Source organism: Dasypus novemcinctus, chromosome 6 (genome assembly GCF_030445035.2).
Source record: "Dasypus novemcinctus isolate mDasNov1 chromosome 6, mDasNov1.1.hap2, whole genome shotgun sequence".
NCBI lineage: Eukaryota > Metazoa > Chordata > Mammalia > Cingulata > Dasypodidae > Dasypus > Dasypus novemcinctus.
This window is the reverse complement of record NC_080678.1, coordinates 114,684,322-114,756,211: the sequence shown is the minus strand read 5'-3', so window position 1 is coordinate 114,756,211 and position 71,890 is coordinate 114,684,322. Positions and strand designations below refer to the sequence as shown.

The following is a 71,890-nucleotide window of genomic DNA, read 5'->3' as shown; positions in this document are numbered from 1 at the left end:
GTGTGTCTTTCCTTGTGTGAATACCATGCCATTTTTTTATGTTTTATTTTTTTATTTCTCTTCCTTCTCTCCCCTCCCCCTCTCCCCCCCCGTTGTCTGCTCTCTGTGTCCACTCACTATGTGTTCTTCTGTGTCTGCTTGCACCCGTGGCAGCACTGAGAAACTGCATCTCTTTTGTTGTTGTGAGCTACACCCACTCCCTGCAAACTCTTTTAGGAGATCCTATGTATATGATCTTTCACATATTGAATGCTTCCAAGATAAGACTGAGTAGACACTGTAGCACTTATCACAATTTTTTAAAGTGCCAAACTGACTGTAATTGTGGTGAAGAAATGCATTAACATCAGATTTTTTGTTGAGTCTCAAGGAAGAATTCAAAATCACTTCCAGGCTTGATTATCGATGTAGAGATGCCCAGAAGGGAATAGTAAGCCCTTTTTTAGTTTTATTTTCACTTTTTAAAGATCTGATTATATAATTTTCTCAAATTACTTCAGTTTAGCAAAGTCATTTAATTCAAATAACTTCTTCTTAGAAATTATTTTTGGTTCTTTACACCTATTTTGAGCTTATATTATTACTTTTACACTGTGGTTCTTTATTTGGATATAGGAATCATGCTTGGTGATCTGGTTGGATGGGTTTCTTAATATCACTTTCATAGGAGTCTGTGACCCAAAACCATTGTTTTTTGATGGAGCCCTAAATTGTATGTTACAATCATAGGAGAGAGTAAATTGTGCTTATATTGACACTCCTCAGTCATCAAAGTCAGGTCTTAGCAAATATAATCTAAAAATCAAAGTATTAAATTAACACCCTAAGGAGGTTTATTGTTTTTAAATGTTTTGTTGCACTTCTAGGGGACAGCATCTAAACTAAGCTAAAGCACAATTTCTCTTATGTGCAAATTTTCTGCATGTAATACCTATCTCCTCTGAACTGGGGTGATTCAATACCAAAGTAATATTAACAGTTATTTGGCAACAAAATACAGAGTTTAATTTTTAAAAATCAGGACTGGATAATATGGACATCAAGAAATAATTGAAAATGATGATTCAGAAATTGCTTTGTCTTCTTTTGAGGAAGCAACTCTTAGAGGGAAGCTGCAGGCAATACAACATAGAGCTAAACACACAAGTTTCAGATAAAGTGTTGCAAATAGTTTATATAAATGAATTTTTAAATGATTATATATATGTATAATGGAACAGAACATAAGTGAACTGATAAATGTTGAATAGAAAGTTGACTTTGTAATTGAATATCTAGCAATGATAAAGATAGTAGAAGTGAGATAGAAAGAAGATAGAAGGGTTAAAGGGCAGGTTAGACACAAAAGAACAGAAATAAGTAACTGCAAAATCCATTCAAAGAAATTCACAGAATTCAGTGCACAGTCATGGAGAGATGGAAGGTATGAATACAGATTATTGAAGTGTAAAACTAAGCTAGCAGATTTGCTATAGGTTGAGTAGAAGTTCAAAAAGTTGGAGATAGCAGGAAGGGGGTCAATACTTAAAGAGAGAATTGTTGAAAACCTGACTTCTTAGATTCAGGAATAATAGAACCTAAGCAAGAACAATTAAAATAAATCAATACCTAGACACATAGTGAAACATCAAAATATCCGAGACAAGAGATTTTAAAATCAGAAGAGGAAAATATTTTATTGCTAAACAATAAAAATTCCATTCAACAATAGAAAGCCTAAGACATTGAAATAATATCTTCAATATGCTAACAAGTAACTCTCACCCTAAAATTTGATACCCAGTTAAACTATCATTCAAAGGTGAGAGTGAAATAAAACAAGATTTAGATAATTATACATATTGTATATGTGCATCAGACCTTTACTGAAATATAACTATCTTAAAGTATATATTTAGGGAAAAGGAGAGTGAACAAATAAAGAAGGAATGAGATTCAAGAAGCAATGCTATCAAACATATTTGGGAGTTTAAAACACTGACCTTATAAATGTCAAATTTGGGGAGTATGTAAGAACTAGGTAGATATAAAATATTGGACATAAATACCATTTGCATGGGAAAATAGGGATCAGGGCTAAAGAATCTAGAGATCGTCAGTTGCTAGGTAGAATGGTTAAATTAAAGTTTAAATGATTAACTTTAGACTTGCTAAGTTGACTATGTAAATTAAAATATATGGGAAACCTTGAAGTGAAATAAAACTTGACTTCCATCTCAATAGAGTGGGAGGAGGGATAAATGAAATTGAAAGAAAGGCAGAAATATTGATCAATCTAGTAGAAGACAGGAAAGGATTAAGCAAAACACAGAAAAAACATAAATGTAAAGAACAAAATAATATGGCCCACATAAAATAAACCTGATAATTTAAACATTAACCTTGCTCCTTACGTCAGATTGCAGTTTGGAGAAAAATCATTAAGTTAGTTGTTCTTTGGAAGAAACACTCCTAGTAAATCTTAAAAGTATGATAAAATTGGGGGAAAAAAGGGGATGGAAAAACACACCAGAATATTAACTCAAAATGCTGGCCTTGGATATATTGATCAAAAGAAATAAATGAAACTAACAGTTCACCAGAATATTAACTCAAAATGCTGGCCTTGGATATATTGATCAAAAGAAGTAAACAAAACTAACAGTTCACCAGAAAGAGACCAATTCTGAATTCGCAACTGCTCAACCTAAGCTCCAATCTGGCTATATACTTTAGAGAACGACTTGCATTTTGGGCCTAAGAAAGCACCCGTTAGACTCTTCCTCATGTCTTTAGACTGGAAAAAATAAATTAGGAGGAAACTAACAAAAAGAGAATGGATAATGAATTTTGAAGCCTGTATATGATGGGGAATTACTCAACAGGCAACTGAATGGACTAGGAACATTTTATTATGTAATTCTGGATAATAAGATCTATCCAACAATATGGGTAAATCTTTAAACTAGAGTAAATAAAAGTTCTTTTGACATATATAACCTACAACATATATATACACACATACACACAATATAAATATATATGCATTTTTGAAATGTATGTTGTTTAGAAATAATATGTAGGTAATAGCAAATGTGCTAATTTTATTTTTCTCTCTAGACATCTGTGTGTACCTTATTCGTCTAAAGCACCTGACAGTACCATCCCAATGATTTAAATGTCCTTTATGGAGTTGTGTCATTATATCATTGTTTACCTGTTCGACAGACTGCTTCATTTAAGAAAACACTTTCTGCTTGGGGAACTGCGGTCACCCCTCGGGCTGAAGAGTGGTTTGCTGGCCTGGCGGGGGAGCGGCTGCGGTAGGCCAAGCCGCTGCCCCCATAATAGGGTGGCTGGTCGAACTCACCGCCACCCCTGAAAGGAGCTCGGCATGGGTGCAGAGTGCCCTCGGGTCTCCCCTTCTCGGCAGCCATGCTTCCGCAGCTGCCCCTCCTCCCAGATGGCGCCACACGATGCCTGTGGGGCGGCACCCTTCTTCTTCTTTCTCCCTGTGCAGGCACAGGGCGGAAAATTCCAGTCTGCCCTTTTCCCCTCCCCTGACAGCAGCAACAGCCAGGCGTGGGCGGGAAACTCAAGTCTGCCCTCCACCCCAGCAACAGCAGCCACCAATCCCTAAACCCTGCCCCTTCCCCCAGCAACAGCGACAGCCAATCCCTAACCACCACCCCTCCCCCCTCCAGTACCGCCCACTGACCTTTAGCTGGCAACCAATCAGAACAGGGCGTGGCTTCGACCAATCAGCCTTCCCCAGCCCCTATAAAACTGTTGCCTCTCCCTCAATAAAGTGGACTTGCCTGTTTACCTTGTCTCCGCGGTAGTTCTTCTGCCGTGCGCCCTCCAGTCCTGAGAGCCCCCGACAAGGGCCTCACCTCCCTTGTCCCCAGTTCGTCGCCTGCTTCTCCGGGCGACCCCTTCATCGCCGGCTTCGCCGGGCGACCCCGTCAGCCGAACTGCGCAACCCCTTGTGAGACCGATCCCTCGTCTGCTGCCGGACCGACCCCTCATCCCAAGCGGGACCGACCCCTCATCCAGAGCTGGACCGACCCCTCATCCGCAGCCAGACCCCACCTCTACCGACCGAGCAAACCGTCGCAGGGAACGCATTTCTGTTGAGTAACAGACTAAATGTTTTCAGAACCTCCACTCACTACGTGCTTTTCTTCTGCAATGAGCTGATTCTCATGTGTCCTATAATTCCAGGTATGGTTTCTTCATTGTGAGTCAGCCTGTGAAACACGGGACTATTATTCCCACACATTATGTCATCTACGACACCGTTTGCTTGACCCCAGACACAGTGCGGCATTTGACTTACAAGCTGTGCCGCATGTATTATAACTTGCCAGTAAGGATCTTCTGATCCCGGTTTTCCTCCAGATCTGTAAAATGAATGGATCAAACTTGCATGCCTATGTTTTGAATCTGTGATGTGACATATGTGAAAATGTAAATCTAGAGAAAATAGATGTAAATTAAATTCAGAAACAGAAACTTCCTCTTAGTTTTTTTCCTCCTACAGGATGTGATTTGCGTTCCTGCGCCTCTCCACTTCGCTCACAAACTGGCTTACCTCGTGGGTCAGAGCATTGACCAACAACCACACAATTCACTGTCAGAATGTCTCTATTACTTTGATCTGCCGAAGATTGAGCTTTGTATGTATCAATTTGTAAATTGAAGCTGGACGTTTGTATTATTCTCCTAGATTCATGTTTCAAATTTGACTCATTCTTGATTGGACATGGGAGAGGCTCAGAGGGATGTATTCTATTTTCAGTAGTATTACTCACTTAAACAAGACTTTGTGCACCATTTTCCATGAAGGAAAACCAACAGTGAGAGTTTTGTCTTACAGGTTAGCTTTCCAATATGTTGCAAAGAGCATATAATTTAAACAGAGATGAATGCTGCCCTCCAAGCAAAGGGTCAAATAGAAAATGGTTGACCATTATTCACATGCAAATGGCAATAATGCACATCTATAAACAAATATATTGGAACACTAGCATACACACAGTTTCCCAAGTACAATGTATATGTGCATTGCATGAAACACTCATTGCTTTGTGAAATATTTATTTTGCTTTGGAAGGACAGGAAATATGAGATGGTGATGGATTTGTGTTAATTAATATGTTCTATTTTTAAATAAGTGAATGATTACTGATATATTATACATGAAATGTTCATGATATTCTCTGCACTGGGGTGGGAGTTGAATATATTTTTGGTATAAAAAGATACCAGTGATTTGAAAGTTGGCAGCTTTGGAACATGGACGCATTTCATCATATTTTTTTGCAGAGAAGGAAAACTAAGACCTTGACTGGTATCTCTGACTTCATTCTATTGCACATGTGCCAAGTGTGATGATGTTTATTTTGATAGCTGCACCATCATCAGGAGGAAATTTTGGATAATTTGTTTGAATGAAGCCATTTTTCCTCCTGAAAGCAGACACATTTTTTTCCTCACAGTATAAACCAATCTTAAATAGACTCAGAATTTAATATGCCTGGTATTTGAGAGTGCCCTATTTTCTTATATTCATAGAGTGGTATATTTTGGGGAATGATTTGTTTCAAACATGCCAGAAAGTGTTATGTCTGAAATTGATAGAACTGCTTCAATCATAGGTTAAGTAAATTTGATTTGATATTTGAGCGAGTCTTAGAAGAAATACAATTAAGCAAGAGTTACTTAAACTTTGCCATCCAGTTAAAATTCTAGTGATCAGTACTGCCAACGGCAATAAATCTATTAGAGGAGATTGGCTCATAATGCAAGACAAGCAAAGGCAAAATGCTCTTTTCTGAAGCCATGAATTAGACTTAAGGTAACACATTTCTAGGTATCTACAGAAAAAGAAACAAACTTAAGGTAGTATTTCTGTATGTTTCCTATTATGCAGTATGTGCAAATATAATTTATCCATAACAGTATTCAAATTTGTAAATTTAAGAGATATGGTTGAATAAAATGTTTAAGTTGGATCTCCTTATTTAAAAATTCATGTTGGCCTTCGTATTCTAAATCTACTGTTTGGAGAAAAAAATGTTGCTTTTTCAAACTAAATGGATATATTTTCTGGACTAGTGGGGCATCTAAACCTTTAGCCTATATGCTTTAAAAAAATTAAATGAAGGGAGACAGATATTCAATATTTCTAAGAGAAAACCTATGGTCCCAAAGGCCTAGGTAAAGCTTCTATAATGTATCACCATATATAAGTATCCAATTGCTGGGAGGTATCTAATTAAAGGACTATCAGGAATGCATTTGGCCTAAGTGGAAATATTATATATAATTGAATACATCTCCTGATTCTGCCAAGATTTTATAAATTATCCATTGAAATGATAGCAAGGCTAAGAAGAAAACAGCTTTAATATCTGGCAGGTAGCCCTGATATTTGAGACGAATTTTATATTTCCTTTGAGATGTCTTCTTTGACACATGGGTTTTTTAGACATGTGTTGTTTAATCCTCAAATATTTTGGGATTTTCTAGTGGTCTTTCTGTTACTGATTTTTACTTTAATTGCACTGTGATCTGAGAGCATACTTTGTCTTATTCTATTCTTTTAAATTTGTTCATGTGTTTTATGGATCAGGGTTTGGGCTATCTTTGTGAGTGTTCACTGGATGATTGAGAAGAATGTATATCCTGTTGTTTTTGGAGGAAGAATTCCATCAGTGTCAACTAAATCTAGTTGATTGTTGCTGTTCATGTCAAATGTATTCTTCTGGATTTTCTGCCTACTGGATCTGTCTGTAACTGATACAGGGGCACTGAAGTCTCCAGAGAGATTTGTCTTTTCTCCTTGCAGTTCTACACTTTTTGCTTCACACATTTGGTGCTTTATTGTTAGGCACAAATATATTCAGGATTGTTGTGTCTTGAAAAATCTGCCCACCTTTTCATTATGTAATGCCACTCTTTATCCCTGATATTTTCCTTACTGTGAAATCTGCTTTGTCTGAAGTTAACAGAATTATTAAAGCTTTCTATTTGATTAGTGTTTGTGTGGTGCATCTTTTCCCATCCTTTTTACTTTTAATTCATGTTTGTCTTTATATTTAAAATGGGTTTCTTCAGACAACAAAGAGTTGGGTCATCTTTTTATTTTTTTAATCCACGCTGATAGTCTGTTTTTAAATTGCTGTATTTACACCATTCACATTTAAAGCAATTGACATGCTTGGATTAATATATATCATTTTGTAACTATTTTCTATCTGTTTTCCTTGTTCTTTCTTTTACTTCTTTTTTTAAAATTTCTTTTAAAGAAGCTCTAGACTACATTGAAAATATAGATTCCCATATACCCTACCTCCTCCCCCACCACTTTTCTCCATTAACATCTTTTTCTTTCTTTTTATGCCTTCTGTGGTTTTGAGTAAGCATTTTATGATTCCATTTTCTCTCCTCTCCTAGCATAAGAAATATATTTCTTTTAAAATTATTTTACTAGTTTCTTTAAAGCTTGAAATAGGAATTTTCAAATCCACCTTCAAATAACACTATGTCCTCACAGGTAGTTAAGGTACCTTATAATGTAGTATTAGCAATCCCTCCCACCTGTCACTTAAAATATTGGCTGGAATATGTGTTCTCCCCCACATGGAAGGCTGGGAGGAGCACAGCCCTGGAGAGGCTCCTGCCAGGCCCTGCTGGAACCGCCAGCTCCCTAATGTGCCCCCAAGACTGTGATGCGACAAGTTCTCAGCTCAGGGATCCCTGCTCTGTTCTCTGTCCCCTCTTGGAGAGCATGGCCTTCCTGACCACGCAGGGCTCCTGCCCGAGGCCAGGGCTGTTATGACTGCTCCTCCCACAGGGAGCTGAGACTCAAACCTCCCCCTGGCCCTGCCTGGCCCTCGTCTGCCCGAGAAGGGCATTAGCCCAGGGACCACGGCTCAGAGCCCAGCCTTGTAGTGGGTGAGTGACCTCGCCCCATCCTGGTTTGATGCTTCCAGGACTGGCTGGGTCACGTCCCTGTAATCATTAAGCCGAGGCGTTGGTGCAGGGCCAGCTCCTTTCCATGCCCTCAGAGCCGGTGCTCAGGCACCGAGTCCCCTGCGAGAAGCGGCAGAGGGAGGCTGATGCCAGCCCTGCCCAGGTCAGGGGACAGGAAATCGCAGGGACCACACAAGGGCGGGGCAAGACCTCGGCCTGCAGGCTGTGCATTCTTTAGGCACCCTGGGGGTGGCCCCCAGGGCCTCTAGATCCCAGCAGAGCGACCCGTGCAGGAACAGGGCGCGGGGATACACGCGCTTGCTGGTACGAGTTCACCCACACACGTAAAATGTGCGTAAAATGGACCCAGTTTCCATACAGAACCTGCAACAGAGCCTGGCAAAGACGCACACAGAATTAAGAGGGCGCATAAACCCTACGAGAAGACCTCGATAACACCCAATTTGGAAATCACACCTGCACATAGCGACTTCGGAATTGTCCCTGCACGCCCAAGACTGCCCGTGGGAGGCGCCCGTCAAGGCCCCTTCGGGGCCCCTGGCTGGCTCTGTGAGGAGGGGCGCACGCCGCCAGCCTCCCCGCTCCTGTCACCTTCCCTTCCCGGTCAGCCTCTGGGAGGCCCTCGGTCTGCTCCCCTGACCCCCTGTCACCGTGGCTCACCCGGTGAGGGACAGGCTCCTCTCTCCTTGTTTCTGGGGTCCGAACGTCTCCACATCCAGAAGGTTCTGAAGGCTTTTCCCACACAAGAGGGCCTTTCTCAGGGCTCACTTCTCTCACCCAGAACCCTCCCCGCTTGCTCACAGCCCCCTCAGCTGTCCACCCGGAAGCCAGGGCATGCCATTGGGCAAGGAGATGAATGTAAGCTACGAGCGCCATTTGGGAGCCGTCTGCACCTCACACGGGCCTCCCGACCCCCAGCCCCGCCTGGGCGCCTGGTGCTGAGGCAGGAAGGCCCTGCATCCCAGGCTCAGCCACATCTGAGACAGCCTCCGGCCCACCCAGGGCAGGGCCCTGCACCCCAGCCTCTCCAGCCTCGTCCCTTCTCGGTTTCCTGATGCCAAGGCCTCCCGTGAGGACAGAGGCAGAGGGTCCCCAACATGTGGAGACAACTCTGGGGGCGCTGACAGCCCCGGGGCCCCCCTCCTAACTGCCCCTCCCCCTGCCTGGGCCCTGACAGCAGCTCTGCTGGAGTCACGTGACCAGTGGGTGGCCAGGAGGGACCCTGACCAGTAAGGGCACCGGGCAGCTGCCTGGGAGCCCCTCAGTCCTCCATGCAGGGGCTGTGGGGGGTGCGGGCAGCACCCAGAGGGCAGGGGACTGCAGGAGGAAACGCTGCTGGTTCCCAAGGCTTTCCAGCTCCTGGAGTCCTGGGCCTGGATGCCGGCCGCAGCTCCCCCCGCGGCTCCGCCCCCAGTGGCGCGTGACCCCCAGGCCCCACCCCAGAGTTCAACCCCAGGCCCCACCCCCTCAGCTCAAACCCAGTCCCCACCCCCTCAGCCCTGTCCTCTGCTCTGGGGTCTCTGCCTCTGCACAGCCTGGGGCGGGTCAGGCCTGTGCTGTCCGCAGCGCAGCTTTGATGTTTCCATGAAAACAGCCCCTTGGACAGAGGCACTGAGGGACACCGCAGGCTGGGGGCATCTGGAAGTGGCCTGTGGAGAGTTGTGCAGGTTTCTTGGGTCTCTGGAAGCTTCCATGTTAGGCAATAGTGATGCGGGCCATTTTCGGGACTTGGAGTTGTCCTGAACAACATGGCAGGGATGGATGCCAGACATTATATATCCTGCCGTAACCCACTGAATGGGTGGGGGAGAGTGTGACTACAACGTAAACCATTACCCATGCGGGGCAGCAGTGCTCCAAAATGTATTCACCAAGTGCGATGAATGTGCCATGACGATTAAAGAGGTTGTTGATGTGGGAGGAGTGGGGCGGGGGAGCATATGGGAAACTCTTACATTTTTTAATGTAACATTTAAAAAAATAATAAAAAACTATATTAATTTTGAAAAAAAAAGATTGCAGCCTTGCGAGCTCCTGAAGCCCCCCTCTCACCATGGGGGCTCCCCCTCCCCAGGCTGGTGTCAAAGTCCAGAGGGTCCTGCCACGCCCTCCCCTGCAGTTGCAGGGCTGCCTGGAACACCTGGCACGTGGCCTGCTGGGGCCTTCAGCCAGCAGGTCACCACACTCAGGGGTGTAGCTCCCTCCTACCCATATGACATCAGGACCCTGCCCCTGGGGTGGAGGACGTGCAAGCCAGGTCCTGGGAATGAGTGTCTCCAACAGCCGGCAGTGCAATGTCCTGTTCCTCCTCATTAGCATTCTCTTATTTATACAACCAGAAGCTCTTAGTCTTTGTGAAACAAATAAAAAGAAAACAGAAAAAAGAGTTGACAGAGTCAGGCTTCACATCCTGCAGAGAAAGCCAGGAAGCGCGGTGTGGGGAAGCCGCTTGCACAGTTGACCTGGGATCGAGTCTCCAAATGGGGCCTAAACTGACTGCCGAGCCCCTCCCCAGGGCTTTAAGCCCCTCTCCCTCGCTCCTGGCTCTGAGTTGGCCCATTGCTCGGCCTCGCCTTATGCGGCATTTTGTCACAGGAGCAACCTTCTTACCACCAGCTTGGGAGAGGATTTGCTGGCACACAGATGGCCTGGGAGGTGAGTGGGAAATGCTCTCCCCAAGCCCGTCCTGGGAGCTGGCTGGACAGACAGGGGACTCGGCTGCACAGGAGGGCGAGGGGCAGGAGGGAGAGAGGGGGCTCCCTCAAGCAGCAGCAACACCAGACAGGAAGGCTTTGAAGGTCAGTGGTTATTTGTCCCAGGGTAAGCCTGCACACACAACCTGCATACGCAGAAAAGGGCCCCTCCAGGAATTTTTTTTAAACATGGGAGAAATTATGGTTATTACTTTCAATCAGTATTGATTAAACACCAAAACCTGTTCTTGCCTTACACTCAACTGAAAGTTTCAAGAAGACAGGACTGAGGTGGAGAGTTTAGTTTCCTAACTAGTAATATCAATAAAGATTGGCTGGGAAGTGGACTTGGCCCAGTGGTTAGGGCATCTGTCTACCACATGGGAGGTCTGCGATTCAAACCCCGGGCCTCCTTGACTGGTGTGCAGCTGGCCCACGCACAGTGCTGATGCATGCAAGGAGCGCAGTTCCACGCAGGGCTGTCCCCCCGTAGGGGAGCCCCATGCACAAGGAGTGCACCCGGTAAGGAGAGCCACCCAGGGTGAAAGAAATTGCAGCCTGCTCAGGAATGGTGCCACAAACACGGAGAGCTGACACAGCAAGATGAAGCAACAAAAAGAAACAGGTTCCTGTGCTGCTGACAACAGAAGCAGACAAAGAAGACACAGCAAATAGACAGAGAACAGACAACCGGGGGGTGGGGGGGAGGCGCCGGGGGAACAAATAAATAAATAAATCTTAAAAAAAAATAAAAATAAAGAATGGCTAACTAGGACATGTCACCAAAGAAGAAAGTGTAGTTAGGGAATGGAAAGCTGGGTTTAATCTGAGCAGAAATGGCAAAAAGTAGTTTGTAAATGTTTGGAAATGAATAGAAATGGTGAGAGCACATAAGAGAATTTGTCATCAGAATTGCTAATATATAGGTATGACAGTGGTTTGCTTTTTTTTTAATAATGAAAATGCTCTAAAATTGATAGAAATGATGAATACCCAATTCTTGATTATACCAATGGATTTTACACTTTAGATAAATTGTAAGGTTTATGAATAAAAAACATAATAGGGTGGGTTGGGGAAAAATACACCAAATGTAAGATATGGACTGTAGTTAGGAGTAATTCTTTGATGATGCTCTGTTATAGTTTGCTATGCTTCACAACAATGCAAGGATTAGTGCTGGGGTGACGTATGGGAGCCCAGTATGATGTGTTGTAAGTGTACAACTTTTACTACATACCTATTATTTATGTATGTTCATGTATGAATAATATATTTCAATAAATTTTTTAAATGAAAAAATAATATAATAGAGGATGCCTGGGCGCCCTCAGTCACAGCTGCCCTTGCAGACCCTCCTGAGGGGGTCAGGGACGCCACGCTGGGTTCCGGGGGCCCGGGGGCCTGATGATTTCACAGACACGGAGAGACCGTGGGCTGCACCTGGTGGGAGGACGCTGCTCACTAAAACTCATCCTTCTTGGGTGTGGATTCTCCAGCAGGGACAGATGGACCCAGATGGGGACTCAATTTTCTTCTCTAGTGGAGAGGACATGGTTCAGTGGAATCCTTCTGGGCTTGGGCACAGTTCAGGGCACCTGGACGGAGAAGTCGTGCTTCCAGCTAGTGGCCTTGGGGGCTCCTCACCACCTTCTATGACACGTTCAGAATGTGGGACTCCAAAGTGGGAGACCAGGGACATGGAGAAAGGAGAGGAGAAATTCAAAGGCTTCTCTTTGCATGAAGTTAGGACTGGATTCACATGAAACAGGCTCTTTGGGCTTTTTCATGGAGCAGAGTTTGGTGGATGGATGAAGACGAGGTGCTGTGAGAGGCACAATCCATGTCCATCCCCCACGGGGCCCCAGGATGCGTTATTCTAGCAGGTGGAGCATATATGCATTTCGGAGAGGACAGAAACTCACCATCTAATAAACTCTTTTAATCATCAGCAACAAATGCCAACATCTTTTTGATTGTAAAACCAAAACTATGTGTCCATCTCATCAAGTCAACAATCCTGGCCCTTTGATGCTTTAGCGATGAGGCTTTGCAGGCAGGGCTCGTGGAGGGCAGGCAGCCAGAGCCCGGGAGCAGGGATGGGGGTATGCAGTGGGGGGACGGCAGTACTGCGGGCACGCCGCAACAGGGACCCCCTCGCGGCAGGGTGGGGCGCACAGGGTTGGGTTGCAGACCACCGGCATGCATGGGGCTCTCACTGGGGCAAAGGTGAGGCACCTCCCCTGTAGGGCAGAGAAGAGAGAGAAGGTCACAGGAAGGTCATCCGACTTGGGAGCGGAGGCTGCAGTTCCCTTGGCATGGTGGGCTGGGCTCAGGACACCTGCACCCATCAGTGGACCTTTCCCTGGGTGCTGGCCTCCAGCCTCCACTCCACTTGGTGACAAGGTTTGGTTGTCACCTCCTCTGCAGGGGTCCCCCCACCCTCCCCAGGCCTGACCTCTGACCTTGGCCTCTCCCTGTGGCCCGACTCCCTGGGGCCACAGCATTGACTCCCCCTGGGGCCACAGCATTGCCTGGTTTGGGCCCTGGTGAGTGTCTGCTGAAGGAGGATCCCTCCCCAGGGCCCTGGGCCACTGCGGGACGTGAGGCTGGGGGATGCAGGGGGCCCCTGAAGGCAGAGGGTCTGCCCCACCCACTGTGCGAGGAAGCCCGTGCAGACCCTGCGTCTGTCTGCGGCACTCGCCGCCCCGGCGCTGCTGTCCTCCCTGCCCCTCCCTCCCGGGCTTGCCGAGGACCCCCACCCTCCACTCAAGGCCCCCACAAGCGACCAGAGCACATTGGCCCCTCCCTCACTCCAGTGAGGACGGGTTTCCCCGCACCTTCGGGCAGCCCCCTGGGAGAAGGGAGACCCCCGGCCTTCTGGGACCCCTGCTTGCCTCCAGCGGGCAGCACCCCAAGACCCTGGTGTCTGCCTTTAGAGCCCAGCACCCCCGGTGCCCCAGAGGCCAGCCTCAGCAGGACAGGCCCAGCAGGGCCCCGGCGGGTGCTCGCCCACCCCCCTCGGCTCAGGCCCGGGGCCGCGGTCCTCCAGCTCGCCTGTGTACCCGTGTCTGCCTGGCCTTCCACGAGGGCCTGCCCGTGCCCCGCTCCAGACCAGGCACCTGATGTCAAGACAGCCCTGCTCTCAGGCACGTGGCCCCCCGGCTGCTGGAAAGCGAGCCCAGGGCGCCCAGGTCCTCGAGGGGCCTGCAGAGCTGTGCACATCACCAGGTGAGGCCAAGGGGCCTGGAGACCCCCTCCAGCCTGTGGATGGAGGACGGGCCAGTGTGCGCACCCGAAGCCATGGAGCTCAGGAAACTTCCACGGCAGCTGGAGGAAGCTAAGACACCACCCAGGACAGCCAAGCAGGGGCCCCAGGAAACGGTCATGTCACAGCCTCCAAGCCACACAGGAATGGCCACTGGAACCACGTGAGGTCCCCGGGCCCTGCTGACTTCATGCGTCTCTCCCCACACCCCAAGCACACACCAGGGCCTGTCCTGTGTGGTGGGGTCACCTCAGGGCCTCATGCACGAGGGACGGTGGAGGACACAGGAGGCAGGTGGAAGCAAGCCCCACGCAGCTGGGGTTGAGGAGGGGCCCGGCACCTCAGGAAGCTCAGGGCTTTCCTCCGCAAGACACGGGGCCTGACCCCCAACCCGGGACACAGTGGGTATTGGATTTGGGGGCCACGAGCTGCCCGGGAGTGCTCGGAGAACCTTCCAGCACACAGACACGCTACTGCTGGGTGGACGCCTCCTGGGTCAGAGACCTGCTGTCCCCTGGCTGGGGTCACTCATTGGCCCCATGGTGCCTGTGCTGACCTGCAGCAATCCCACCGTGTCAGGGACCAGGGTAGCCTGCTCAGGGGGCTCAGAATGTGGCCAAATCTTACATTCACTAAGCTCTCCCCATCTCTAAGCTTTTATATACACTCTTCTTCTCTTTGGAATGCCCTTTTTTTTTCTCATCTACTCATCTTTTAAAAGATAACCCAAATTTTACCTCCTCCACAAAGTCTCATTTCCATCAAAAATGACTGCGCCTGGGGAACCAGCAAGATGACAGCAGAGTAAGGAGCTCCTAGAGTCGGCTCCTGCTACAGGATAGTTAGCAAACACCCAGAGCTCTCTGGAGCTAGCTGAAGATCCTGTTTGGGGGCTCCAGGAGACCAGAAGGGCATCCTGCCACATCCTTGAAGGAGTGGAAGGAGGAGACTGCCCGTCTGCAGAGAAGACTCGTAAGTACAGGCTCCACACCCTGGAGGCCAGTGCCCATCCTCCACTGGAGGCACAAGCCGCCTCGGGAGCTGTTCCGCGGCTGGAATTGAAAGCTCCACTTGCCCAAAATGGGGGAGGAAGAGATGGGTGGGCACCAACTTCAGTTACTGATGGGTAAACTCAGTCAGCTACAGTATGATGCTGAGAACAGCTAAGGTTTGAGCCTGTCCAGGTCAGAAAGAGGCCAGGAGCCACCATCTTAACTCCGCGCCTGGCATGAGGGGAAGTGGGGCGGACTGAGGATCCCAGTGCTGGTGGGAACTGGCTTCTTTCCCTCCAGGTCAGATTGTAGCTCCAGCCTCGGCCCCAGTGCCACCTCCAGCAGGGAGGAAGCTGCAGGGACCTGTGCCAGCCTCTCTGGGAAATTACTGGCCAAACCATGGACACAGGTGATGATCCTACTCTGGTGGTGCAAGCCACCCCAGGAGCTGTTCTGTGATGGGAATTGGAGGCTTCATTTCCCAGAGACAGGGGAGGAGGAGACGGTTGACTGCCGATTTCAGCTACTGATTGGGAGAGTTGGCTGGCTAAGAGATAACCCTGGGAACAGCTGGGGTGAGAACCAGCCCAAGTCAGAAAGAGGCCAGTAGCCACCATTCTGACTCCACCCCCAGCCTGAGGGGAAGCTGGGCTGACAGTTTCTTTCACAAAGATCAGCCTGCAGCCCACCTAGGCTTCAGCCCCACCTCTGGCAGGGAGGAGGCTGAGGAGCCCTGCACCAGCCTAGACAGGCAACAGCAGGGAACTCTGGCTGGCATAGACTGAAACTCAGAAGACTACCAGGGGAACTGCAGTCATCTTAGACCTGCACTGCAGAGATTGCTGCCCACACCTGCAGTTCCATCCTTGCCCCAGGTAGGGGAGAAAGGGATGTGAAGCTCCATCAGTCTCTCTGGGCAACTACAGTCTAGGCCTGCACATGGATTATTCCACACAGCTATGACTCTGTCCCTGTCCCTGGCAAAGGAGAAAGTTGGAAGAAGCTTCATTGGTCCCTGGTGCAATGAGGGCAGCTTGAGCCTCCACAGCTTACAGGACCAACTACATGCTTGGCTCCTACTGCATAACCAGCAAGGGAGAAAGGGCAGGAAGCCCTAAACTAGAGAGAAAAACTGCACCCAGAAAAAATACCCTAGTAAGCTAGATGCAAAGACACCGACAAAAAAATTACAATCCACACCAAGAAACAGGAAGCTATGTCCCAGGTAAAGGAACAAGATAAGCCTCCAGATGACATAAAGGAGTTGAGACAACTAATCATAGATGTTCAAACAAATCTTAATAAATTCAATGAGATGGCTAAAGAGATTAAGGATATTAAGATGAGTACAAAGAAGAATTTGAAAGCATACATAGAAAATTAGCAGACCTTATGGGAATGAAAGGCGCCATCAATGAAATTTAAAAAAGATTGGAATCATATAATAGCAGATTTGAGGAGGCAAAAGAAAGGATTGGTGATCTTGAAGAAATGGCCTCTGAAAGTGAACATACAAAAGAGGAGATGAAGAAAAGAATGGAAAAATTGAACAAGGTCTCAGGGAACTAAATGACAGCAAAAGGCATGCAAACATACGTGTCCTGGGTGTCCCAGCAGGAGAAGAGAAGGGAAAAGGGGCAGAAGGAATATTTTTTTTACTTTTTTTGGTCTTTATTTGTTTTTTTAATGTTACATTAAAAAAATATGAGGCCCCCATATACCCCTCACCCCCCTCACCCCACTCCTCCCCCCCCATAACCACAACCCCCTCCGTCATTCATTGCATTTGGTGAATACATCTCTGAGCACCACTGCACCTCATGGTCAATGGTCCACACCATAGCCCACACTCTCCCACAGTCCACCCAGTGGGCCATGGGAGGACATACAATGTCTGGTAACTGTTCCTGCAGCACCACCCAGGACAACTCCAAGTCACAAAAACGCCCCCACATCACATCTCTTCCTTCCACTCCCTACCCCCAGCAGCCACCATGGCCACTTTCTCCACACCAATGCCACATTTTCTTCGATTACTACTAATCACAATAGTTCATGAATAGAATATCAGTAAGTCCACTCTAATTCATACTCTATTCCTCCATCCTCTGGACCTTAGAATGGTTGTGTCCACTCCACATCTATATCAAGAGGGGGCTTAGATTCCACATGGATGCTGGATGCAATCCTCTTGCTTTCAGCTGTAGGCACTCTTGGTTCCCTGGTGTGGTGGCTGACCTTTTTCACCTCCATGTTCACTGAGTGGGGTAAGTCCAATAAACCAGAGTATAGGACTTGCAAGTCTGTTGGGCCTGGCTATCACATGGTCAGTCCAGAGATTCAGAAGGAATATTTAAAGAAGTAATGGTAGAAAATTTCCCAACCCTATTGAAGGACATAGATATCCCTGTCCAAGAAGCACAACAAAGTCCCATCTGAAAAAATCCAAATAGACCAACTCCAAGACACATACTCAAAATGGATCAAGAAACTAAAACTAAAAGCAAGAACCATGAAACTTCTGGAAGAAATTATTGGAAAATATCTTCAAGACTGTTGTGGAAAACTGGTTTACCTGTTTGTTACTGTAAATGTTACACCTGTTAAATGTAGCTGTTGTTAGATGTTGCAGTTGTTTCCTGTTTTTGTAAATGATGTTGTAGTTCAGATAGCAAACAACTGCTTGGTAGTTTCCCAATAAATGCAATGGGAAAACCAGGGTTGAGGCTCTCATTCCAGAAGCCGTGAGTCCCCTGGTCTCAGGTTTCTCTCCCCTCTTGTGTCTCTACCTTTACTTCTGTGTTGCCTTCCCTTCAAGCCAACCTATTGTGAGCTGAATGTAGCACAAGACCTGGTGGTAGGTGGTGGATTCTTAAAGGAGATAAGAGAAGAACTGAGTGGACTACTGATGTTTAATGTATGTAGAAGTTTTAATTAGCTTTACTGTAAAATCATGGAAATGTATAGAGTGGATGGTAACACACAGTGAGTAACAGCTAGTTTATAAATGGGGATGTGACTGAAAATGGTAGTCTAGTTTTGTAAATGCCACTGACAGAATGCTTGAGAATAATCTAGGAACTGGGTAGCACAGTAAACCAAGAGGTGGATGAGAACTGCTGTTGATGGTACAGATTCAAGAGTGTCCTTTGTTAGCTAGAACAAATGTATATCACTACTGCAGGGCGATGGGAATGTGGAGAAGCATGGGAAAGGTATGGCTGGAGTGACCTATGGACTGTGGTTAGTAGTAACAATACGATATTCTTGCATCAATGCAAAAGATGTACTGTGTTGATTCTGAGGCAGTATGGAAAATGTGAGCCAAATGTACAGTATGGACATGGCAGTAATCAGATGATATTATTTTATCTGTTGCAAATGACACACCACATTGTGGTGTATTGATGGAGGGGTTCTTTGTTTGGGAATTCTGACATGTGCATGATTGTGTTATAGGTTTACAACTTCTGTCATAAAAAATACATTTAAAAAATAATAATAGGGTGGGTTGGGAGAAAAACACACCAAGTGTAAGATAGTAACTATAATTGGTAGTGAGATTTTGACAGTGTTCTTTCATAGTTTGTAACAAACATCTCATAACAATGCAAGGTGTTGGTGGAGGGCTGATGTATGGGACCCCTGTATGATGTCATGCACGTTTGCTTTGTAAGTTCACAACTCTTACTATACACTTAATTGTTTATGTATGTTCATATATAAATGATATAAAGATAATAATCAGATGGGTTAGGGGAAAAATACTTTGCTTAATAGTAATATTTTGACAATGCTCTTTAATCATTAGTTGAAAAGGTTTAAAAACAATGCAAGTTATTGGTGGTAGGGCGAGATGTTATATATGTTTGTTTGATGTCATATATGCTTGTTTTGTAAGTTCACAACTATTATACATTTATTGTTTATGTATGTTTATGTATGAGTGATGTATTTCAATCAATGAAAAAAATAAAATAAAATGCCTGTGCCTCCTGGGACTTCCCAATCCTACCTGCAATCACAGCACTTCTCTCCCAGCACTGACCCTGAGCCACAAGACCCTCTACTCATCTGGCCTGGGGACTGCGACTCTTGGGCTGGGGAGGGGCCCCTGCCTGGGTCTGGTTGGTGTGTGGCCTTTGTATTTTGCAGCACAAGGGAGTTTTATTATTTTTCCCTGTTTTTCAGATGAGAAAAGTGAGGCTTTGAGAGGTTAAGAAACTAGGCCAAGTTTACACAAGTAGTAACTGGTTAAACAAAGTTCTTCCTATGGTCACCCCTGGAAATGTTACAGGGACCCCTTCCATCCTTCCACAATTGTCCCCCAAAGAGGTTTTCTGTGCCTTCATACATGCCAGATCCAAACATGCCTCTTGGTGTCAGAGAAATGACCAAAAGTAACATTGCAGGCCCTTGTCCAACCATAAATGCTCATTCATCCACCCATCACACCTCCATCTACCCACCCATCCATCCATTATCCATCCTCCCATCCATCCATCCACCCACTCTTCCACCTTCCCATCCACCCATCAAACCATCCATCCATCCTCCCATTCATCCATCTATCCCTCCATCCACAGAGAGTGCTGCATCTACAGGCCCAGGCATAGGATGATAAGTGCTTCAGAAAGCTGATCCTGTCCACACTGATGCCTGCAGGGCAGGCAGGTGTCCGTCCCCCACCCTCTCTCTGCACCAACACTAAGTATCATCACGAGCACCTTGACCACTGGGTTGATGAAGATCATGTTGATTTCCCACTCTCTCTAGACTCGCTGCCTCTCCCTTCACCCAGAGCATGCCACCCTGGGATAACATCCATCGAGTTCTACTTATTTACAGGAACTTTGGGTTTTGTCGCTGTTGGGCATAGAATGGAATATTTATCTTTGTTTCTCACTCCTTTATTTCTGCTCATTTATTCTAGAACACGAGCAACTGATTCTGGGGCTGGTGCTCCCCAAGGGCTGCAGGTCCCTCTGCTTTCCTTCAGGGCATGGTCTATGGGACACTTGCAGTCTCTTTCCCCAATCATGCCCATCCTGGGGCTGCAGGGGCACCCTGGAATGATCTAAACAGGTACTGATAGAGGGGCAGATGTAAGCGCCTGGACACCTCCACCCAGGAGAGGAGCCCTCTGGGGGCTGCAGGGATCCTGAGTCCATAGCATGGGCATGAGGGGGTGAAGGGATGTGAGGTTGGGAGGGGCAGCTCTCCTTCCTCTCTGGCCATCAGCGATTGCCACGTGAAGCCAACTACCATTACGTCTCCTCAGCTCACTACTGCGCAGCTCAGGACCTTTCCTGAAGGGACCGGTAGAGCTGATAGGGAGCCTCAGCGTCCAGGGCTCTAGGGCTTGGACCCTGTTTCTGGATCTCCTGGGAAAGTGGGAGGGAGGGGAGCCAGGTGCCATCACAGTCCAGAGGCACAAGCAGAGACGTTTCTAAAGATTGCTGGTGGAAGGACACTGTCACGTTAGGATTTCCCCAGCCCTACGTCTGTGCCCCCTTTGGTCCAGCTCCATCACGGGCAGGATGAGAAGAACAAGACTCAGATGCCCGTTGGGCACCCATGCAGTCTCAGACCCACCCCAACACGCTCCAACCAAGGCCCACAAACACAGGCGGATTCCCATGGAGAAGGAGTCTGCTGGAACATGGTGTGGAAATCAAGACACCAGTGCCCGCGAGAGCCTTGCACGTACAGCCCAGTCCACTACAGAAACGTGCTTTCCAGGTGTTCCCAGGGTCCACCTGATGGCCAGATGCAGGCCAGCCAGGGGCTCTGCGGGGAGAGGAACTGCCCCCTGCAGCACCCAGCCCTTCGCTGAGGCGGAGCCTCTGTCTCCACACCTGGGAGGTACAGAGGAGGTGGCCAGGCCAGGAGTGAGGGCTGGCCAGGGGTGGGCGGCTGCCTCCCTGCGCCCAGGTGAGGACGCCAGGTGAGTGACCTTCAGGGCCTCGGCCCGTGCCCAGAGTGAGCCTGTGCCCCAGCCCAGAGCAGTCCTGGAGCACCACCGGAGCCACAGACATGGCGGTCAAGGGCTGGGCACCTCCAGGGCCCCTGCCCCACTTGCACAAAGCGTGACGGGGGAGGCCGTGCAGGGTGGACAGCAGTCTGGGTCAGAGGGCCTGCAGCCACGTGGGCACAGCGGCCAGGTGATGTAGGATGACCACACGAGATCCCAAGTGCTGACCCGAGCACAGGCAGTGCAGGGCGAGGAGGGCGCTGGACTCCAGAGCCAGGCTGCTGGGTCCCTGTCATCCCCGCCCCGCAGAGGCTGTGTGAGGTGGGGCAAGGCACGAGCCTGTCTGTGCTCCTGCTTCCCGGTCTTTACAACTGCACATAACCACAGCGCCAAGGCTTGAGCTGGAGGAGGGGCTGGAGGGGAGGAATGTAGGGCCCCCTGAGGGCAGCTGCCCAGGAGGTCCACCACGGGCACAGCACCGCCCTGGTTCCAGGTGCACACGCAGCGCTGCCGTTTACCCCCTGTGCCGGGGAGCCCACGCCAGGGGACCGTGGCTACCTGGAAGAGCCCGTGGGGGCTGCACCCAGAGGCCCCCACGTGGGAGGCCACTTCCTGGGAGGCATAAAGCCAGCCAGCTGACCCCCAGGTCTGCAGGCCCAGGTGGCTCATGGGCCAGCAGTGCTGGAGCCAGCGGTCGGCCCTGATCTGCAGCCCCTTGCCCTTGACTCTGGCCGTGGCCCTTCAGCCTCCAGCCTGGACAGTCCCCCGCTCATCCAAGACCACAGGGAAGGAGCGTGTGGGCAGCCACGGCCGGCCCCTGGGGCCTGCGTGCTCCTGAGGCCGTTTCCCAGGGCTGGGCCCCTGCCTGTGGGCAGGCATCACGAGGAAAAGCACTGGGGCGTGGGCCCGCCGCGGGTGCAGCACCGCGCCTGCTCACCATGCACTGGAACGGGGGCCGCACCAGGCGCACTGGGGAGCAGCGCCGACTCAACAGGGCACACAGGAGGTTCAGCTTGCCCTGCAAAGGAGACGTGGCATGAGGATGCGGCACAGCTGAGCGACACGTCCAGAGAGGGTCAGGCACCCCCGCTGAGCCCCAAGAACCCGCATGAGCTCGGGAGCGGAGCCTGGTGGCCTGCGTGCCTGCTGGGATGGTGGTCGCTGTGCTAAGTGTCAGAATCTGGAACAAGACACCCTTTTGGCATGGGGGGTCAGTGGCTCGTTTAGGGCACAAGTTCCCAGGTCGGGTAGGCTACACCAGGAGCCAGGAGAGGTCCCTGAGGGGGCAGTTGGGGGGTGCGGGGAGCTGGGCAGGAGCCCACAGTCTGCAGGGAGGCCTGAGCTGGGGTGGAGGAGGAGGGGGCAGGCAGGGGCCAGGTGGGAGGTCCCGTGCCCAGCTCGGGGGCAGGTTCCTGATATGGGGGTGGGAAGGGCAGAGAACAGTCCAGAAGGAGCCCTGGGCCAGTGGAGGGCAGCACCTGGCTGGCCTGAGCCACAGGGTGGGGCAGGTCTGGGCCAAGCAGGCCGAACAAGTCACTGTGTCAGGACAAGGGCAGGGCTGGCTGTTCCAGTGCTTTCCAGGGCTGCAGAGGAGCACGGAGCAGATGCAAGAGCAGGACGGAGGGGCCCAGCCAGCAGGAGGTTGGGGCTCTTGTCCTCCAGGTGGCCCTTTCACCCCAGGACCCTCGGCTGGGCAGGGCTCTCCCGACCAGGTGGGCAGCAGCATGTCCAGGGAGGGGTGAAGGGCTGAGACTTGGGCTCCCAGGACTCAAGGCCCAGCACTGGTCACTCAAGGATGGGGTCTTGGGGCTCCTCCTCCCTGCAGCCCTGCACCCCGTGTCACCAGCCATGAAGCCAGCAGCTCTTGTCCTCATTCTGCCAAAAAGGCTGCTGCTGGGCTGGGCACAGCTGCGGTGTCTCCAGAGAATTGAGAAGGCGCTAACAGCGGCTGCTCAGCACGTCTCTATTTCTCTGACTCATTCACCCCTCTTTGTGGCTCAGGCTGTTTTTCTCCCTCCACCGCTGGCTGGGGTTTGAAACCTGAGCCACACCTGAGCTGAGGAAACCTGGGTGGCAACCGGTTACCTGCCTGATGTGGGCTGCCTGCCAGCACCCAGCAACCAGGTGGGGCAGGGGCAGCTGGGCTCGGTCGACTTGGAGTGCCTGGGACACTGACCCCCTGGCACCCAGGGAGGAAGTAAAGTGCCCTGGACCCTGGACTCCCCCAGGTGGAGCCTTCCAGCAGGGCCTCTGCACCTGAACCATTGCCCTCTCCCCTGCCCCAGCCCTCCTCACCTCCATTTGCCTCAGATGCCCAGTGTCCGGGCAGTCACAGCAGCGGGTAATCATCATGGGGCATGGCGGACTGCAGCACACTGTCTGTACGAAGAGAAAGCGCCTGCTCCAGGGGGGCACAACCGGGGGGCTGGTGCTGCCACTCAGCCGATGTTTGTGGGGTGAATAAGGAACAATCGAGTGAGGGACCCCGGATTTCATCCACAGCCCACGCCTCCAGGGAGCATCCTCTGGGGCAAACAAGACGGCATCTGGCTCGTCCCCAAAGTGCTGCAAAGCTTCCCTGTCCCCTCGCTCGTCTGACGCCCCCATTGGCAGAGCCTCGCCTTGAGGCTGTGCCCTGTGTGGGGCTTGGATTGAGGGCCCCAGAAGAGAGGGGTTCACGCCTTAAGCCGTGCTCTCTGGGGGGAGCCGTCTGTAACAGGACGTGCCCAGGACGTCACTATTGGATGGGTGGCCAAAGAGAAGCGGGGGCTCTGTACACTCCAGGAGCCTCATGAAGGAGGAAACGTGACTCGGGAGGAGCCTGAAAGCAGAGGATGGAGGGGACCAAGGATGGCGCCGTGTAGCCGAGGCAAGAGGCCAGCCAAGGACCCCGAGGCCTGCAGTGGCTGGCACTGGAACCCTGCAGATCCGGGAGAAAGCTGGACTTCTGGCCTCCAGACCAGAGGCAGTGACCTCCGGGTTCAAGCCACCTGGTGCATGGCATTTGTCAGAGCTGCCCTGGCAAATGAAGACACCACGTGCTGGGCCAGCCAGGGGTCCGCGCATGGGCAGGGGACGCCCCTCAGCCACCGGGCTCCAGCTTTGAAAGCGTGACCGCCCCAGGCCCACCTGGTCCCATGGCTGCTGCCCTGAACCTGGCCCTGGGCTCCCCCGGGTGGGCGCCCCTTGCAGCTCCATGCCAGGTAAGCTCCCTCGCCCACCCTCAGCCCTGCAGGCCCCAAGGGCTGACCTGGCCAGGCCCCTCTGCCCACCAGGAGACCGTGATTAAGAAAAGGGCATGGCAGATCCCAGAGCTGGGTCCTTGCAACATGAGGCTCCTTTTCCAGAAGCTTCCCTGAGTCCTGGGCAAGTACCATCCTGCCAGCCGGCAGGGGCTCAAGTGCCCCACTTGTCTCAGGAGGGTCCGTGGCAGACCCCCCACAGGCTGCCCACACTGCCCCTTTGGTGGGAGCCTGGGAAGGGGGACGCCTGGCTTCCCTAGCAGCCTCCACCCCCCCACCCCTCCTGCTCTGCAGGCTCTTGGCACAGGCAGTGGAGCTCCTGGGGCGGGAGCGGACCCCTCCATGGGCCTCAGGAGGCTCGGTGCATGGCAGATGAGCTCACAGGAAGTCAGGACGCACTTAGGACTTACCCTACATGGGTCCGGCTCCCTTTTACACTAGAAAGTTAAAAAGACATAGCCAAATAAGATTAATAAGAAAATGAAATAATACTAGTATTTAAAATAACAAGTAAAATAAAAAAAAAACTTCAAAAATTGACATAATATAAAAAGTTTTTAGACACTGTGTCTTTCATCACTGTAAGGTCTGTTGTTTTGTATGTACAGTAATAATTTCTCCTGTATATTCCCCCAGGGTCTTATTTTTTCCACTTTATTTTCAAAGAAGGTGTAGGTTACAGAAATGTGGGAAGGGGTCCACCTGGGGCATGCCTCGAAGGCATATGAATATGTTCAAGCGTTCACTGTCTGGATGGTTGAAGACCCACACAGTAAGTAAAAGAATATTGGATTCCCATCCTGGGGAGGGCTGCTGCATTCTCTAACAGCATGGCAAGAATCTCCCAAGTACAAGGGCAGTGCCTAGTGAAGGAGGAGAGACCATGATGCCAGGCCCTCGATATTGATGACCGTACTTACAGACCTGTCCTTGTGAATTTGAAACTTAGCCTAACATTATATATTGCCTAAGAGTTACCTCCTGAATGCTTCCTTGTTGCCGAAATGTGGCCTCTCTGAAAGCCAAACTCAGCATATAAACACACTATCGTTTTCCCAGCATGGGACATAATGCCTGTGGATGAGCCCCCCTGGCACCAAGGGATTATTACCAACACCAACCAACAACCAACAACACATGCAGACAAAGACTTTGACCAAAAGGGAGAAATATTCAATACAAATGAGTTTTTGTGGCTAAGAGATTTCAAAGTGAATCAGAAGGTCATTCCAGAGGTTACACTTCTGCGCATCTCAGCAGGCTCAGCAGGATCCCATTGACTGCCATGGTAAACAATGCCTCAAACAGCAGGGCTCCTAAGAGCTAGAGACACCCAAACACCAAAAGCAGCACAGAGCAGCTCAGGAGTTAGGCACCCTATCAGCTGGCCTTACTCTGGAATCTATGCTCCTCAGTGTAACAGACTTAGACTCTTGAATAGTTTCCCTAAACAAGGCTCCTCTGTCCCTTTTATTTGAAATATCATTAGCACTCTACTTATTAAATGTATGTTCCAGAGACTTAAAATCTTTGGTCCATCCATGTGCCAATTGGGTCCTGAATCTCAGCAGAGTTGCAGCACCTATTCTCCAGCTCATTGGACTCATCCAGCACAACTGACAAGGAGATGATGATGGACAACGCCCATCCCAAGGAGCAGAGAGTGTCTGCAACTACAAGCCAGAGAGTAACATCCACCTACCACCTGGGAAACAGGGCCCCTCTCAATCAGAAACTGCATCACCATCGTCAAATCCTCAAGACTGGGGAATGAACACTGGACTAAAGTAGACTTATTACTATTCTATTATAGACATTCTAGCAATGGAAGAACTTCTATCATTGATATAAAGGCAGTGGCCACCAGAGGGTCTGAGGGGAGGGGGAGGGAAGAAGAGGTGTCACATGAGGGGAATTTCAGGACATTGGAGTTGTCCTCCAGGACAGGGCAATGATGGGTACAGGGCATTATGGATTTTGCCATAACCTACGAAACTGTGCAGGGCAGAGTGTCAACTGTAATGTAAACTAGAGTCCATGGTTAGTAGCAATGCCTCAATACGTGTTCATCAATTTTAGCACATGTGCCACACTAAGGAAGGTTGTTATTGATGTGGGAAAGTGTGGGAGGGGGAGATGGTGAGGTTTATGGGAATCCCTTATGTATATATTTTTTATGTAGCATTTATGTAATATAAAGCTTCTTTAAAATTAAATATTTTTAAAAAAGACATAACCTGTGCTGGAAGGTGCGGTTTGGGCTCAGCCTCAGCCCCTGGGAGAGGTGGGGACCCTGCTCAGAGCCGCGGGGCACAGACCGATGCCTGCGGGGCTGTGGCCAGCACAGCTGCCTCTGAGCCTCAGTTTCCTCCTTTGTCACAGGGACACCGCCCCTCCCTGGAGGGCTGGGGCAGGCCAGGCAGGCTGAGGCCACCCCAAGCCGAGAGCCCTTTGTGGGATGGTCCCCACAGTCTTTCCCTCGAGCGCTCCCTGGGCAGGGACCCGCCTGCTCCTTCTCTGCCCCCCCTTCTCCTCCTCCTCCTCCCTGCAGCCCTCGGGACGGTCCTCCAGCCCCTCGAAGTCCCCTCCTTCCTAGCCCAGGAGCACTCCTCTCTGTCCTCCTGCTGCCCTGCTGCACACTTGATTCTGGTCACCTCTAGAAAGGCCGTGGGCACTGGAGCAGCCTGGCCCAGCATGCACAGCCTCCCCGTGAGCACCCCATGGTGGGTGGGGCAGGAGGCCAGGGCACCTCTAGGCTCCAGGCGGTGATGGAGCCTGAGCCTTAGTCAGTCTTGGGAGATGCAACCATAGCAGGGGCGCTCACCTGCCTGTTCACGTAGCAGGGCACTCACCTGCCTGCTCAGGCAGCAGGGGCACTCAGGTGCTTGCTCAGGCAGCAGGGCACTCACCTGCCTGCTCAGGCAGCAGAGGCACTCACCTGCCTGCTCACATAGCAGGGGCACTCACCTGCCTGCTCACATAGCAGGGCACTCACCTGCCTGCTCAGGCAGCAGGGGCACTCACCTGCCTGCTCAGGTAGCAGGGCACTCACCTGCCTGCTCAGGTAGCAGGGCACTCACCTGCCTGCTCACATAGCAGGGCACTCACCTGCCTGCTCAGGCAGCAGGGGCACTCACCTGCCTGCTCAGGTAGCAGGGCACTCACCTGCCTGCTCACATAGCAGGGGCACTCCCCTGCCTGCTCACATAGCAGGGCACTCACCTGCCTGCTCACATAGCAGGGGTACTCACCTGCCTGCTCACGAAGCAGGGGCACTCACCTGCCTGCTCACATAGCAGGGGCACTCACCCGACAGCACAGGTAGAAGAAGCAGCACAGCAGCAGGAGGAAGAGCAGGGCAGCTGCGCCAGCCACCACGGGGATCCAGGGGAAGTCGCTGCTGCCGGTGCTGATGAAGCTTTCAACAAGTGGTGGTAAGGGGATCTCCAAGCCACGGGGCTCCGCCTCCTCACCACCGCCCTCGTTCTTCTCCTGGTCAGTGAGCTCATGCTCATCGCTGCTGTCCGCATCACCACTGCGGTACTTCGAAAGCCACTCGAGGGCTCTGGCTGCAAGACGCCTGAAGAGCTTTGTGGGGGGCTTCTCAGGAGGCTTTCCAGGGGCCTGCTCGGGGACCTTTCCAGGGAGGTTTTTTGGGGAGGCCTCCTGGGGCATCTCAGGGGCTTTCTCAGGGGTTTGCTCAATGAGGCGCTGGCTGTTGACCTTGCTTGGGTTCCCAGCCTTGCCCTCGGTGGGTTTGGCAGCAGGATTCTCCCCCTGTGGAAGGGCCACCATCACCATCCAGCCTTGGCTGCCAGAGAACAGGTGTGGCCGAGGGCTGGGCTGGGGCTGGGTGGCCCCCTCCCGGCTCCCGTCCCCTGGCATTCCACCCCCAGCTCCTCCTCTCCTCAGGCGCTCCACCTCGGGGGACCCCAGGGGGGCCAGGAGTCCATGGCCAGATGCCCAGACCACCTCGGCAGTGCCCAGGGCCACGGACACCACGTGTGGCGGTGGCTGCCCCATCCCCCTGCCTGAACCCTGACCTGGAGGGGTGGGCCCTGGGGCCCACACAGCCAGGGGTGCTGCAGGCCTGGACTCTGGTCTTGGTGGACCCCTGCCCTAACCACTCGCTCTGGCTGCCAGCTGCCCCCCAGTGTGTCTGCATCAGAGCTGGGCCAATGGGCCCCATGACAGGGGTGTCCCCACCCAGTACTCACGCAGTCCTTTCCACTGAATTTGAGGTTGTTGGTGATGAAGGTTATGCCTTTGTTGAGGCTGATTTCAACGAAGATGGGCCTAAAGCACAGAGGGGGTGGGCCGGTGACAACCAGGTCTCCTCTGTGGCTGAACTTTGGCTCCCAGCTCTCCTGGGTGCAGTGACTTTGCCAGCAAGGCACTGGGGTAGTGGAGAGAATGGGGCGAGCTCTCCTTCCCCAGAGCACGAGGTCGGCCTGGTGCAGAGGCCCCGAGGGACACGGCCGGCCCCAGGAGCCCAGCATCGTCTGTGCACCGTGTGGCCACGTGCCACGTGAGTGGCAGCAATGGGGGGGTTCCCTGGGCTGCTCCGTGTGGGCAGGGCACATGGGCTCAGCTCTGGTGAGTGGCAGGAGCTCTTTGGAACCAGATGGACTGAAGCACATGCCCCAGAAGAAACCATGTTCACCACCTGCACCCAGTCCTGGGGTGTAACCCAGCGTCAGTGGAACTTCTGAGGACATCGTTATGCTGCGGTCAGGGGAATGAGACTGCCCTTAGTGCTGTGACTGAGGGCTTTCAAGGGAAAGCCACTTGGTGGAGAAGACGCTGGAAGTCCTTGGGAACCGGCAGAGAGAGGAGAGCACATGGCCATGTGGTGGGGGAGCCACGGGACCCCAGGATTGCCGGCTGCCAGCACCAGAGCGCTGCGCACCCTGGAGGGAGCCAGCTTCCAGCCCCAACACTGGCAGCCAAGAAATCCCTCTTGTCAAGACAACCCATGGCTGCTAGATGTCCCAGCAGTGGGGAAACTAAGGCAGGCTCCCTCCACCTCCTGCCATCCTCAGCAGAGCTGGGCCACACGGATCCCTGCCCACCCCCAGGACCACCCATCAGGGTAGGTACAGAGGGCTCCCCGGGTGCCCTGGCCGAGGGTGTCCTCACCCAGGACCCCTAAACCACTGCCCATCTGGTCTCCTGCCACAAGGGTCCCCAGGTTGGGGCACTTACTTTCCAAGTATCTGAGGTTCTACTCCAGGACAAGTTATGACGTTGTCTCCAGAAGAGCTTGCTGCTTTATCTAAAAGAGAAAACCCACAGCAGAAGGTCAGTGCATGTCCATCCATCCACCACCTCCTGCTGCCCTCGGCCAGACAAGTGGACCCTGGCAGGGGGCCAGCCTCTCCTTCGGCCATCGTCTACTCTGAGAAATTGTGGGATCCCTGGCACTGGGCAGCCGATGGTATTTAAAAGAAACAAGGCAGGCAGAGAGACGTTCTCAAGGCAGGAACGTTCTTGTGACTGGATGGGGAGGCAATCCCATAAAATAGAACCATGAACAAAATAAATGTCAGGGAGTGTGAAGTGCATGACAACAAAAACGGGGAAGGCACAGAGCATGGAATTGAAGGGACATCCTCTCAGAAAGGGTGGCCTGGATCATCTTTTACAGGTACAATTTCTCGTTTGGAGACATTACGATATTTGCAGATGAACTGACGTGATGTCTGGGATTTGCTTCAAATAAGCAGCAGCGGGGATACTGATGTCACCAGCTTGGCATGGGTGGGCCATTACTGACAGCAGGTGATGAGTATTTCAAGTTCATTCTACGATTCTCACAATGATTGTATGCTGTTGAACCTTCACTAAAAATCAGGCCTCTCCAAGGAGGCAGTGCTTGCTTTGAGCCCCAACAGGTGAGGAAGCCATCAGGGAGAGGTCTGAGGGAGGAATCTTCCAGGCTGTGGAGGGGCCTGTGCCAAGGTCCTGAGGTCAGAACTACTCGTGCTTGTGCAGGGAGGAAGGGAGTGAGCAGGACGGGCAGCGTGGGCTTTATCCAAGGACAGTGAGTATGCCAGGGCCTGACAGATCCCAGGGTGGTGTGGACTTGAAGGCAGCAGCACTTTTGGTGGCTGGATGCGGGGGAAGCAAAGAGGCACGAGGGGGCCGTGAGCTTTGGAGGAGAGGACTGAGTGGCTAGGGGCGCCCTTTCCTGCAATGGGGAAGCCTGACATGGGAGGGGATTTTGGATGCTTTGGCTTTCCTTTAGCCTTCGGTTACTGTGGGGTTTGGGACTGGGGCACAGGAGGCTGAGCGCATGCCCACAGCTGTAGGGGCACCTCTCAGTCTGCAGCCTGCACACTCACTGGCCCCTGGACTGGGGTGAAGGGCACTGCAAAGCCGCCCTCTGAGTGGGGCTTGGCCTCACAGTCATCCCCCAGGCTGGAGGAGCAGGACCTTTGCTTTCCAAGGCCCGGGCCGAGCTGCGCCCGGGAAGGAGGGTGAGCAGCGTCATCCACTGTCTCTCTGCAGGATGGAGGCTGGGTCTGCCACCACCTGCAGCCCATGAGGGCTGTGCTCAGAGCTGCTGGGAGTGCTGCCCTCTCCAGCAGAAGGACCCTGGAGGTGGCAGGCCAGCCCCCTCACAGGGGTGGCTCTTGTGGAATGTTTTCATTTCAACTAGGCTAGTTGAGTTCCAGGAAGATGGCATTGGAGTAGGCAGGCAGGGCTCAACTCTCTCACAAAAACAATGGAGAAAGGGCCAAAAGCTGTCCTAGGGACCTGCTTTGGGAGTCAACAGACCAGGACAGTGCTATGCAACTCCCAGGAGGGCAGGGGACAGAGAGATGAAGAACCCAAAACAACAAACCTGAGCTATCAAATGCCCACCATGGCTGGGAAGGGCTCCCCTCCCCCATCCCAAGATATTAAGCTGGGGTAAAAGCCTGGCTCACTGCAGCCCAGTGCGGGGGGAACAGATGTCCTCCTCCCTGCCAGCTGTTTCAAGGGAAAAGGGAAGGGGCATCAGAAGGCTTCTCTTCCATGAATTCAGCCAGCAAAGCCTGCTGTGAATTTCAGCTCTGACTGCACCACACAGGAAAGTAGAGATTGAAAGAAACACTTCCACAGAAAGGTTTTCCAAGAAACACCATGTGCTGGATGGTCTGGAAATTGCATGGACAAAAACTGCTTTAAGGACTCTCTTAACCCCAATTCCTGGGAGAAAATCTGCACACCATTAGTGAATCCCTGGCCCAGTTTTGATAACTTAAGCTGGGTAATTTTAAAGACTCAGAATAAGGTGAACCAAGTATCAAAGAAGAGCTGGGGTGGGGCGGGGGGGGGAGGCAGCAAACAGGCAACAGAAGAAATTGGCTAATAGAGCAAATTGATTGACATATTCAGATGCCTAGACATGAGCGAAAAATTACAAGCCATATTAGGAAGCAGGAAGAGATGGCCCAGCCAAAGGAACAGACCAAATATCCTGAAGATATACAGGATTTAAGAAAATTAATGAATGATAATCATGCAACACTCCCAAATCACTTCAAAGAATTGAAAGAAAATATGACTACAGGGATAAAGAGTATTAAGAAGTCACTGAGTGAGCATAAAGACCAATTTGAGACTGCAAAGAAAAGTAACAGAGCTTATGGGAATTAAAGACACAATGGATGAAATTAAAAATAGAAAGATGAAGAGGAAGACCCCACATTTGAGGAAGAAAATGAAGAAATTGGAGGAGGTGCAGAAGGTGGACAGGGTAATAGAAAGAGACTTTTTTCTAAGGAACTACAGTGTATGATGTATGGATTTGGGGATGACCAGAATCCTTATACTGAGTCAGTGGATATTCTTGAAGACCTTGTCATAGAGGTCATCACTGAGATGACTCACAAGGCAATGTCAGTTGGAAGACAAGGTCGAGTACAAGTTGAAGATATCATCTTCTTGATTCGAAAGGACCCAAGGAAGTTTGCTAGGGCTAAAGACTTACTATGAATGAAGAATTGAAACAATCTAGAAAAGCATTTGATCACACAAACTATGGCTCTTGATCCTTTTTGTACTTCTTAAAGCTTCCTTATCTTCTGGGTCAAATATATATAGTAACTGCATATTTCCTATAGTAAGGTCCGGATATCTAACCATGAAAATGAAAGCTGGAGAAACATACAGGTTTCAGCCTTTATTTTCCTGTCTTCAATTTTAGAGCTTTTGAGTCTTTAATTGCCTGTCTTTATATTGTCATTGGGTTTTAATGATCATATATAAGTCAAAGTACCTTGCAATTCATGTAATTCCTTCTGACTTTTGACTAGATGATGAAGTAGTACTTATGTGTTAGGTGTCCTTTTTTGTCATTGTAGGCTATATTGTAGCTGTTTTATATGTGACAAGTAAATGGCACCTTTGATCCTGTGATAGCTGAGACATGTTTTTTGTATTTTCTTAAGTTTCTAGACAAAACTCTGATATTACTAATGAAGTGAACTGGTTTGTGTTTCTCTTAAGTAGATGATGATATAGGAAAATACGGTATTTTTAGAGAATGCTTAAGTGTCTTAAGTGGTCATTTGTTTTAATTTTCTTCACATAGCAAGAGTGTTTTGTTTTTTGAGAAACTAAGTTTCATGTAAATGCCTCAGTGTTGGTAGGCTTTTTTAAATTTAAAATCTTTGGGGTTTATACATTCTGTTTGTCAAGCTTTACAACTGAGTTTCCCAAGTCAGTTTAAATCTTCTAAAAAGAAATGCTTTCAGTAGCATGAATGGCATTGCTTAAAAAGCTGATGGCAGGATAAGCATTTGAGGTAGTGTTTTATTAATATATTTGTTAGTACTTGTTCATTGTGGAAATGTGTACTTGCCTAAAAGCATATGTGGCCACAGAAACCACTTGTAGTTCAGGATATACAGATTGTGTGTGTATTTAACTATCTTGTATTAAATTATTATTGCAATTAGCTTAAAATGAGAGTTGAAATTGCATTTAAAGTGATCATTGAATGTAACTATCTGTGAAACTGAATGTTTTGTTTTGTGTGCTGCTTTTTCACATTATCTATAAATCAGTGCTTGGGGAAATTCTACTTTCTTAACCTATTCATACAAGGAATAAAGTATGAAAAATTAGAAAAAAATACATTAGAGGGAGGAGGTGCAAGATGGCAGCAGAGTAGGGTGCTCTGAGAGTTAGCTCATCCTACAAGGCAGTTGGTGATCTCCCAGAACTATGTAAAGCACCTGCTTGGGGGCCCTAGGAGACCAGATGAGCATCCTGCAACATCCTTGAAAGAATGGAAGGAGGAGACCTACCATCTGCAGAGAAGATTCATGAGTAGAGCACTCTACACTATGGAGGCCAGTGTCCATTCTCCACTGGTGGAGAAGCTGCCTCAAGGGCTATTCCATGGCTGGAGTTGGAAGCTCCATTTCCCAAAAATGGGGGAGGAAGAGATAGTTGGTCCCTGAATTCACGTAGTGATTAGTAAACACGGCTGGCTAAAATATAACCCTAAAAACAGTTAAAGTTTGAACCTGTTCAAGTTGGAAAGCACCCAGTAGCTGCCATTTTAACTCTGCAAAAGCAGATCTCAATACATTCAACAAGATAGAAATTATACAATGCACCTTCTCTGATCTTAATGGAATAAAGCTGAAAATCAGCAAGAGGTGGAAAAAGGGTACATTCACAAATATATGGAAATTAAACAACACACTCTTATATAATCAGTGGGCCAAAGAAGAAATTTCAATAGAAATCAATAAATATCTCAAAACAAAAGAAAACAAGAGCACAACATATCAGAACATATGAGAAGCAGTGAAGGCAGTGTTGAAAGGGAAATTGATGGCACTCAATGCTTATACTAAAAAAGAAGAAAGAGCTAAAATCAAGAAGAAAAAAACAACAGCAAATGAATCCCAAAGCAAGTAGAAGTAATGAAATAACAAATATCAGAAGAGAAATAAATGAAATGGAGAACAAAAAGCAATAGAGAAAATTAACAAAACTCATAATTGGTTCTTTGAGAAGATTAACAAAATCAACAAACCCTTAGCTAGACTGACAAGGAAAAAAAGAGTGAAGATGCAAATAAATGAAATAAAAAATGAAAATGGGGACATTACTACTGATCCCACAGAAATAAAAGATATCGTAAGAGGATACTATGAACAACTGTACACCAAAAAACTAGACAATGTAGATGAAATGGAAAAATTCCCAGGAATGTATGAACAACCTACACTGACCCTAGAAGATACAGAAGACCTTGACAAACCAATCACAGGGAAAGAGATTGAAACAGTCATCAAACAACTCCCAAAATGACAAGCCCAGGACCAGATGGTTTCACAGGTGAGTTCTACCAAGCATTCAAAGATGATTAATACAAATCTTACTCAAGCTCTTTCCAAAAAATGGAATAAGAAGGAACGCTACCAAACTCATTCTATGAAGCCAATATCACCCTAATACCAAAGCCAGATGTAGATATTACAAAAATTTTTTTAATTGCAGACCCATTTCCCTAATGAATACGGGTACAGAAATCCTCAACAAAATACTTGCTAATTGATTCCAACAACATATTTAAAAACTTATTCATCATGATAAAGTGGGTTTTATACCAGGGATGCAAGGGTGGTTCAGCACAAGAAAATCAATCAGCATGCTATACCAATAAGCAACCCGCAATGCACAAAAACATCAGTGATGTTTCTATACGCTAATAATGTGCAGTCTGAGGAGGAAGTCAGGAAAAAAATTTCATTTACATTAGTGATTAAAAGAATCAGATATATAAAAATAATTTTAACCAAGGATGTAGAGCTCTTGCATTCAAAAAACTACAATGCATTGTCAAAAGAAATTTTTAAAAAGACCTAAATAAATGGTAGAATATTCCAAGCTCATATATTGGAAGACTAAATATCATTAAGACATCAATTCTACACAATTTGATATACAGTCAATGCAATCCCAATACAAATTTCACCAGCATTTTTTAAACATATGGAAAACACAATTATTGAATTTATTTGGTAGGGTAATGGGGTTCTGATTAGGCAGAAACATCTTGAAAAGGAAAAGCAAAGCTAGAGGACCCTCTCTTCCAGATTTTAAATCACATTACATAGCTACAATGGTTAAAAAAATATATAGCATGGTACTGGCATAAAGACAGACACATATACCAGTGAATCCAAACTGATGGTTTGGAAGTAGACCCTCATATCTATGGTCAAGTAATTTTTGGCAAGCCTATCCAACCCACCCAGCTGTGGCAGAGCAGTCTATTTAACAAATGGTGCTGGGAGAATTAGATATCCATAGTCAAAAGAAAGAAAAGGAACCCTTATCTCATGCCTTATACAAAAATTAACTCAAAATGGATTAAAGACCTAAATATAAATGCAAGAACCATAAGGCTCCTAAAAGAATATGTAGGAAAACATCTTCAAGACCTGGTGGTAGGTGGTAGATTCTTAAACCTTATACCAAAAGCATGAGCCACAAAAGAAAACATGGATATATGGGACCTCCTCAAACTCAAACACTTCTGTGATGCAAATGACTTCATCCCATGAAATGGGAGAAAATATTTGGAAACCACATATCTGATAAGGGCTTGATTTCCATTCTAAATAAAAGAGAGCATACAACAACAATAAAAAAACAAGCAATCCAACTTAACAATGGGCAAAAGATTTAGATGGACTTTTCTCCAAAGAGGAAATACAAATGGCCAAAAAGCACATGAAAAAGTGTTCCATATCACTAGCTACTAGAGAAATGTAAATCAAAACGACAATGAGATCTCATCTTACACCACATAAAATCGCCATAATTTAAAAAACAAAACAAAACAAGTGCTGCAGAAGATGTGGAGAAATAGGAACACTCCTTCACTGTCGGTGGGGTTGTAAATGGTGCAGCCTCTGTGGAAGACAGTTTGGCTCTTCCTCAGGAAGTTACATATAGAACCTCCATATGATCCAGTAATTCCTTTACTAGGAATATATCCAGAAGAACTGAAGTCTGTGGCACAAACAGAAGAACACGTGGCACACCGATGTTCATAGCAGCACTATTCACAATTGCCAAAAGATGGAAATAACCCAAGTTTCCAACAGCCAATGAATGGCAAACAAAATGTGGTATATACATATGATGGAATACTATGCTGCATTAAGAAGAAATGAAATTGGGACACCAATGATAATATGGATGAATCTTGAAGACATTATGCTAAGTGAAGTAAGCCAGACACAAATGGACAAATCTTGCATGGTCTCACTAATATGAATGAAATATGAAGAATAAATTCATGGAGTTAAACCCTAGAGGACAGGTTATCAGGAGTTATGAGGAGGTCTGAGAAGGAGTACTGATGCTTAACGTATGTAGAATTTTTAATTAACTTGACCGTTAAAGCATGGAAATGGACAGAGTTGATGGTAACATATTATAGTGAATAACAGCTGGTTTATAAATGGGAATGTGGCTGGAAAGGGTGATCCAGGGATGTAAATGCCAACTGAAAGAAAGCTAGAGCTTAATCTAGGGACTAAATAACACAGTGAACCCAGAGGTGGAAGAGAATTGTGGTTGATGGTACAGATGAAAGAGTGTCCTTCTGTGAGCAAGAACAGATGTACATCACTATTACAGGGTGGTGGAAATGTGGAGAAGCATGGAATAAATACAACTGCTGTGACCTATGGACTGTGGTTAGCAGGAATAATGTAATATTCTTGCATCTATGCCAAAGATTACTATGTTGATCATGAAGGAATATGGAAAAAGTGTGCCAAATGTACACTATGGACCATAGTTGGTGGTAATGGTCTAATGATATTTTCTCATAATCTGTAACAAATGTTTCACTATGGTGTGGTGTGTTGGTGAAGGGTGAAGGGCTGTTGTACAGCAATTTTACACATATGCATGATTGTTTTATAGGTGCACAACTCCTGTAATAAATATATATTAAAAAATAATCATAGGGGGAAGTGGCTGTGGCGCAATAGTTGTGCTCCCATCTACCATATGGGAGGCCCTGGGTTTGCATCCTGGGGCCTCCTTGTGAAGGCAGTCTCGCCTGCATGCTGCAGAGCACCACCCAGCCCGCAAGCAGTGTGGAGAGCTGACTCAGCAAGATGACACAACAAAAAAAAAAGGAAGACAAAAACACAGAAGAATGTGCAGCATACGGACACAGAGAGCAGACAGTATGCAAAAGCCATAAGGGGGGGGGGATAAAAATAAAATAAAATAACAGACAAAAGCAGTTTATCAAATAATAATAATAATAATAATAAGGTGGGTTTGGGGGGAAATACACCAAATATAAGATACGGACTATGGTTAGTAGTAATATTTTGATGATACTCTCATAATTTGTAACAAATATTTCAGAAAAATGCAAGATGTGGGGTGGGGTGATATATGGGGTGGGGTGATATATGGGACTCTGTATAATGTCATACATGTTTGTTTTGTAAGTTCACAACTTTTACTACACACTGTTTATGTGTGTTCATGTATGAATGATATACACCAATACAACTGATAAATAAATAATTATAACAATAATAATAAATAATATTTTTAAAAATACATTAGAACTTCCAGAAAGATGGCTGACTAAAAACACACAGGACTCTCTTCTTTCCTTAAAAAATATCTAGACGGCAGACATAAACAGCTTGGGAAAATAATCTTCTAGGGTTTAGGACACCAGGGGATGACTGGACACTTCCCAGAAGAGAAAGGGGCAAGGGAAAATAATTGTGTCTACAAAACTATGCATTAAAAGCCATAGCTGCAAATGCCAGCACCTTCCCCCACAATATAAAAGCTTTTGAATTCTCACACCTCTGGATTGATGGCTACAAATGGGGCCCTAGGGATCTACCTCCCCAGAAAAAGTGAGAGAGAAGGACACAGCCTAAGGCTGACCCAGCTTTTGACCCACAAATTTGGTCTGCTGTGTCCCATGGGCCCTTCCAAACCAGATGGGGCCACACCATTGTTTGTCTTAAGAGCTAGCAAGAGATTAAAGAGATCCAACTCTCTCAATCTCCCTCTCTACTGACCAGGACTGGTTTTTGAGGTCACAAAGGGGAGAGAAATTACTTCCCACCTGGGAAATGAGAGGGGGCAGCCAGCAAAGTTTGGAGAACTGCCCCTGAGAAAGTGTCAATTACAAAGCTATTAGCCTCCAGACAGGAAACTTTGTCACAATGATCCAGTCAATGTTGCAGCAACACACTTCAAGTGGACATTGAAAGAGGGTTACCAAAGATCGCCATCTGCTGGGTGACCAAGTATTTGCATGTGAGAAAATTAAAATTAAATAAGAAAGAGAGGCTTTTTCTGGCCTTTGCAATCTCCCTCCACAAAGCCCTAGGAAGCAGGTCTGCTCCCCATTACTGGGTTCATAGCCCAATTTGATCAACTAACCAGGACAATCCCAGAGACTCAGAACAGATTGAACCAAAAATCAAAGAATAGCAGTAACACATAGCCTCTTGCCACTAAAGCCCTATGAAAGAGGAAAAAAATTTAGCATCTGAGTAAACTCACCACCCTAATCAGATGCCTGGATATCAAAAATTACAAGCCATAGTAAGAAAATGTTAGAAATGGCCCAAGAAAAAGAATATATCAAAACTTCAGAAGAGATAGAAGATTTGAGACAATTAATCAATGTGATGAACACAAATTTCCAAAATCAAATTAATGACTTGAAAGACAAGGCATCCAAAGACATAAAGAACATTGAGAAAACACTAATTAGTGGCCGCCAGAGTTTCTGAAGGGACAGAGAGGGAAAATAGGTGCAATACCGGGTATTTTCAGGACATTGTAATTGTTCTGCATGACACTGCAGTGATTGGTATAGGCCATTATATATTTTGTCATAACCTATAAGATTGTGCAGGACAGAGGTTAAAAACTATAATGTAAATATAATCCACGGGTAGTAGCAATGCTTCAGTATGTGTTCTTCAATTGTAACGAATGTACCACACTAATGAAAGATGTTGTTAAGGTGGGAAAATGTGGACGGGGGAGAGGATGGGACATATGGGAATTCCCTATAATTTTTATGTGACATTTATGTAATCCAATGCTTCTTTAAAAATAAAAATAATATTACAATAGAAGATACTGAGCTAACACAAAGAAGAATTTAAAAACCTGAACAGAAATGTAACAGAGCTCATGGGAATGAAAGACACAATAGGTAAGATCAAAACCACATTAGAGGCATACAACAGTAGATTCAAAATGACTGGAGAAAGAATAAGTCATATAGAAGACAGAATGCTGAAACTGAAGAGAAAAAAGAAGAAAGAAAGAATGGAAAAAATAGAGCAGGGGTTTGGAGTTGAATGATAACATGAAATGCAACAACATACGTGTCAAGGGAATTCCAGAAGGAGAAAAGAAGGGAAAAGGGGCTGAAAGAATATTTGAGGATATAATAGCTGAAAATTTCCCAACTCACACAAAAGAAATGAACTTACATGTCCAAGAAGCTCAGTGTATCTCAATCAGAATAAATCTGAATAGACCCACTGCAAGAGTCATACTACTCAGAATGTCAAATGTCAAAGATACAGAGAAAATTCTGAGAGCAGCAAGGGAGAAGCAAATCATCACATACAAGGAACACCCAGTAAGACTTAGTGCAGACTTCTCATCAGAAACCATGGAGGCAAGAAGATAACAGTATGATATGATACAAATAGGATATTGAAAGAGAAAAACTGCCAGCTGAGAATCCTTTATGCAGCAAAATTGTCCCTCAAATATGAAAGCCAGTGTAAAACATTCACAAACAAATAGAAACTAAGATAACTTATTAAAAAAACAAAAAGGATCTACCTTTGCAGAAAATATTAAAGGAAGAGTTACAGCCTGAAAGGAAAAGATAGGAGAGAGAGGTTTGGAAAACAGGATAGAAGAAGGAATAGCAGAAAGGATAACCAAAAGAGTAAAAAGACAGATGAAAACAAATCTTTGATACATGAAAACCAAAGAATAAAATGCTATAAGTAAATAATGTATGTACAGTAGCATTATTGAATGTGAATGGATTAAACTCCCCAGTCAAAAGATATAGGCTGACAGAATGGATTTTTAAAAAAGAACCATCCATATATTGCTTACTAGAGTTTCACCTTAGACCCAGGGATACAAACCAGCTGAAAGTGAAAGGTTGGAAAAAGATGCTTCACACAAACAGTAACCAAAAAAAGAGCAGAGGTAGCTATATTGGACAAAACTGACTTGAATTGCAAAAAAAAGTTATAAGAGATAGAGAAGACCATTATATATTAATATAAGGAACAATCCACCAGGAAGAAATAACAGTCATAAATGTCTATGCACCTAGCCAGGGTGCCCCAAAGTACATGAGGCAAACTCTGACAAAACTAAAGGGAGAAATAGACACCTCTACCATAACAGTTGGAGACTTTGGCACACTAGTCATATCATTAGATAGAACAGTTAGAAGATCAACAAGGAAACAGAGAACTTGAACAATACGTGTTAGGCCTAACAGACATATGCAGAATGTTGCACCCAAACTCAGTGGGTTATAATTCTTCCCAAGTGCACGTGGATCTTTCTCCAGGATAGACCACATGGTAGATCACAATACATTTCTCAAAAAATACAAAGAGACTGAAATTATACAAAGCACCTTCTCAGATCATAATGGAATGAAACTTCAAATCAATAATAGACAGGAACTAGGTAAATTCACAAATGTGTGGAAGCTAAGCAACACACTCCTAAATATTCAATGAGACAAAGAAGAAATTGCGGGAAGCAGACATGGCTCAACCAATAAAGTGTCTGGCTACCATATGGGAGTGTCCGGGGTTCGATACCCAGGGCCTCCTGACACATGCGGTGAGCTGGCCCATGCACAGAGCTGCTGCACACAAGGAGTGCCACGCCACGCAGGGCGGCCCTGCATGGGGGTGCCCCATGCACAAGGAGAGCCACCCTGCATGAAAAAAGCACAGCCCACCCAGTAGTGGCACCGCACACAAGGAGAGTTGATGCAGTAAAATGACATAACAAAAAAGAGATGCAGTTTCCAGGTGCCACTGAGGGAGCCAGTGGACACAGAGAGCAGACGGGGGTGAAGAAGGGGAGAGACATAAATAAAATAAATCTTAAAAAGAAAAGAGTCCTTTAAAAAAAAGAAGAAATTGCAAGTGAAGTCAGTAAACATATTGAGACAAAGGAAAATGAGAACACAACTTATAAAAAGTTATGCGATACATTGAAGACAGTCTGGAGAGGGGAAATTTATAGCCCTAAACACCCATATTAAAAAGAAGAAAGAGCAAAAGTCAGAACAGGCTGAACTGGAGAAACTAGAAAAAGAACATCAAACCACTCCCAAAGCAAACAGAAGGAAGGCAATAATAAAGATTAGAGCAGAAATAAATGAAATTGAGAATTAAAAAATAGAGAAAATCAACAAAACGAAAAGCTGGTTCTTTGAGATCAATAAAACTGACAAACCCCTAGCTAGACTAACAAAGAAGAGAGAAGATGCAAATAAACAAAACCAGAAAGGAAAGAGATGCAGCTATGACCCTGCAGAAATAAAAAAGATTATAAGAGAATATAGTATGCGAACAAACTAGACAACCTCGATGAAATGGACAAATTCCTAGAAATCTACAAACAACCTACACTGAAGCTACAAGAAATACAAGAACTTAAATCACATTTGAAGATATTGAATCAGTCATCAAAAAACTCCTAACGAAGAAAAGTCCAGGACTAGATAACTTCACAGGTGAATTCTACCAAGCATTTTGAGAAGAATGAACACCAATCCTGTTTAAATTCTTCCAAAAAATTGAAGAGAAGGGAAAATTACTCAACATATTTTATGAAGCCAGCATCATCCCAATAACAAAACCAGATAAAGACACTGCAAGAAAAGAAAATTACAGACCAATCTCTAATCAATATAGATGCAAAAAGTTCTCAACAAAATACTTGCCAATAGAATCTAATATATCAAAAGACTTAAAGATCATAACCAAGTGGGATTTATTACTAGTATGCAAGGGCGGTTCAACATGAGAAATCAATCAATGTAATACACATTAAGAAATTGAAAGGAAAAAAAACACATGATCATCTCAATTAATGCAGAAAAGGCATTCGACAAAATCCAGTATCCTTTCTGGATTAAAAAAACACTTTGAAAGTTAAGAGTAAAAGGAAAATCCCTCAAAAGGCATATATGAAAAACTCACAGTCAACACGATACTTAACTGGGAAAGTTTGAAAGCTTTCCCTCCAAGATCAAGAATAAGACAAGGATGCCCACTGTCACCATTGTTATTCAACATTGTGCCAGAGTTCTAGCCAAAGCCATTAGACAAGAGAAGTAAAAAAAAAAAAAAAAAGACATCCAAAAGGGAAAGAGGAAGTAAAACCCTCACTATTTGTGATGACATGATACTATATTTACAAAATTCTGAAATGTCTATGACAAAGTTACTTGAAACAATAAATGAGTTCAGCAAAGTAGCAGGATATAAGATCAACATGCAAAAATCAATAATGTTTCTGTACACTAATATTAAATAATCCGAAGAGGAAATCAGGGGGGAAATTACATTTACAATAGCAAGAAAAAGATTCTAATACCTAGGAATCAATTTAACCAAAGAAGTACAGGAATTACATGCAGAGAACTACAAAATAATGTTAAAAGAAATCAATGAGGAACTAAACAAATTGGGTTTGATTTCCAGTGCTTCCTAAGGAAGACACCACAGAGAGCTGATGCTGCAACAAGCAGGCACCGCAAGAGCAGATGCAACCGCTGTAACAAGCAGATACTGCAACCGCTGCAACAAGCAGACTGCCACAATCAGCAGACACCGTAATCAGCAGAAGTCTCAACCACCACAATGAGCAGACACCACAGCCAGCAGGGAGTGGATGTGTTTCAGGGCTTTGGACACTTGCTTCCCACATGGGAGGTCCTGGGTTCAGTTCCTGGTGCCTCCTAGAGAAGATGAGCAGACACAGCAAGCACAACGAGCAGACAGACAAGGGAGCCATCTGGGAGCAAGTTAAAAATAAACAAACAAACAAACAAACAAACAAATAAATAAATCTTTATTTTAAAAAATAAGATTATATGCCATGATCAAGTGGGTTTTATCCCAGGTATGCAAGGGTGAGTCAACACAAGAAAATTAGTGTAATAAACCACATTGATAAATTGAAGAAGAAAAATTACACGATCCCTTTGAATGATGCAGAAAAGGCATTTGAAAAAATATAGCACATTTTCTTGATAGAAAATACTCCAAACGATAGGAATAGAAGAAAGCTTTCTCAAAATGGTAAAACACATAAGTGAAAAAACTAGTTAGCATTGTATTCAACGATGAAAGATTGAAAGCTTTCCTGCCGAGATCACTGACAAGACAAGGATGCGCACTGCCATCACTGTTATTCAACATTGTGCTAGAAGTTCTATCTAGAACAATTAGGCTAGATAAAGAAATAAAAGGCACCCAAATAGGAAAGGAAGAAGTAAAACTTTCACTATTTGCTGATGATATGATCCTATTTCCAGAAATTCCTGGAAATTCCACAGCACAGCTCTTAGAACTAAAACACAAGTTCAGCAAAGTGGCAGGACACAAGATTAATACCCAAAAGTCAATAGCGTTTCTATACACTACTGATGTGGAATCTGAGGAGGAAATGAGAAAACAAATTCCATATTTGCAACTGAAAGAATCAAATATTTGCGAATAAACTTAACCAAGGACATAAAGGACCTATATTCAAAAGACTAGAATATTGCTAAAAGAAACCAAAGAAGACTTCAATAAATGTAAGGACATTCTGTGTTCCTGGATTGGAAGACTAAATATCGTTAGGATGTCAATTCTACCCAAACTGATTTACAGATTCAACACTACATTAAAAATCCTGGCACCCTTTTTATCTTCTCAGAAATGGAAAAGCCAATTATCAAATTTATTTGGAGGAGTAAGGGGCCCTCAGTAACCAAAACTGTCTTTAAAAAGAAGAGCAAAATTGGAGGACTCTCACTTCCTGACTTGAAGTATACACTTAGCTACATCACTAAAAACATGGTACTGGCATAAAGACAGACAGATTGACCAATGAATCAAAAACTCAGAAATAGATCCTCATGTCTACAGGCAAGGGGCTTTTGACAAGCACTCAAGTCCTCCCAGCTGAGCCAGAACAGTCTCTTTAATAAATGGTGCTGGAAGAACTGGATATCCATATCCAAAAGAAAGAAAGAGGATCTCTATCTCACACCTTATTTTAAAAAATTAAATCAAAATGGATCAAGGACATAAATATAAAAGTGAGAACCATAAAACTCCCAAAATAAAATGTTCTGGAATTTGATAGTGGTGATGGATGCACAACTCTGTGAATGTACTAAAAATCGCTGAATTGTACCTTTTTTAACATTTAACTTTATGGAATGTGAATTATGTCTCAATGAAGCTGTAAGAAAATCTTTGTCAGTAAAGTTAATGATGTCCCATTGTTAAAATTAATAAATAAAGAAAGAAAGACAGAAAAAAGAAAATGTAGGAACGCATCTACAAGATATTGTGATAGGCTGTATTTTCATAAACTTTACACCAAAAGCATGACCAACAAAAGAAAATAAAGATAAATGGGACCTCCTCAAAATTAAACACTTTTGTACCTCAAAGGATTTTGTCCAAAGGGTAAAAAGGCAGCTGACTCAATGGTAGAAAATAGTTGGCAATCACATATCTGATAAAGATTTAATATACATGCTATATAAAGAGATCATATAACTCAGCAATAGAAAGGCAAACTACCCAATGAAAAAATGGACAAAAGACTTGAAAAGACAATTGTCCAAAGAAGAAATAAAAATGGCAAAGAAACATGAAAAAATGTTATACATCACTAGTGATTAAGGTAATGTAAATCAAAACTACAATGAAATATCATTTCATACCTGTTACACTGGCCGTTATTAAAAAGTCTGAAAATTGGAAGAGTTGGAGAGGATGTGGAGAGATAGGAATGCTTATTCACTGTTGGTGGAGATGTAGAATGGTATAGCCACTGTGGAGGACTGTTTGGCAGTTTCTAAAGAAGTCAAATATAGATTTGCCATGTGACCTGGCAATACCACTACTGGGTGTATACCCAGAAGAACTGAGAGTAGTGACAAGAACAGACGGATGTTCATAGCATTGTTCATGATGGCCAAAAGCTGGAAACAACCCCCGTGTCCATCAACTGATGAATGGATTAACAAATTGTGGTGTGTACACATGATGAAATATTAAGCAGCTTTAAGAAGAAATGAAGTCATGAAGCATGTGACAACATGGAAGAACCTGGAGGACCTTATGATGAGTGAAGTAAACCAGACACAAAAGGACAAATACTGTATGGCTGCACTATTATGAACAAAATGTATTATGTAAACTCATGGAGTTAATAATTTAAATATAGGTCACCAGAAAATAGAATGAGGTTAGAGAATAGAGAGCTGAGGGTTAATTTGTACAGAATTGGTAAAAAGGTTGTTTGTAAATCTTTGGAAATAAATGTCTTTAGCACGTACTATTGTGAAAATAGTACACGCTAAAGACAGAAAATGTGGAACAGGTGAGAACACATCACGGTATTTGTAACTAGCAGAGCTATTATATGGCTATGACAGTGGTTGAAAGGGTATGTTTAAGGTAATGTTTATTACTAGAAAGAAAGCTAAAAAATGTAACATGGGATTGTATAACAGTGAAACCTCATGTAAAATATGAATATGTGTGATACTGCATGCACACTGTAAATGCAAATATACTAGACAAAGAGCAGAACAGCTCTGTGTATGGCAGGTGAAGCATAGATTGAGAGGTGTTGAGTTTGGTTTGTTTGTTGTTTGTTTATTATTATTGTTATTGCTGTTATTGGAATGATGAAAATGCTCCAAAAATGATTGAAGTGATGAATGGCACAACTATGTGATTATAATGAATACCAATGATTATATCCTTTGGAAGGATTTATGCTTTATTAATATGATTCAATAAAATAGAATTGTTTAAAAAAAACTAAGTTTGTTATCAGTTTAGAAATGCTCGCTAATTTTGATGGGACTAGCATCCAGGTGTTATTTCCTGAGTAACTTAATTTTTAAAACACATGGATCAAAAATGAAAGAACCCTCAGTTATGGCCCTAACCACTTCATTAATTTTAGGAACTCATAGGTCTCATGAAGAAATATTTGTAGGGGATTACAGTTTCTTTGATTCCAGTTCAGTCTGTTTTTCTTCCATAAATTTTAAGAAAGTAAATTTCACTATGCTGCATTTGAGATTGGAAACAATAGTTACTTGGGTTTTGGATCAGGGTAATATTTTATTCTCTATTCTTTCCTCTACTTCCCTGTGGCCACATCAATCTTATAATTAAGAATCTCTAACAATTGTGATTGTTTTTCTCTTTTCCACCACGGATCAGGGCTCTTCTCAACAAAAGGTTCATTTCCATGGGGACGGGTGTGTTGGCCCATCTCAATTGTCAGAGGAGCCAAGAAACTGGTGATCTGGACATATATGGAAACTCATCTTCAAAGTAGGTGCTGAGGCAATGTGGGAAGGTTGGGATTCCCTGGAAAACAGAGCCCCAGGGAGTGGATGACCACAGCATGTCCAAGGTCAGGGGCAGGAAGTGCAGGGCACTGCAGGTGCTGCCAAGTCACAGCCAAGATGGCTCATGGCCAAGACAGCTGTGTGAGGGGCAAGGCAGGGAGATCAGGAGGGAGGGGCCGCCCAGAACGAGCTCATCACCCGAATTCACAGGCCTTCCCCATGTCGTGAAAACAACATGCGAAAGACAGAACTCGTGGAACAGGGGGCCATACTGGCTATTAAATTTTTCTTCTCATTTCTCAGTTTTCCAAAAGTTTTCCCAGGTGTTTTAATAAGAGGAACATGTGATTGGAAGGAACAAGACAAATTCTTCTCAGCACATCAGAGCTGCTCACGATGTGCCACATGCCATGGCTCTGCCCATGTGGTATGACTGGGGGCCCGGTGCCCAGCACTGACTCAGAGGGGACACCAGGGACCCCCAAGGGGGCACAGGAACCCCCATTCCTCTTGGGAAGGACCCAGAAGCATTTCCAGGGCCGTCAGGTGGGCTCCGCCTGCACCAGGAACTCTCTTCTAGGTGAACTAGAAGGCACCCTCCATGGTTTTGGCTATCAGCACTGGGGAGCTCGGGTCCACCCACGCTGGGGAAGGGCAGGTAAAGGGGAACAGCACTCTCCTGAGTGGAGAGCCAGCGCCAAGGTCCTCCCCGTGCTCTGCCCACCTAGAGGAGCAGATGCCCACCAATGCTGGAGAAGGGAGCAGTGCTGGGTCTACCAGGCGGCCGGGCAAGGCACTGGCCCAGGAAAATGCAACCATAACAACCGGAGGCAGCGAGGAGCTGGCAGGCAGAGGGTGCTGAGGGCCGCCCAGCAGCCCAGGCTCTGGGGAAGGCCCACCCAGCCCCAGCTCCCCGGGGGCCACCTGCCAGGCCCTCTGCTTCCTAAGGCTGCTCACCCTCGGCCACGTCCTGCCAAGTAATAGGCTGCTTCTTACATTTTCACACAATTATTATGCCCTCAAGGGCACCTCCCCCTCTACTACGAGATCTTGCCACGACCATGGCCCGTGTTATAGGAAAGAAAACAGGCTCAGGAGCCAAGGCCCTGGGGCCTGGGCCTCAGACTCTGGAGCGCAGGCCTGGCCAGGGCTCCTCATCTCAGCTCAGGATGAGCCACCTTCCCTGCAGGGGCCAGTGGCCCAGGCAGGGCGCAGGGCCCAGGCTGGCTGCCCATGCCCCCAGAGCCACCTGTGGCCTCCATCTTGGCCCTGGGGAGGACTCCCTGTGAGGCAGAGCTCAGCCCTGCTCCAGGTGCCTGGGGTCTGTTTCCGGTCAGGGTGGGAGGGGGCCAGGCCCCTCGCCCATCTGACCCTGTGTGGCATGCTACCTCTGACCCTACTGTGTCTACCAAAAGAGGCCAGCAAGGACAGGCAAGGCTAGGCATCTCAGAACCAACACGTGCTGTGGGGTCACTCGGGACTCAGAGGCATCTGGGCAGGTACTTACCTTTGAACTTGGTTCTGCTGAACTTGAATCTGCAAATAATGTCCTTCTTATTCAGGGCATTCGCAAAGCCTCTTCCGTGCACCTTGATATCAGGGCTTTCTGCAAGGACAACGTGGAACAGGCTTGTGAGGACACACTCAGGGCTGTGTTCGCTTGGCTCTTCCTTTCAGGGCAGGCTGCCCCAGAATGAACACCCAAGGTGACTCATGCAAGGAAGCAGCTGTGGGGACACCACCTCTGGGGGACACCGCCTCCAAGCAGCCTCTTCTCACCACTGATTCTTAGAAACCCTGACTGTGCCCTGCCAGGCCTCTCCTTAGGGTGAGCTCCACCCCTGAAATCCCAAGGGGCTCCCTAAAGCCATGGGATGCTGGCAGTGGGCAGAGTCACCCCTTGCTTTACAGGTGAGAGCAGAGTTCGGCCCAGGTGCGGAGGGCCTCCCACACTCGCAGACCCGGCACCAAAAGTCAGTCTAGCAGGTCCCCGCTGGCCGCGCTCAGCAGGGGCCCATGGCCGTGGCCGGGGAGAGGGCTCCTGCCCAGTTCCCAGGTGGGCGCAGGGCTCAGGATTCCACATCAGGGAGGAGGCAGCTGCCGGCCGATGAGCAGGCGCCCCTGCCACACTGGGAGGCCCTTCTCCTCCTGCACTGAGCTGGGGCATGCTGGACGTCAGGCTTGGCCATGTCTTTCCTCCACACCTGAGCCGCACTTGTCGGGCTCCCCGTCCTCTGATGCTGTGACTTGCAGGTTTCAAATGGCGGCTCAGTTTTGCGCAGCAGGGATGATGGCTAATTTTTTCTGTGTGACGTCCGTCTCATGTGTTCCTGTGCTCCACCGGCTGGTGCTGTGTCGAGGGGGCTCTAAATATGCTTTTCCTTTCTTCTTGTTCGTAAACATTTTTTTTTGAGAGGGGAAAAATGTACTTGCACACACATACCCACAAGCACCCTCACAGAGCCACTCACAAATGAGCAACTTCCTGCACACTTCAAACACACTCACACACCACACATTCACACACACACAAACACATGCACACACATATAGACACCCAAATATAAACAAAGGCACATACACATGCATATGTGCACACACCACACATCCAAACACACATATTCATGCTCACACGTACATATGCATACATTGCAAATACACACACACTGCATGTACATAGACAGATACATACACAAACATGATTCTCACACATGCCCATGAACACGCAAACACACATGGATATGCGTGCATGCACATACACAACCCAAATACACACATACACATGCATGTACACACATGATGATATCCACATGCACCAACATATGAAGTCTGAAACACATACACACAAACATGCACGCATACACACATACAGGTTCATGCTCCTCTTATACTCGTATCTGTGCACAAAAGCATGCCTGCCCACACACACAATTGTTCTGGTCCACTAGGCTGCCGAAAGCAATATCCCAGAAATGGGTTGGCTTTTACAGTGGGGATTTATTAGCATACAAGTTCACGGTTCTGAGCCTTGGAAAGGTCCAAATCAAGGCACCATCAAGATGGTACCTTCCTCCTGAAGAACGGCTGCCAGTGACCCTAGCCTCCTCTGTCACACTGCAAGGTCCTTGGTGGCATCTGCTGGTCTCCTCTTCCAGGCTGTGTTGCTTCCAGCTTCTTCCTTCCATGGCTTTCTCTCTTTGTGTGGATTTCATTGTCTTATAAGGGACTCCAATAAGAGGATTAAGACCCACCCTGAGCCAGGCCTTAACTGAAGGAACCTCATCAAAAGGCCCTACTTGCTATAGGTCCACACCCACAGGAATGGATCAGCTTTAAGAACATACTTTTCTGGGGTCTACACAGGTTCAGACCATCACACTCCACCCCGTGAACTCCAAAAAGACATGTTCTTGCCATATTGAAATACATTCATTCCATCACAACATCCCAGAAGCCTTAATTCATTTCAGTAACAATATTAAGTAAACTTCTTATCAAAATCAGTTACAGCTGTCATCTGTCCTGGGGCACAATTCCTCTGGCTGTGGACCTGGGGACTCAGAGAACAAGTTACCTGCTTTCAAGAGACACAGAAGGGATAGTCATAGGGCCAACATTACCACTGCCATAGGGAGAAATTGGAAGGAAAACAGGGGTCACGGGTCCCAAACAATTCCGAAACCCTTCAGGGCAGACCCATGAGATTTCCAGGTCTGAGAGTCGTTATGGAACAACGGTGTGACCTCAGGCCCTAGTACATCAGAAGCCCCACCCTTTCCAGGTGTTTGACAGGATCCCTGCCCACCCCAAACACTGGGGTGAAGGCTCCAGCATCATCAAATGTTGAGGTGACAGCCAGCTCTCAGCCCCACCTTGTCAAGCATCTGGGTGGCAAACAACCTCTCCATCATCCCCAAGGCATCTGAGAAATCTGGGGTGGTGGCACTCTTCCAACAACAAGGCAAAAGGTTGCTGCCTCCAAGCTCCTGGGCATACTCACACCTTCACATAGCAGGGCTGACCTCCAAGCTCCTGGGCATACTCACACCTTCCACATGGCAGGGCTGACCTCCAGGCTCCCAGGCGCACTCACTCCTTCCATATAGCAGGGCTGACCTACAAGTTCCCAGGTACACTCACACCTTCCACATAGCAGGGCTGACCTCCAAGCTCCTGGGCATACTCACACCTTCCACATGGCAGGGCTGACCTCCAGGCTCCCAGGTGTACTCGCACCTTCCACATGGCAGGGCTGAACTCCAAGCTCGCGTTGTACTCACACCTTCCACATGGCAGGGCTGACCTCCAAGCTCCCAGGTTTACTCACACCTTCCACATGGCAGGGCTGACCTCCAGGCTCCTGGGCATGCTCACACCTTCCATATAGTAGGGCTGACCTTCAAGCTCCCAGGTGTACTCACACCTTCCACATGGCAGGGCTGACCTCCAAGCTCCCAGGTGTTCTCACACCTTACACATGGCAGGGCTGACCTCCAAGCTCCCGGGCATTCTCACACCTCCACATGGCATGGCTGACCTTCAGGCTCCTGGGTGTACTCACACCTTCCACATGGCAGGGCTGATCTCCAAGCTCTCGGTGTACTCACACCTTCCACATGGCAGGGCTGAGCTCCAAGCTCCTGTGTGTACTCTCACCTCCACATGGCAGGGCTGACCTCCAAGCTCCCGGGCATTCTCACACCTCCACATGGCAGGGATGACCTCCAGGCTCCTGGGTGTACTCACACCTTCTACATGGCCTGGCTGGTCTGCTCTCTTGGCTGAATACTGTCTACAGTCCAGACCTCAGCTGCCATGGTTGTGCCTTTGAAGTCATTTTTCCATCAATCTACCCCATTTCTGTTCCTTATAGACCAAACCGGTAATGGCTCCATTCGTACAGATTTTGCAAAAAACTTGTTGGTTTCACAGGTAGAACACTGGGGTCCAGGCCATAAGACAAAAGATCTTCTGGAGATCCTCCCTGGATGTTTGCATTCCCAGTCCTGATGCACACTGATGACCAGCTCTCTGTTCAGAGATGTTTTCACATGGGGCACTATTCTCTGGAGACTCGCTTTCCAGAAGCTCAGAATTTACCAAGTCATCAATATCTGCTCTCTTTGTGCCCATCAGTTCAGTCCTCACTTATCCCTTTCCTCTCACATTTTACTATGAGCTTCAAGGAGAAGCCAGGCTGCATTTTCTACATTTAGTCTCAAATCTCCTCAGCTACATTTCCAAGCTTGCCATTTCCAAATTCTGTCATCTTCCATATGATATCAGGACTCAACTTTGCCAAATTCTCTGCCACTTTAAAACAAGAATCGCTTTCTTCCAGTTTGCAACGACACACTCATCATCTCTGAGTAAGGCCTCATCGGATGTTCCTTTAGCATCTGTGTTTCTACCAACAATTTCTTCAAAGTACTCTGGGCCTTTCCTATCAAGCACCACCCAATTCTTCCCACCTCTACTTTTTATCCCATTTAACAGCTTTTTTTTTTTTTTGTATTTTTTACCGTTATTGAATTATATCACTCATGCATAAACATAGATAAAGAATTAGTGTAAGAAACATAAACCTCATACAGGGCTCTCATACCTCATCCTATCACCAATACCTTACATTGTTGTGGAGCATTTTTTACTCATGATTAAAGAGCATCCTTAAAATACTACTAATAACCAAAGAATCTTATATTTGGTTTATTTTTCCCTAACCCACCCTATTATTATTATTTTTTATGTTTATATCATTTATACATGAACACACATAAATAATATGTGTATAGAAAAGTTGTGAACTTGCAAAGCAAACATGCATAACATCATACAGGGGTCTCATACATCAACTCACCACCAACATTTTGCATTGTTGTGAGACATCTGTTACAAATTATGAAAGAATATCTTCAAAATCTTACTCCTAACCATAGTCCTTATCTTTTATTTGGTATATTTTCCCCCCAAACCACCCTGCTATTATGTTTTTAATGTATTTTTATGATAGAAGTTACAAACTTACAAAACAATCATGTACATGTACAGAATGCTTATACAACATCCCTCTGTCAACACATCACACCATGGTGGAACATTTGTTACAGATTATGAGATAATATCATTGATCATTACTAGGTCCATAGCATATATTTGGCACACTTTTTCCATACTCAAACAGTATCAACACAGTACATCTTTAATATAGATGCATGAATATTACATCACTGCTGTTAACTACAGCACATAGGTCACTCCAATTGTTTTCCCATGCTTCATCACATTCCCACCAACCTGCAGTAGTGATGTACTTCTGCTCTAGCTCACAAAGAACTCTTGCATCTGTACCATCAACCACAATTCCCACCCACCTCTGGTTTTACTGTGTGATTTAGTCCCTAGGTAATTCTCTAGCTTTCTGTCAATTGGCATTTACATTCCTAGACTACCATTTTCAGCCACATTCCCATTTATAAACCCGCTGTTACTAACTGTAATGTGGTACCTTCAACTCTATACAGTTCCACACTTTTACAGTAAGGTTAATTAAAACTTTTACATACATTAAACATCAGTGGTATACCTCAGTCCTCCTCTTATCTCCTTTAAGACTCCACCACCTACCACCAGGTCTTAAAAATATTTTCCTACATTTTCTTCTAGAAACTTTATGGCTCCTGCTTTTACATTTAGATATTTGATCCATTTTGAGTTAATTTTTGTAGAAAGTGTGAGATATAGGGGGGTCCTCTTTCCTTCTTTTGACTATGAATATCTAGTTCTCTCAGCACCATTTGTTGAATGGACTGTTCTGCTCAAGTTGGAGGTGTTTGACAGGCTTGTCAAAAATCACTTGACCATAGATGTGAGGGTCTTATTTTTGAACCATCAGTCTGGATCCATCGGTCTATGTGCCTGTCTTTATGTCAGGACCATGCTATTTTACCACTGTAGCTAGGTAATATGAATTAAAGACTGGAAGTGAGAGTCCACCAACTTCACTTTTCCTTTTAAGATGTTTCTGGTTATTAAAGACCCCTTACCCTTCCAAATAAATTGGATAAGTGTGTTTTCCATTTATTTTTTAAATGCTGGTAGAATTTTTATCAGGTTTGCATTGAATCTGTTTATCAGTTTGAGTAGAATTGATATCTTTAATGATATTTAGTTTTCCAATCTGTGAGCATGGAATGTTCTTCCAATTATTTAGGTCTTTTTTTTTTTTTTTCTTTTAACAATGAGTTGCAGGTTTCTGAATAAAAATGCTTTACATTGTTGGTTAAGTTTATTTCTAAATATTTGGGTTTTATCTTTTGTATTTTATTTTCACTATTCTTTTTACACTTTTACTTACTTTTACTGATATGTTCTTCATTTGTAGAATCTCTCTTAAGCCTCTCTCTCCTGTCTTTTCAGGCTCCTGCACTCCCTTTAGTATTTCCTGCAAAGCTGATTTCTTGGTTACAAACTCTCTCAGTCTCTGTTTATCTGTGAATGTTCTAAACTTTCCCTCATTTCTGAAAGACAATCTTGCTGGATATAAGATTCTTGGCTGGAAACTTTTCCTCTTGCATTATCTTAAATATATCATACCACTGTCTTACAGCCTCTGTGGTTTCTAATACAAAATTGGCACTTAGTCTTATTGGGTGTCCTTTACATGTTATGCATTGCTTTTCTCTTGCTATTCTCAGAATTCTTCCTTCAACTTTGGCATTTGACATTCTGATTAGTATGTGCCTCACAGTTGGTCTATTTGGATTTATTCAGTTGGGAGTACATTGTGCTCCTTGGACATGGATATCTATATTCTTCAATAGGGTTGGGAAATTTCCTACCAGTATTTCTTCAAATATTCCTTATGCCCCCTTTCCTTCTCTTCTCCTTCTGGGACACCCATGACATGAATGTTTGCACTTCTCTTGCTGATATTTAGTTCCCCAAGACCATGTTCAATTTTTTCCATTCTTTTCTTCATCTGTTCTTTTGTGTATTTGCTTTCAGAGTTCATTTCTTCAAGCTCACCAATCCTTCCTTCTGCATCTTCAAATCTGCTATTATATAATTCCAGTGTATTTTTAATTTCATTTATTGCACCTTTCATTCCCATAAGATCTGCTATTGTTCTATGTATGCTTTCAAATTCTTCTTTGTGCTCATCCAATGTCTTTTTAATTTCCTTAATCCTCTTAGCCATCTCATTGAATTTATTGAGGTTTGTTTGAACATCTATGATTAGATGTCTTAACTCCTTTATGTAATGTGGAGGCTTGTCTTGTTCCTTTAACTGGGCCATATCTTCCTGTTTCTTGGTGTGGATTGTAATTTTTTGTTGCTGCTTGGCATGTGGCTACTAAATGTATTTATTCTGGGTGCAGTTTCTCTCTTTAGGGCTCTTGCCTTTTCTCCCTTGCTCGTTATTTAGTACAAGCCAAGGATGTCATTGGTGCTGTAAGCTGTGGAGGTTCAAGCTACCCTCATTGCCCCAGGGACTGATGATGCTTCTCCCAGTTTTCTCCTTTGCCAGGGGTAGGGACACAGCTGCAGCCTTGTATAATAATCCAAGTCATACAGGCCTAGACTGCAGTTGCCCAGAGAGACTAATGAAGCTCATGCCCCTTTCTTCCCTGCCTGGGGAGGAGAGGAAGCTGCAGGTGTGAGCAGCAATCTATGCCATGAAGGCCCAAAATGATGACAGATGACCTGGTAGACTTCTGACTATTTGGTCCGTGCCAAACAAATGAACCCATAGTTACCCGGAGAGGCTGGTGTAGGGCCTGCCAGCTTCCTCTCTGCTAGAGGTGGGGCTGAAGCATAGGCTAGGACTGCAGGATGATCTTGGTGAAAGAAGCTGGTCCCTACCTTCACTGTAATTTTCAGTCAACCTGGCTTACCGTCATCCAGGGGGATGGAGTCAAAATGGTGGCTATTGGCCTCTTTCAAACTTGGACTGGCTCAAACTTTAGCAGTTCTTAGGATTATATTTGAACCCACTGAATTTTCTAATTAGTAGTTGAATTTGGTGCCCAAACATGTCTTCCTGGTTTTTGGAAGTGGAACTTCCATTTCTAGACCCAGAATAGCTCCTGACGTTGCAGGATATTTGTCTGGTCTCCTGGAAGCCCCAAACAGGTGTTTTAGACAGCTCTGGGGGATTACTAACTGCCCTGTAGCACAAACTGACTCCAGGAGCTCCTTATTCTGTTGCCATTTTGCTGGTTGTCCCATCTAACAGCTTTTTAAACATTTTTGGTATTTGCAATAGCAGCTACCCACTTTCTTATTACCAAAATCTGTTCCAGTTTGCTAGGCTGCCAAAAGCAACATACCAGAAATGGGTTGGCTTTTAGAGTGGGGATTTATTTGCTTTCAGATTACAGTTCTGAGGTCTTCTTCCTGAAGACCACCTGCTGATGATCCTGGACTCCAATGTATGTTGCATGGCACATGGTGCATCTGCTGATTTCTCTCTTCTCTTCTGGGTGTCCTTATTTCCAGCATCTTGCTTCTGTTGCTGTCTCTCTCTTCTTCTGAATTTCATTCACTTTAAACAACTCCAGTAATAGGACAGAGAACAACCCTGGGCTATGCCTTAAATGAAGTAACCTTATCAAAAGGGAAAGACCCTACGTACATTAGGTTCACACCCACAAGAATGGAATAGCTTTAAGAACATGCTTTTCTGGGGTCTATACAGCCTCAACCACAACAACAACACATGTACATACACACACACACAAACACATGCCATCACCCACATGCACATATATACACTCATGAAAGGCACACACACACAATTCACACACATACACACATGCATATCCACATACACACATGGATGTACATACACATGCACACACATACCTCTGTCTACACCAGTGACACCTCAGCCCTTACCTCCCATGCAGACATTGGTAGGTTCCAGATATTTAATTTCGATGCAGCTCTTCTCAATTACCTAGAATCCACAGTGGGCAGAAGGGCAGGGTGTGAGCTGTGGGGAGATTCTCGACAAGCCCCTCCTCACTTTCAGCTTCTCACACCCATCGGGCTTCTCACGTCCAGTTTCCACTCACCTGGGAACTGATGCTTGACAGGGAGTTCAGATCAGGGACCCCAAACACATGGTCCTTGGAATGTGCAATTCCTTCCAGCTATGAGGGAGAGGAGGTGGTTGGGATGCACAGCCAGGGCATGGAAGGGACAGCTGGTTCCACAAATGGGACAGTGCCTGGCCAACACGTCAGGGTCTGGGCAGTGTTTCCCTGGAACTAGATCCTTCATCTGCAGCAGAACTCATGGGGGACGGCCTCCACCCTCAGCTGGGGTGCAACTGAGCCTGCCAACTCCATCCTTTAAAGTGGATGGGGTAGACCCAAGTAATTGGGGGGGGAGGGTTAGGATGGCATCCCTGGGCTACCTGGGGAAACCAGCCTCTGACACCTGCCCCCAATCAGGCTCAAGGGTGGCCCCTGCATTACCTGTTCTCACTTACCTGTTTTTGCTCAAAGTCGTTCGCACCAATGGTGAAAACGATAGCTCCCATCTTCCGAGCCTTTCGAGCCTAAGAGAAAGAAGGTGTTGAGTAGAATTCCCCAGAATCAGTGCAGCATAATGGCTGTAATGATGGATTGGACTCACTTCCTCCGCAGCCAGCCAGTCTGCCCCTTGAGGTATGTTTGCAGCCGTCAGAGCATAGACCACTCTGGTGACCTTCCTACCTGGAGGACAAGCAAAGAGGGGCCAGGTGGGAATGGCACTTGGGGTGCACCAGGGAGCCATGGCAGCAGAACTGCAGGGCTGCCCATGCTGGGACACGGCCCAGTGCCCCACACCAAGTCCTCGCAGGCAAGGCGTGGGCAGCTCACCGGGACGCATGTGCCGGCCACCCTACTCTGCAGGCTTTCAGCAGAGAAGGGCCTGAGCCAGGACCCACCTGGCAGACAGGAGACTGAGCCCAACTCAGGGCCCCTTCTGCCAGGCTACCCCACCCTCCCCCACCAGATGGTATCACCTGTGCCAGGAAGGGAAACCCAGCTCGTGCACCTGACAGGTGCAAGACTCCAGAACAGCAGGGAGACCACAGGCTGACCTGCTGTAATGGGTGGGCTGCAGGTTTAGGGTAAGGGATCCCTGAGCCGGGCTGGCCTGGGGGTTCCTGCCAGTGTCCCGGGCCCCAGGGCCCCTGGCCAAGGCCCTTGAAGGGGGACCATGCGCCCAGCCAAGGGCTCTGCAAACCACAGTGCAGCCCCCTGAGAAGCCTGGAGGGACGTCACTCCTGGTCTGAGGACAGCACCCAATACCATCAGGGAGGGAGGCACAGGGTGGAAGGAAGAAGAGCCGAAAGCCACAGTGCAGCTCAGAGGGCTCAGCAGGCAACAAAGGGTGGCAGTCGATAAGATGTTCCATAAATCAAACCCTATGTCTGCGTGGGGCCCTCGTCTGCTTCCTTATCTTTTCCCAACTGCAGGTCAGAGAGGTAAGTGGCCTCACCTGGATGCACCTGCAGCCTCTCAAATCCAAAGGTGCAGGCAGATACCTTAGTTCTCGTAAAGGCGAGGTGGGTATTATCTTAGCCTCCTCGTACAGAGGAATCTGTAACTGGGAGACCGTAAGGAACTTCCTCCAGCTCAGAGCTAGAACATAGGGGAGGGATCGGGACCCGAACTCGCTGATGCCCAAACCCGGCTTTGCCCTGGGCCCCTGAGAACACAGAGGGCAGGAGGGGGCTTACCTTGAGAGCTGGATTTTCTCATCATCATATTTGCCTGCAACAAAAGAAGGAAATGTTGGACAAGGGGGTTAAATGAGCAAGGAGCCCTCTAAGAACGTGATACAGAGGCATGAACTCCCCAGGCTCCAGCAGCTGTACCTTCTCTAGTCCTACATTCATGTAGGAAGATGACACCAGATTACGTTCACGCATGAGTCTCCGAAGACCTTGTTGAAGATATTCTCTGAAATGCAACATGGAGAAGGCAGTGGAGGTGGGCGTGGCCCTCCCACCGTCACTCTGCGTGGACGTGCAAGGACGCTGGTGCATCTCACATGCAGACAGGGCTCCGCTCTCCCCATGGGCTCGGCCTGGCTTGCTGGGTGCATCCCTGACCCACAGCACCCAGCACCCAGCCCCAGGGGCCCTGCCTCTGACCGTCCACTCCACAGCGGGGGCATCCCTGCACATGCAGCTGCGAGGCAGCACTCACGAGGGACCAGTGTTTCTGTGGAACTCCTGGGGGACCCCCCGCAGGTGGCCCATGGGAGGCTGAGTTTGGGAAAACTCGTCCTGCTTCTCCACTGCCCACCCCCTCCCCTGTTCAGCAGCCCCCTGGGGGGGAGCTCAGTGTCACTAGATGCTTGTGCCAGTGCTAGAGGAAGCAGCAAATAGGCCTAAGAGGGTTCCTGGGCTGCTGGGGGAGGAAGGCCAAAAGCTGGGAGGAGGGTGGGTTGTGGGCAGAGGGGGGGGCAGTGTGGGTGGCCTCACAGGCCCGCCCAGCTCAGGAGGTGGGGCTGGGACCCCTGGAGGCTGGTGTGCAGGCTCCCCCTCCCTGGGCAAGCCCCTCCTCCTGCAGGTGCCTCTTGCCCTAGGACCCCCCCTCCCTGGTCTCACTCTCCTGACAGCCCAGCTGGGGCCACCCAGTCCCTGTGCTCCGGCCTCTGCCCCCACAGCAGATCCACCAGGACCCTGCACCTGCCACCCACGGCCACACGCTCTCCACACCCCCCAGGGGGTCAGGCTCCCTCTGCTCCCAAGTCCAGGGACCCTTCAGGCCCTACCCCACCCCTCTGCCCACCCCTCCTCAGCTCCGGCAGGGAGCACATGTGGGAGCACCAGTCCCAGGCCGCCCCAGCTCTGCTGCAGGCCATGCGCCCCCAGGGCTGCTGCTTGAGGACTTCGGGCTCCCTGCACGTGTCCTTCCTGCACGGCTCCTGCAGCCTCCTGCCTGGGGGGGCCTTCCTGCCCCAGGCCAGCTTCCCCTGGACACCACGGCCCCACCCAGGAGCTTTCCAAGACTTGCTTCCTCCCACCTCCAAACCCACATGACACCCACTCCCCCTCCATGCTCTCACCCCTGCCCAGAGCATCAGCCCTTGCAGCTCCTCCTGGAGTACCATGGGGAGGCCTGGCCCCCCCGGCACCCCCATCGGGTGCTGCCTCCTGCCTCCCCTGCTGCCCTGGCTTCCCTCCAAGGTGCGGGCAGCGTGCTCTGCTCCAACCCCAGGCACCACCCCCAGGCTGACATGTACCCAAGGCTCCTTTGGCTCCCCACTCAGGATGGGACCCCAGCACTGGCATCCCCAAGTGCCTGGACCCTGCGGCCACCAGGCACTTCACCAGCCCCACTTCCAGGCTTTGTGACCCCATTCAGGCCACCGCATGCCCCCACCTGTGCCTGTCCCACGCCTGCGGGACCCTGCCCTTGGGCTCCTCTTTTTGACCCACTCTGGCTTCCCCAGACCCTTTGCTCCAGCACCCTGACTGCCCCCATCGTCCCGCCTGGTTCGGACCCTGCCCCCCCAAATCTAGAGGGGGATGAGCAGGCACAGAGCTGGGCTCACAGCACAGGCAGGGCTGAGACAGGACATGCACGAGTCTCCACCAGCCCGCCTGGGTCCCTGGACTCTTCAGAGACTCTGATGAAGGGACGTGCTGCCAGGGGGTGCTCGGGACAAGGGAGACAGGGGAAGGGGTGAGGAGAGAACACTGGGGGAGACAGTGCCAGGTGCCAGGCGTCCCCGAGGAACCCGGGTCCTGGGTGAGGGCCAGCCTGACACTGGGGCTTGCTCCTCACTGCCCTGTGGGGCCTCTGGGTCCACTGAGGACATCCGGGGGTCTTACTCGTCTGACGTGAGGTCCATGGACACGTAGGCCTGAGAGTCGAACGTGATGAAGGCGATCCGCATTTTCGGGCTGCGAGGAAGCACCCACTCGTGAGAGGCCGCTCACAGCTGGAAGCCGCACGCCCAGGCAGCCAGGCCGGGTCCCCGCCCAGCCGTCCCCTCCCCACCGCGTCTCACGTCTGGGCCCACTCCCCACCAGGCAGTGCCGACAACTTGAGTGAAGGACTTGGAGGCTTCACGCAAGAGCGGGTGCCAGGATGGCATTCTGCCCACCCCTAGAGCCCAACACCCCAGAAGACGCATGTGCACACCTGTGCACAACTGTGCACACCTGCGCACACCTGCACACACCTGCAGTGACATCAAGACCTGCACTCGCATCTCTGAGGCGTCTCCCTTCTACTGTGATATTCTTGCAGCTCTGTCCCTCCTTCCCCTCCCCCATCTCCCCTCCCCCATCGCCCCTCCTCCAACAATTAGCCCTCTCTGGGGAGCTGGTCCCCACCTCCCTGTCCTGGCCATGGATGGATTTTACTGAGCTCCCTCCCCTTGGCACCACCCCTTGGCCACCATAGGGGGCGTCCACTGGCATCTCTCCATCTGTCCTCTGCTCTTGTTCAGAGCCCTGGGCTCGGGGCTCCCACCCAAGGGACGTGCAGGCCCCTGGAGGCTCCAAGGGATGTGCGCTCTGCCTGGCCGGGGCCGAGCTCCCACAGCCCAAGGGGCCCGCAGCTCGGAGAAGCCATACTTCTTTAATTCATTCGTGATGTCACCAACAAATTTGTATATGCTCCTCCAGCTTTTCCCCACAAACGTCGACCTGAGGACAAGAGGGCATGGGTCAGGGGGACGAGGTGCCCTGTTGGGCAAGCAGAGATTCTACCTGTCCCCCAATTCCAGCAGCCTCTCTAACAGGCGCCTCCCTCCCGGACACAGCCTTGGAGAGCAGCAGCCCTCAGGCACCATGGCACATCTGGTGAGCAGGGCAGGGGCGCCCCCAGCCCATTTGCCCAGGTCAGAGGAGCTTCCTGGACCAGGACCTTCCAGTGCTGAAGCCAAGTCAGCCCCAGGCAGATGGAGGTGTGGACACTGGAGGAGCCGAGAGGGCCAGGATGGGGGCGATGGATTGGCTGGCTGAGCCCATCAGGTGCTGACCAGCAGGGAAAGCCCCAGGCCCTCCCACCCACACTTTCAGGCTCTTTCTCCCTCTGAGTAAATGGAGAAGCTTCTCCAGGTTGTGTTCAGTGCCTGGAAGAAGAGAGGTGGTTGGAGGAGGCTGAGGCTCAGAGCCCCTTTTGGCCAGGTGAGAAGCTGCTCATATCTATGTATCTCCCCTGGGTTCAAGGTCATTGCACATCCACAGATCTGTTGTGTACAGCTTTGTGGAGCTGGGAATGACTCAGGTTATGGAAGGAAGTGGTAGGTGCCTGGGTTCCTTGCAGCCCTGCAGTCTGAGGGCCTGCAGAGGTAAGTCATGGGGGCAAGGCTGGCCCCAGGCCTCCTTATTCCCTGCTGGCTCTCTCCCTGGATCTGTGACCACTCAAGTCCCCCCTATTGCATGCATCAGAGGGACCAACCCACAGGGAGGCCCTTCCTTTCCCTTCCAGCAATTAATGTAACTTTGGGCAGTTTGGAGCTCTGTATCCCATAAAAAAACATGTTCTGAAACTAAATCCATTACTCTGGGTATGAACCCTTGAGGATAAGGACTTTGATGAGGTTGCCTCAGTAGTATGTGGTCCAGAATGGGTCCTAATCCTGTTACTGAAGACCTTATAGGTAAGGTCACAGAGAAAAAGCCAGAAAGGGAGCAGCTGGAAGGTAAAAGTCAACAGAGCCTAGAAGAGAAGGGGGAGACCAGGAGAGGCTGCCATGTGCATTGCATCATGACATAGGGGCTCAGGACCAAAGACCTAAACAGCCTGCCCTGGGAGGCCAGTCTTTGGGAAGAAAGCATCATCTTGGCTTGGACCTCTCTAGCATCAAAACCATGAGCCAATAAATTTTTGTCCTTATTTTTCAATGTTACATTAAAAAATATGAGGTCCCCATTTACCCCCCACCCCCTTACCCCACTCCTCCTACAACAACAACCTCCTCCAACATCATGGGACACTCACTGCACTCGTTGAACACATCTCTGAGCACTGCTGCACCACATGGTCAATGGTCCACATTTAAGTTCATACTCACACCCAGTCCACCCAGTGGGCCATGGGAGGACACACAATGTCCAGTAACTGTCCCTACAGTATCACCCAGGACAGTTCCAAGTCCTGAAAATGCCCCCACATCACATCTCTTCTTCCCACTCCCTACCCCCAGCAGCCACCATGGCCACTTTCTCCACCTCAATGCCACATTTACTTCCATCACTAATCACAATTCCAGAATCGAGCATCGGCAAGTCTGCTCTAATCCATACTCCACTCCTCCATCCTGTGGACCCTGGGATGGTTATGTCCACTCCACCTCTGTATCAAGAGGGGGCTTAGCTTCCACTTGGATGATGGATACAGTTCTCCTGTTTGCAGTTGTAGGCACTCTTGGCTCCCTGGTGTGGTGGTTGACCTTCTTCACCTCCCTGTTAGCTGGCTTTGTGTTTAATCCAACCCACTGTATGGTATTTGCTTTAGCAATGAGGAAACTAAAACAATTCTCAATGTCCTGTTTACAGACATTGATATACACGCAAGAGCAACTTTCTCCTGCCCTCCTTCTTTACTGCCTCCTCTAGGCTGTGTCTAAAACGGTCAGCAGGGCAGTGCTCCAGGGTGTATTCACCAAATGCAATGAATGTGCCTTACTGATAAAAGAGGATGTTGATGTGGGAGGAGCGGGGGTGGGGGGTGGGGAGTGGGGAGTGGGGTATATGGGAACTTGCATTTTTTAACGTAAGAGTTGTGTGATCTATTTATCTTTTTTTAAAAAAATTTTAAATAAGTAAAACTGCCAGCAGACAATGAGGAAACTAAGGACAGATGGTTCTAAAGATATCAGGACTATCATTTATGGGGTATTTATATCCCAGGCACTTTTTATGCATGACTTCCAATTCCAGGACAACCTGATGACCGGTGTTACTATCATTTCACAGATGGGATAACTGAGGGTCAGGCAGGTCAAGTCGTTGGCCACACTTTCTGGGGCTAGCATGGATAAGAACCCATCTCCAATCACAAAGCACCTGCTCTGCCCTTTGCAGGAGGTGCAGGCACTCTGGGTCTTCTCTAGCATTGGACAACTTCTGGACTGCAAAGCTCTAGCTTCTGAAAAGGCACCGACAGTACAGACTTTACCCTTCGCAGCCCACAGGAAAAAGTACAAGGCCCCTCCTTTTCCTAGCTAATGCTAACACTTCTCTCTACTCTTCTCTTCTTGCCCTGGCTGAAAAGGGCCTTCCAAAGAATTACAATTACAAGAATATTTATAGGAAGCAAGAGTCATCAACTCACACACACCATCTAGGAAAGTTCCCAGTTTGAGATGATTTTGAAGGAGGGTCTAGACTACAGAAAGAAAGCAAGGGCTTATGGCCAGTAGAATAAGTCACAGGATACCCAAAGACTGGAGAAGGACACAGTGTGGAATAACAAAAAATTCTGGCACAATGAGCCATGATAGTGTTTTTGTGCCCCCTTTTTAGATGAGAACGGACAAAGATGGTCAGACACTCGAGGAACACCTCAGCTCTTAAAATTTGTGACCAAAATATCAGTACCTACAGCAACAACCAGAAAAATTCAGAAGAACCAGTGAGCGGGATAAAATGTAAAAATTCTGCAATTCATAGTCTCAGAGAATTAAGAGAATATCTATGAAAAATTCGGGAAGCTAGTTATATAAGAGGGAAGCTTCTACATAATCAGAAAGCATGGGAAACTAAAAGATCCCTGAAGTAACAAGATAAAAAATAAACATAACAAATCATTAAAAACTAAACACCATAATAAATAGCTCAGCTACAAACAATATATTGTAATGGCAAAGTAAGCAATAAATATTTAGTCTGAAATTATTTAACTCTGTTAGGAAAATGGAAGAGTTCAAGAGATAATATGTAAACTTTAATAAGAAACTGTACTCAGTACAACCATGTTATCAGAATAATGTGCAACATGCTCACAAAAGAAGAGGTTTTGCAAGTGGCTGCTTCTGGAAGGTAGGACTGGAGGTCAGGAGATGGGAGGTTAATTTTCAGTTTTGATGGGGCCATTCCTGCAGGGTATGAAAATGTTGGTCCATGCAAGGAAACCTGACCTAAAATTCAGAGTTATCTTCACAGTGTCTCCGTAAAGAATGTGTCCCTGGGCACTGGACATGTGTGAGTGGAGGTAGATTAGCAGTGCAGTTCTATCCCCAGGTGGAGATTGAGCCTGATGACCTGTGAGGTCACTAACCACTCTCTGAGCTGTGAATCCTGAAACCAGCAGCAAACAAGACAGGGTGGAAAAAATATGTTTCAGCATCAAGCCTGTACCTTCCTCCTGATCTTCCCACTGCCTGAATATACTGAGGTCAGACCAAAAAAGCCACATGGGGCCATTGGCCTGCAAGGGCATCCAGTGAGCCACTAGGTCTCAAGCATCTTGGGGAGAGGCCCCAACATTTGGCTACTAGGACTGTCCGGAGCAGGCTGATGCTTCTTGGGCAGTGAGATGACAACTCCCAGCAGGAAGTGGTGGATGGCAGGAGTGTCAGAGGAAAGGACAGGAGGCTGCAGGTGGGACCAGGCATCCCATCCAGCCTTTACCCTGGAATGCCCTTTATTCCACACCTGCACATCAGCCACAGGTGCCTCCTTGTGGCCTTGTGAGGGGTCCTGAGAAGGTGAAAACAAGAGAACCTGGATGGCCCTCTGAAAGGGAGAGCACAGATTAACTGCTGCCTTGTCTGTCTCTGTTCATCCTTGTGCATCTGCTGCCTTCCTAAGGTCAGTTCCTGGAAACTGACTTAATCCAGCAGTACACCAGGATCTCAAGGATGCTGAGGAAGGGGGTACAAGTCACAGCCAAGGCTGTAGGGAAGCTGTGTGGCAGCCTATTTCATGGGTTGAAAGAATTTTGTTGGAAGACTCCAGGCTCACTGCCTCGGGCCGTTGGCTAGATCTCTGCTTTGACACTGGCTCAGGCCTGGTGTGAACTGGGGGATCCAGGCTGCAGCCCCCTGAGGCAAGCTGTGTGAAGCCTCAAAGAAAAGATGGACCAACTGCATGTCACAGGCCAAAGGGAGATGAAGGGACACTCGGAGATGCCCAGGAGAGGAGCAGGACAGGCAGGACCTCTCCCCTTTGGAAGAGAATTTAGGACAGGTTCTAGATCTGTCATCAGCCTATCAGAAGCCACTCCTCAACCATCTACTCCAGGTTGCGGTCACCCCTCAGGCTGAAGTGTGGCCTGGCGGGGGAGCGGCCACGGCAGGCCAAGCCGCTGCCCCCATAATAGGGTGGCTGGTCGGACTCACCGCCACCCCTGAAGGGAGCTCGGCATGGGCGCAGAGTGCCCTCGGGTCTCCCCTTCTCGGCCGCCATGCTTCCGCGGCCACCCCTCCTCCCGGATGGCGCCACACGATGCTTGTGGGGCGGCACCCTTCTTCTTCTTTCTCCCTGCACAGGCACAGGGCGGAAAATTCCAGTCTGCCCTTTTCCCCTCCCCCGACAGCAGCAACAGCCAGGCGTGGGTGGAAAAATCCAGTCTGCCCTTTTCCCTTCCCCCGACAGCAGCAACAGCCAGGCGTGGGCGGGAAACTCCAGTCTGCCCTCCACCCCAGCAACAGCAGCCACCAATCCCTAAACCCTGCCCCTTCCCCCAGCAACAGCGACAGCCAATCCCTAACCACCACCCCTCCCCCGTCCAGTACCGCCCACTGACCTTTCGCCGGCAACCAATCAGAACAGGGCGTGGCTTCGACCAATCAGCCTTCCCCAGCCCCTATAAAACTGTTGCCTCTCCCTCAATAAAGTGGACTTGCGTGTTTACCTTGTCTCCGCGGTAGTTCTTCTGCCGTGCGCCCTCCAGTCCTGGGAGCCCCCGACAAGGGCCTGGCCTCCCTTGTCCCCAGTTCGTCGCCTGCTTCTCCTGGCGACCCCTTCATCACCGGCTTCGCCGGGTGACCCCGTCAGCCGAACCGTGCAACCCCTTGTGAGACCGATCTCTCGTCTGCTGCCGGACCGACCCCTCGTCCCAAGCGGGACCAACCCCTCGTCCAGAGCTGGATCGACCCCTCGTCCAGAGCTGGACCGACCCCTCGTCCGCAGCCAGACCCCACCTCTACCGACCGAGCAAGCCGCCGCACCAGGTCCAAGAAAGAATTAACCAGCTGAAATCCTTTGGCCTTCCTTCAGTTAAATCCCCCCCCAAATTTGGCTGCAAACCCCAGAGATGAAGAAGCGACAGGACAGTCCAAATCCAAAGCACTCATGGGGAGGCTGCACAGAGAGCTGGTTAAGAAAGAACCAAGGGATTTTACATCCTGACCTTGAGATCCCCAAGCATGGAGAGGGGCGGGCCTGGCTCACATCCCACAGAGCCTGGCCTGGAACCCAGGTCGGGACACCTGGCATGTGCTCTGAGGCTTGTGTGCTGCCAGAAAAGAGCCACGTCATGGGCAGACAAAGGGTGTGGGTGGGTACTGTGGTGCTACAGAGAGCGGAAGGGGGTGGGGGAAGCCCTGGACGTCCCTTCCCACCTCCCTTGCCTGTGGGGCTATCCCCCCACCAGGGGGCTTCGGCGTGGGCCCTGGAATGGCAGAGGCTATCCCAGCTGCAGGGATCTTGGCCAACAGCTGAGGACAGGCACAGCCAACCCAGCAGAGACCCAGGCGAGGCTTTCCTCACTCAACCTGAGCCTTTCCTTTTCTGCGAAAAGAATCAAGAGTGGGCCTGCCTCGTTCTGGTCGAAACCTGGAAGGATAAAGCTGCAACTGAGAAGGAACATTCCTTCCTTCTTCACAGGGTCGAGGCACCGGGCTCGTTCCTCCAGGTGTTGCCATCCAGCCTGATGGAGGCAGGGCTGGAGACTGAGGAGGAATGGCAGTGTGGGGCCCTGGCTCACAGCCCCCAGAGCAGAAAGTCAGGCAGGGACCCTCAGGAACTGCAGCACGCCATCAGCAAATACTGGAGACTGTGGGAAGAGCATGTCCTTGATTGGGCCTTAGTGTGGGACTTTGAAACCTGTGAGCCAATAAAAGGCTGTTCTAAGCTAACTCATTGTGTGCCTCAACAGTGTCGGCACACCAAGACAGATTTTGGTACTGGGAGTGGGGTGCTGCTTTTAAAATTATCTAAACATATGGAAGTGGCTTTAGAATTGGATAATGGGTGAGGGTTGGAAGAATGTGAAGCACTTGATTAAAAAAAAAAAAGCCTAGATTACTTTGAAGAGACGAGTGGTAGAAATGTGTATATTAAAAGTAAATTGTATACAATTTCTATTTGGTTTGATCCTAAAGTTTTGGTAAGGAATGGTGGCGATGGTTGCACTGCATTGTGAATGTAATTAGCAACACTGATTCATAGCCCTGAATTACATTATGAATGTGGGTAAAGGGGAAATGTCAGGTTGTAAATATGTTACTAGATTAAATTTTTTAAAGAAAACTTAGGACTGTCCAACTCAGGCAGAGAACCAAATTGTAAACTATGGACTACAGTTAATAATACAATTATAAAATGTCCTTTCATGAATTGTAACCAATGTAAAACACTAATGTAAGGTATTAATAATAGGGTGGTATACTTGAATTCTTTTTCTTGCATGATTTTTCTGTAAGCCTACAACTGTTCTAATAAAAAAAGAGAAATTGGCAAACAAATGTTTCTGGTGAGGGTTCAGAAATAACTGAAAGGTGTAGAGAAAGCTTCTTATCAACTTAGAGAATACTTGTATTGCAATGAACATAATGTTTATTGAAATATGGACATCAAAAGTGCTTCTGGTGAGGCCTTAGGAGGAAATGATGAATGTGTTCTTGGAAACTGGAAAAAAGGCAAATCCTTATTATGTAGCAATGAACTTGGTGAAATTGTGTAGCTAAGCTGGATGGAAGACAAAACTTGTAAGTGAGCTCTTGGATGTTTAGCTAGGAAATTTCCAAGGTAAGTGTGGAAAATGCTGCCTGGTATCTCCTTGCTATTTTTAGCAAATTGAGGGAGGGAAAACAAGTCTAAAAGGAACCAGCTATTGATGCTTTGGAAAGTTCTCAGCCAATCAAGACAACATATTCTGATTAGGCACGGAAACAGCTCTATTAGGGCCCTCCCCAAGATTGGAGGAAGGGAGCTCCCAAGAACACGGTCCCTCAGGAGGCTTTGGTTGAACTGAAATTTGCAAAGATGAGGTGTATGACTCATGGATCCAACCAGCCACTTCAGAGGAAGTCAGGCTTGGAAATACATTTATCCAGGAAGGATCTGTGGGAAATCCTTTTGTCTGGTAGCATGGGCACTCTTGAACTGCATGCAAAACTGACAAGAATTTTGAGAATTTTCTGAGTACAGGCACTGCCAGCCTTGGCACAAAGGGTCAGAGATGGGACAAAATCAAGAAAAAATGACTGCAGGGGCAGAGCCATGGGAGCAGAAGTCTGGGCTAACTTCTCGTTTGCACTTCAGTCCTTGCTTCCATCCTTCCTCCTTCATATCCATTCTCTCCACAGATGCCAAAGGCTCTTTTGAAAACACAAGTCTGACCCACCACACTTCTGATGAAGGCCTCCTTTCAGTGACCCCCAAATGCCCTTGAGATGAAGAGCAAACCTTATTCATGGCCCCAGGTCCCTGCCATCTGGCCTGTCCTCTCCTCTTCCTCTTCCTTTCTCCCCTTCCTTCTTTAAGCTCCTAGACCACCTGACATCTGCTTTCTCTGGATCTCTGCACAGGCTTTGCCCTCAGCATGGAGTTCCTTCCCTAGGACTCAGAGGTGCCCCAGTCAAGGAAGTGGGCACACAGTAGGGGCTCACCCACATTTTCCAAGTCCATCCACTGTAAACACCTGGTCCCCAAATCCTGGGTGTCCCTGAATGGGAGTGATAACCAGAGACCCTCCACACAGCTAACAGATTTTTTTAAAAAATTCCCCCCACCCCTTGCAGCTTGTTTGTTGTCTGCTTTCTGTGTCCATTCACTGTGCTTTCTTCTGTGTGTCTGTACATTTATTTATATTTATTGCCCCCCCTTTGTGGCTTGCTTTTTGTCTGCACTCTGTGTCCATTTGCTGCACACTCCTCTATGATTTTACTTGTCTCCCTTTTAGTTGCGTCACCTTGCTGGGTTGGCTCTCCACGGTGTGCAGGCGAGCCTGCCTTCACAAGCCTACCACCATATGGTAGACGGGAGCCCAACTGATTGAGCCACAGCCGTTTCCCTAACAGATTATTTTTGCCTCCAAGACCACATCAGCAGCTCCCAGGGACCCCAGCCATTGGTTTAGGACTGGGTCCTGGAGTTGCACACTCCAGAGTTTCTATTCTGTCTCCAGGTCTTCCTTCTAGAAGTGTCAACAGATCACTTTCAGTCCATGAGCCTCCTCCTCTCATTCTCTACAAAGTAAGGGTAATGCCATTTACCCACAGTGTTGTCAGACACTCAGTCAGGGGCGTTCACTTCCTCCTTACACTTACCCCAGTCCAGGCCACAACTCACCTTCCCCACTCAAACTGTCAAAAATTTCATGGCCTCTGCTTTCAATATGGGTTTGGAATGTGGCCAATTACCGTATTCTCCACCAACCTATATCCTCCCCATCATCTTCTCCAACCCCCACGTGAATGTGCGCCGAGCTCAGGAAAGAGGGCACATTAGTTCCCTGGGGTTAAGAAGTCCACTGTGGTCCTGATAAGACTTCTGCACCCACCTCTGGCCACATGCCACCTTGAGGATATGCAATGTGTATACAAGGGCGATTTCTTTGGCAAGCTCAGCATATACTCCATTTTCATAATCCAGTAGCATCATGGACTGGCAATTGTATAGACTGAGTTTGAGAAAGGGACCGTGTAGAGCATCATCAATCCTAGGGTCTGATCTGGGCCATAGGCAACTTGAGTTGCTCACCCTGTCCCCTGCCCTCCAAGGATACCTAGAGGTACCTGTGCTTCTTCCCCTCTTTTAAGAAGCCAAATGAGAGCTATTAGGAGCAAAATAGTAAAATAGGAAGTATTAAAGAATCTTCCCTCCACCTCAAAAAAAATGAGCTAGAAAAAGAGAGTGTAATTAACTAGGGGGTAACCCCAAAACCAGATCAGACATTCAGAACAATGATGGGAGTTCAGGATGTAAGGAAAGACTGCCAAGAATTCAGTTTTTGTAATGAAGACTAGAAACCATGAGACCTGCAGTGCTGGCAGTGGAGGTGGCACAGCTATGGCAACATGTCATAGATTCTAGGAGTAGCTGGCTGTAGTCACTGTGGGCAGAGGAAACATCAGTTTCTAAAAGTCTGGCTGGAGGTCAAGGTCAGTTTGGGAAATCCTGAGACACCAGCACACATGCTAAGTTCAGTCTGGGCCCACTCAGCAGAAGGGGGTTCTGGTAAAGATCCAAGCATCTTTATATTTGGTCGGTATCTGTGATGGTTAGACTAATGTGTCAACTCAGCCAGGTAATCGTACCCAGTTGTTTGGTCAACCAAGCACTGGGCTAACTGTAGTAAAAGGGCATTTATAGGCTTTAGTCACCACTGATTTTACTGCATAGATAGCTGATTACATCTACATCAGTCAGGGAGATTTCTGTCAGCAAGGAGTGACACTTTATCCAATCAGTTGAATTCCTTAAAAGGGGAAGTGATTCAGCACTCAGAGAGAATTTCCCATCTCGTCTTTGGACAGCCAACATCTCCCAGAAACTCATCAAGGACCTTCATTGGATGTTCATCAGAGCCATGCTTTGCAGCCTGCCTGTGGAACCTGGACGTGTGCAACCCCACGGTGACATAAGAGACTCTTATAAAATCGCATACTATTGACAGATATCTACTATTGATTTTGTTTCTCTAGAGAACCCTGACTAACACAGTTTCATTTCTCTTTTTGTGTGTATTTTCTGGTGGATGGGTCATGAAGGACCTGCAGAGACACAAGCCTGGCAACAATAGCTTCCAGCTTTCCACTGGCATCTACTTAGAGAATTAAGGGGTGGCAGACATTTTTGGAAGGGGTGAGGGTATGTTTTTTTTCCTTATTATTCTACCCCCTCACTTTTTTGTCT

General features: G+C 47.7%; 2 protein-coding genes across 2 annotated transcripts in view; both read right to left on the bottom strand.

The window, feature by feature from the left end:
- Nucleotides 1-12,594: 12,594 nt before the first annotated feature.
- On the bottom strand, nucleotides 12,595-58,793 carry LOC131278803 (anthrax toxin receptor-like). Its single transcript, XM_058299263.2, has 14 exons — nucleotides 58,715-58,793; nucleotides 58,577-58,610; nucleotides 57,484-57,563; nucleotides 57,338-57,406; nucleotides 56,919-56,996; nucleotides 56,740-56,800; nucleotides 48,347-48,445; nucleotides 29,355-29,424; nucleotides 28,367-28,445; nucleotides 27,459-27,926; nucleotides 24,560-24,586; nucleotides 23,203-23,286; nucleotides 21,845-21,925; nucleotides 12,595-12,916 (listed from the first exon to the last, which is right to left on the bottom strand). Exons 1-14 carry the CDS (start codon nucleotides 58,766-58,768, stop codon nucleotides 12,710-12,712), a joined length of 1,491 nt encoding a protein of 496 aa, XP_058155246.2. The 5' UTR covers nucleotides 58,769-58,793; the 3' UTR covers nucleotides 12,595-12,709.
- Nucleotides 58,794-60,678: 1,885 nt separating this feature from the next.
- Nucleotides 60,679-71,890, bottom strand: part of LOC139439092 (anthrax toxin receptor 2-like) — a 19,307-nt gene continuing 8,095 nt past the window's right edge. Inside the window, exons 2-3 of the mRNA XM_071215577.1 lie at nucleotides 61,433-61,504; nucleotides 60,679-60,754 (exon numbers count right to left, since the gene is read on the bottom strand). Of these exons, the coding sequence (XP_071071678.1) occupies nucleotides 60,679-60,754; nucleotides 61,433-61,504 (148 nt within the window). The remainder of the gene's footprint in view (nucleotides 60,755-61,432; nucleotides 61,505-71,890) is intronic.

What these genes read in the sequence shown, in the direction of transcription:
- LOC131278803 (XM_058299263.2), bottom strand. Translation starts at nt 58,768, where the DNA reads ATGCGTGAACGTAATCTGGTGTCATCTTCCTACATGAATGTAGGACTA. An exon ending in TGAATGTAGGACTAGAGAAG is followed by an intron (nt 58,611 to 58,714) that starts GTACAGCTGCTG and finishes CTTTTGTTGCAG; the next exon opens with GCAAATATGATGATGAGAAA. An exon ending in GAGAAAATCCAGCTCTCAAG is followed by an intron (nt 57,564 to 58,576) that starts GTAAGCCCCCTC and finishes CTTGTCCTCCAG; the next exon opens with GTAGGAAGGTCACCAGAGTG.